This window comes from Triticum aestivum, chromosome 3B (assembly GCF_018294505.1).
Source record: "Triticum aestivum cultivar Chinese Spring chromosome 3B, IWGSC CS RefSeq v2.1, whole genome shotgun sequence".
Lineage (NCBI taxonomy): Eukaryota > Viridiplantae > Streptophyta > Magnoliopsida > Poales > Poaceae > Triticum > Triticum aestivum.
In genome coordinates this window covers 114,716,848-114,788,936 of record NC_057801.1, presented here as the reverse complement: position 1 = coordinate 114,788,936, position 72,089 = coordinate 114,716,848, and the positions used below count along the sequence as shown (strand labels likewise).

Sequence of the window (72,089 nt, the reverse complement as noted above, 5' to 3'; positions counted from 1 at the left end):
GAAAGGAATAGAGGAGAAAGAAGAAACTTCAACACGAGGGGGGGTACCGATACCCCCTCCCCTCGAGATAACTTCGACATGAGGGGCGGTCGATATATATACCCCCTCTTGACCGTGATAACTTATACAACGGCAGCACCCCCCTCGGCCCTCTCGCTCGACCAAAACTCTCGAGGACACCCAAACCCTAGAGAGAAAACGATGTTGGTCTCCTACCCCCTCCCGTCGCGCCCCTACCTGACAAATTAACTCTCTCGAGGCCACCCAAATTTACCAAGTTAAAAGAGTGTTGTCGTCGAGGCCACCCCAAACCCTTGAAGCGTTGTGTCGAGGCGACCCCAAACCCTAGAGAAGCAGCGTCGAGGCCACTAACATGATTCCTTATTGTGATTAGCTAGCTAGTTCTACGTTTGCCACTAATATATATATATCCATCTGTACCATGTTTGAATAATAATTGACATGTTGTAAATATTTGCAGAAACTATGGAGCACTCCCGAGACGAAGAAACAGAAGCGATGTTGGTGGACATAATCGCAAATGGAAGTGATGAAGTTGCATCATTTCTCCTCGACACCGATGGTCAGCTGGAAGGACTGGGTGAAGAAGAGGGCTATGTTCATGATGGCTTCGGCCCATTAATGCCGGTACAAGAAGAGGACTATGTTCATGATGGCTCCGGTGACACAATGGAGGTACAAGAAGGAGACTATGCTGACTGCTCCGGTGACACAATGGAGGTACCAGAAGGAGACCGTGTTGACTGCTCCGGTGACCGAACCGAGTCCGGCCAGGTATATATATATTAGTTAAGCCTGTGCTGACTAGTTAATTGATGCTTCCATTGTTTTGGTATATATACACATATTAATTACTCTCGTCTTTCTTCCTTATAATTTCTAGCCCTCCGGATCGAGCACAACTTCGGTAAGGAGACGAGGCCCGAAGAAAAAGTTGAGCTCAGATGAAAAGTTTGAGATCATAGAAATCGCGCCCGACGGTGAACCGATTGAACCCATCCGAACAAGGAAGGCATTTTCTGCTCAGTGCGGGGTTCTTGTTAGGGACAAGATCCCGATCATCATCCAGCAATGGTATAAGCCTAAGGAGGAAGACCCTGAGGTGTCTTATGTCAATGATATGCAGAAAGAAGATCTTTGGACTAAGCTGAAGGCAAATTTCACCCTACCGCCAGAGGAGGATCCGGAGAAGCTAGTTAAAGAGCAATTAATCAAGTCTTGTGCTCTTAAGAAGATGGCAACCCTAATGAGGAGGTGGAGGAAAGAGCTGAACCAGTTTGTCGAAAAAAAAGACACCAGAATTCATCGGCAAATATGAGAAGATCAAAGATCACTAGCCCGTATTTGTGGCCCACAAGACATCGGAAAAGAGTAAGAAGATGTCGGAGACAAACAAGAAAAATGCTGCGAAGAAGAAGCTTCACCATCGCACGGGGTCAGGTGGCTACCTCAAAGCCCGGCCTAAGTGGTCCAAGGCTGAGCATGATCTGCTTGAAAAGGGGATCGAACCAGAGACAATGTACTGGCCAGACCCTTGCCGGACTTGGTTCTTCGGGGCTGGCGGAACCTTGGACCCTGTAACAGGGAAGTGCCAGTGGATGGACGAGCAACTGCAAATACCAGTCAAGAACCTTCGACACTATATCGATGCAGCGCAGCGAGGGACGTTCCTTCCAAACAGGGAGAAGGACGAGCTCACAATGGCCCTTAGGAATCCTGAGCACCCTGGACGGACACGAGGCACGCTAGGCTCCATTCCGTGGAAGGTTGGTTTTCCGGACGCAGGGGGTTACAAAACCCACGAGAGGAGGAAGAAACTAGAGCAGGACCAACTACAGGCGCTGCACGAAAGGGTAATGGGGCTAGAGGATCGAGAAGAGGAATGAGAAGCAGCAGATCGCAGCAAACGACCTGCCGAAGCTTCCCCCGAAGCTACCCCGCCATCTTAGCAGAGAAGCAGTGTGGCTTCCACCGAGCTACTTTAGCCGGAGCATGTCTTGACGGCTCCTGCCAGCTATCCCGTGGATGGTATCACGAAGTCTCAAAATTGCCACACTATGGCACGATGGATGAATTTGAAGGTCAAGGCGGTTGTTGGCCAAGTTTATCCTAGTGGACCCGGCACAACTTATCACTGCCAGCCGATTCCAGAAGGATATGCTAAGGTGATGGTGGATGAAATAACGGAGGGATTTGAGGACCTCCTGCTTGAGCACCCTACCGGTGAAGGGGAGACTAGGCTGGGTTCTGCTCTGAAGACTCCATGCCTATGGCAGAAGGAGCTCATCAACCGTCTGAACTGGACGCCTCCGCCTCCTCCTCCTCCTCCGGTGAGTCAGGGCACTCCGCCTCCTCCACCGCCTCCTCCTCCGGTGAGTGACGATCAGGGCACGCGTGGCGGCACTCCGCCTCCTTCTCCAGCGCGTGGCAGCACTCCGCCTCCTTCTCCACCTGCGCCAGCAAGGGCGGAAGAGACCCGCCGCTGCCCCGACTACTCCGGCGCGTCATACTCCTTCTCCTCCGCCTCGTAAGCAAGCACGAAAAAAGACAGACGCCGCAGCCGCTCTGCCTGCTCCGGCGTCTAGCAGCACAACCAGAGGCGGGAGGCAATACAAATACGTTCCATCTCTCAAGCCTCTAGAGAAGTTACCATATGAGAGGTCCGAGGAGGAAAACGATACGATTGTGCGGACCCACGTGAAGGAGTTCTTTGAAGGGGTGAAAGCAAAGAGACATCCACCTCCAGAGGAGAAGGTAGATCCAGTGAAAGCAAAGCGCACTATCGATGCCCTGAGGAAACCACCAAAGTCTCCGCCGAGAACCAACTATGAGCGCATTACTGAACAGACATATCTCCAAGCCCAGCGGTCGGGAACTACTGTCAGTGATAAAAGGTTAAAAGAACGAGCAAAGGGGGAAAAATTCCCAGCTCGGCGAACAAGCACATCAATCGTGCCCCCCGCTCAATGTGTCTAATGCTCCGGGGACGGTGGCCGGTTATGGAAATCTTGAAGATTACCTGCCTGATGATGCACTTCCTGATTTCATGGAGGTGGACGAACACAGATACGAGTACGGGAAGCCTCTCGTCAAAGATGAAAAATCTCTGACAACAATGATGCGAAGATTCCATAGTTGGTACATGAAAACCTGCAGAGAGTCTGAGGGGACGAACAGTTTGTATCTGAACATTAAAGAGGAGCACGACCTCGTTTCAAATGATCTGTTGTGTGTTCCATTTGATGAGTTCTTCGCGTTCTTCAATCAAAAGGCCCTCGATAAATTAATGGTCTTTTGCTACTGCCTGTAAGTACTATTTCTGTCATTAAGTCTCTATATATAGCTCGGCTCTTTCATTGCATGTATTTATAATTAATTGTCCTCAATATATTATGCAGATTGAAGATCGTCAAGTGCAAAAAAACAAGAAATTTATGATATTGGGTTCATTAACACAAATATCATAGATGTATTTCTGGTTGAAAAGAACGTCAAAGAGGCCGAGGACAACTTGCTACGATCATTGATCAAAAATCAAAACAAAGATACCATACTCTTTCCTTACAATGGCAAGTGAGTGTTACTGTCGTGTGCATATTCGGTTTCCCTTATTACTCGAGCGAGGTTATAATAATGTAATTGATGAGTTATGCATGCGTGCGCAGGTACCACTATATTCTTCTGGAGATTAAGCTTGAGCGTGGACTAGTAACCGTCTTAGACTCGAGACGGAAAGATCCCGAATCCTATGCGGACATGACTGAAATGCTCAGCAAGTAAGTTCAATCGATCATTCTCGCACCATATCGGCAACTTTTTGTTCATTTCCTGATATCTCAAGTAATAATAATTATTTTCTTTGTCTTCCAGGGTTTGCAAACAGTTCACCGCAGAAGCTCCGGGACTGCCGAAGGAGCTGCGATATACATACCCGAAAGTAAGTACTACTGGCTAGCTAGTTGCGCGCATCTCCCGTTGATTCTATAGCTATACTTTCATCAATGCCATTTATAATGCTTCATTATCAGTTTGATTGACCTCTATTTCTCGTAAAGTGCTTGTGGCAGGAGGAAGGGAATGATTTCTATGGATACTACGTGTGCGAGTTCATCCACACCGCGACTTTGAAAAACAAGCGGGGCTACTCTAGAAGACAATATGAAGTGTGTAAGCAATAATATTCATAATTTCATTTTATTACACCATCATTTCTGTTGAGTTTCATTCATATATATGTACTAATTAACCCCCTTCTTCAAATTAGACGTAGCAGATGCAGAATGAACTCCTAGAACCAGATCGCATGAAAGCAATTCAAGAGGAATTGGCGGGATTCTTTCTTGACCACGTCATCAGTAAAGCCGGAGAATACCATGTGGAAATTGATTTCAAATGCTAGGGGTTTGTAATTAAGAGATCTTATATATATTGTACGTGTATGTAGCCAGTAGCGTCGGATACATGATACGAAAACTTGTTGTTCGACCAATCTCTCGGAGAAGGAGAGGTCGATCGATCACTTCTCTCGATATGCATGACGAACTGCTGTACTGAATGGTTCTCTCGATCACTTATGTATATATAGTACGTAGCATCGACCAAGCATGGACATAAGAGAGGACACTTCTCTCTATTAATTAGCTAGCTAACACAATATATGAAACACCTAAATTAACCCCCCAAAACCCCCAACCCCCCCCTCCTTTCAAAAAAAACCCAGCCACTGGAATGCTGACGCGTGGATGCCTTTTGGTCCCGGTTGGAGCCACTAACCGGGACCAAAGGCCCCCTGACTGGGCTCGGCGCACAGGGCCACGTGGAGGCACATTGGTCATGGTTCTTGTTTGAACCGGGACTAATGGGTGGAGGTATTAGTAACGACCCATTAGTCCCGGCATGAACCGGGACTAAAGGCCCTTACGAACCGAGACTATTAGGTGTTTTTCTACTAGTGCGGGAGTAAGTAATTTGAGGAAATTGTATGCAAGCAAGGAAGGCACCGGAAGAATCAAGGTGTTGGTTTTGAACGAAAGTTCAATGCCAATGGAGTTGAGTGGGAACAAGATCAATACCCCAAGACGAAGTTTGTTCCTCAACAAGAGAAGTATGATCCTACTTCCTTCAAGGGAACACAAGCACAAGATGATCTTCCACCACAAGACCACAAGAACAAAGGCAAGGACAAGCTTCAAGAAGAGATTGATGCATTTGAAGAAGCACCTAAGGCCTTGGTCAAGTGGGTTCCCAAGACTACGTCAAGTTCTACTTCATCAAGCACAACTACTACACCAAGGATTCCCATCAAGATGATGTGGATCCCGAAGAATAAGAACTAGAGAGTTCTTGAGGGTGACTCCGCCAACATTTTTCACTCATATCATTATGGCAAGGACAAGTGCAATCATCTTCCATATCTTGCACTAGTTCAAGGAGTCACAAACCCTCATGTTGGTAAGGCAAGGGACAAGGTAACCTAATGTTTTCATGGACATCATTTTGTGTGTGCATCACTCTATGTCTATGGATATTCTTGTTTGTTCCTTGTGGGACTAACCCATGTAGGTATTGAAAGTGCAACTCACTCCAAAGGATTGCTCCAAAAGATCTACATCAACATTGAGCATCCACATCTTCAACACCTACATGAAGTCATCATCGACAAAACCCAATGTTAGTTTATCCCTCTAAGGGGGGATCTCACATCTAGGGGGAGCTTAACTCTAAGAATTGAGTCAAAGCAACTCTAATGATGTGAACACATAAATGCTTTATGTAAAAGTGGTAACCCCACTTGAGCTTAAACGATGAGTATGACCTATGATCAAATGTTCTCATTTGACTCCTAAGTCAATATACTCATATATAGATGACCTAGTCATCACCAATTGTTTGATAGATGCTAGAATTGGTTGTGCATGCTTTGTCACATATTTCATTTGTCATTTTATTGTGTGAGCATGTTGGTTGCATATTTTACTCATTCGAGGACATCCACTTGTTGTTTTGATTGATTGGCTTCTTTTTCTTTGGCCAAGTGGATGGACAAGAATGCCTAAGAACCTTCTCTAGCTATCTATGCTTTTCTCGTCTCAAACTCTATTCATGCTACATCACAAAATTTGATCAAGTCAGATTCGAACCACTCTGTGTGAGGAGCACTCAGAGTCCCCGATTCGTCATAGACTTAAACTTCCAAAACTTCTTTGTGATTTTCGGTCTGACCGATTCCTCCATTTCGGTCATACCGAGATCACTAAGTCGATCTAGGTTTTCATCTTGGTGCAACCGATTTGAACTATTCGGTCACACCGAGTTGCTGTAACTGTTAACAGTTATGCATCTCGGTGCCACCGAGTTGTTCCACTCGGTCACACCGACAATGTCGGGCTATACATTCACACGGGCAAATTTTGGAAAACTTTCTCCAAAACACCTCGCCCGCGCATAGCTCGCTCTGCCTACTAGGTCTACAAATCATTGACCTCGTCGCCAGCCGCCTCCTGTCGCTGGTCTCCGCCATTGTCAACGGAATTCTTCTCCGCCGTTGCCCCGTAGTGAGTTCACCGCCGAACTAGGGTATGAACTCGATCACAGTGCTATCCTCGTCTGATTCTCAGCACATTGTGTTCGTAATGCATCTTGCCACGATTGAAACACTTCTATCCAGTCGAAACAATCCTTAGAATAGGTATGATTCGAAAATTTAGGGTTAGGTTTCCGCCGAAACCATCTCGGACCCACCGAGTTGAAAAACTTGGTCCCACCGATTTGGTTAACGCCATTGCACTAGTAAAAAGTCTCAGTCTGACCGAGAATTACAAATTGGTGTGACCGATTTTAGAACTTTGTGAAACCCTAGCAGTCTCGGTGCCACCGAACTGTGACTCGGTCTGACCGAGTTCACTAGTTTAGGTTCCAAAACTGCTTCGGTATCACCAAGTTTGAAAATCGGTAGATCCAAAATGCTTTCTGTGGAAAACTAAAACTAAGTTTTTTGAATCATTTTTTGCAAAAATCTCTGCATTTTGTGATGCTCATCCACTCTACCTCATCTATAACTATTCACAGGGTCAGCAGTCAGTGTGTGCAGCATGTCAGACCAAAGTGACAGCCAGAACAAGTCAGAAGAGCAGATTCACATGAGTGAGGGAACTAGTCCCTCTAGCAGCTCAGATGAGGGGAGCAGAAGCACTCCCAGCAATTTGCCCAAGGCTGCCACAAGGACAAGAAAGAAGAAGACCTCAGAGTCTGAGGATGAGGATTATGTGGCAGTTGAGGATGAGGCCAGTTCAAAGGAGAAAGTGCTCAAGAAGGAGTACAGCTCAACAGCAGTAAAGCCAGGCATGAAGATCAAAAGGCTTGCAGGTAGACAACCAATGTCCAAAGCCAGAGTCTCCACTCAAGCTTCTTTGGAATCCCAACCCAAAGAGTCTGCTGCTGCTGAAGGAAAGAAAAGGAAGGAAAGGGTTAAGAAGACCATGGCCAGAGTGATTGGAAAGCCTTCTATGATGGAGGAAGAGGAAGAAGAAGAGGTTGTTGAACCAGCATCCAAGGCACAAAAGCTGATGGGTGATGCCATAAAGTTAGGGGCTGCAACTTCAAAGCCCAAAGCTGCCCCCAAGCCCAAGATTGCACCAAAGAGGAATACCAGGAGTATACCAGCAGCTGAGAAGAACAAGGCCCCAATGCCTGATGTTGCTGCTGAGGAAGATGAAGAAGGGCAGATCTTAAGGAAGCTCAAACCCAAGATTCCAGACCACAATGATGCTCATCCTGTGGCTGAGAACATGAAGATCAGAAGAGATCTAGGGTTGAGGCTATGGAGAGAGTCAGATCCATATGCCACCAGGAGAAGGACTGATGTAGATTACAGGTTCCACACCAAGGAGCAGCAGGACTTCTATGAGACCATCCTATTGGATAAGAAGCACATAGTTTGTGATATGAGGTGGGTCGACTGGACCTACATTCAAGAGAATGCAGAACACTATCCCGGAGTGTATGACAGCTTCAGTGCGTGTGGAGTTGCAGATTTTGTTGGGCAGAAGCTCACAAACTGGAATGACGAGCTCATTATGCAATTCTACTCCACAACACATTTCTATCCAGATGGCAGGATAGTTTGGATGTTTGAAGGAACGAGATACCAATCAACCATTAAGGAATGAGCCAAACTGATCAATGCCCCCAAGGAGACTGAAAATGACTTGGACATTTATGCCAAGAAGAAAATGGATCACAACTCAATGTCACAGATGTACAAGGAGATCCCTGATGATGCACTTGAGACTTTCAAGTTTGGATCGGTTCATTTTCTTCTGTCAGGGCTGCCTACGATCAAGCGGATCCTAAGGCACACTCTATTGCCCAAATCAGGTGACCACAACATGATCAGAGGGCATGCAATAAACTTGCTACATATATTTGATGTGCCACAGAAATTCAAGGTCCTGAGCCTTATGGTTGAGACTATCAAGAGGACTGCAGCAGACCAAAAGAGAAGTTGTGGATATGCCCCACAAATTCAGGAGTTGATTAACTCAAAGATGGGCACAGGAAAGTATCTGTTGGATAAGGAACACTTGGTTCTCTATCCTGACTTTGAGGACAATCAAGTTGTAATGAATGAGAATGAACCATCATCAGTGCAAGCTCAAGAGAAGAAGGAGAAGGCAAGGAAAGAGAAGGCTGCCAAGATGCCAACTCAAGAGGAGGCATCTGAGTACTTTTTGAAGAACAAGCAAGAGCAGCTTGGTTACTTGATAGCATCAACACTGAGGATTGAGAAGGGGTTGGCCACCCTAACTCAAAATCAGGAGAGCCTGGAAAGAATCATGGAACAAAAATTCTATGATCTAAATGTCAAAGTAACTGAGATTCAGTCAGTTGTGGAGCAGCTTCAGGATGACATGCAGGAGAGGAAGGGCAACACAACCACTGATGCATTTGCCAAAGTGCCTAGAGCTCAGAGGTCAGCTGTAGTGCATGTGACAGACACTGGAGCCACATCATCTGCACCAGCTACAGCTCCTACAGCTCCAGGGCAACCAGCTCCAGCACCAACTCCTCCAGCTCCATCCACATCAACTGAAGCCTTCATCCAAGGAGCCATCTCTACACCACCACCTGAAGATCAAGCCTGAGAGTCGATCTAGCACTATGCATTTTCTATGAACTTTTTGGTAACTTGTTGCCAAAGGGGGAGAAAAATGTATAGATCATAGGCTTCGAGAGAGAGAGTGTGTTGCTTTTATTCTCTCTTGCTTTGGTGGTTAAACTTTGTTTGCTTTTGATTGATTGAGATATTATGCTATAATCTGTGAGACATTGATGATCATGTGTTTGATCATAAGCTACACTTATGCCTGTTTGATGATATTATCTTACTTATCCTTATATGATCATTCACTTTGCTTGGTGACGAGTGCACGTATTCAATCTTTATCATTTTGAGCGCTCCACCAAGATGTATGTGACATGGAAGAGTAACCCATGAGCCTGATTCCTTGTGCATTTGCAGTCCAAAGCAAATTTTAAACTATGCACAAATTTAGGGGGAGCTCTTGCTTCTCACATACTTCTCAAAGCGACGATGTTTTTCAATCTTATTATCATGTGTCAAAGCTTTGATCTATATGTTGTCATCAATTACCAAAAAGGGGGAGATTGAAAGTGCAACTATCCCTAGGTGGTTTTGGTAATTCATAACAACATATAGCTCATTGAGCTAATGCTATTCCAAGACTATTATTTCAGGAAAGCTCAATGAATGGCATGGCATGGATGATGAAAGTGGATCCCTCAAAATATCAAGAACAAAGGATTGGCTCAAGCTCAAAAGCTCAAGACTCTACATTTTACATTTTAGTGATCCAAGATCACATTGAGTCTATAGGAAAAGCCAATACTATCAAGGAGGGATGAGGTGTTGCTTAATGAGCCTCTTGCTTCATGTGCTTAGTGATATGCTCCAAAACCCTCCACTACTTTCTCACATCCACATATGACCTAAACCTAAAGTCAAACTCGGCCCTACCGATTCTTTCTATCCGGAGCCACCGAGTTCAATTGTCATAGCCACTGCCACAAACCCTAGGCAAATCGGTCTCACCGATAGGGATCTCGGTCTCACCGAGATGGGATTGTAATCTCTCTGTTTCCCTTCGTAACATTTCAGTCTAACCGAAGTGAGCGATCGGTCCCACCGAGATTACAATGTAAACTCTCTGTTTCCCCTTCGTAACTTTTCGGTCTCACCGAAAGAGCGAATCGGTCCCACCGAGTTTACCTGACCAACTCTCTGGTTAGCTAATTACCAAATTAGGTCTCACCAAGTTTGTGTAATCGGTCTCACCGAGATTACGTTATGCCCTAACCCTAACCATATCGGTCCTACCGAATTGCATGTCGGTCCCACCGAAAACCCTAACGGTCACTAGGTTTACTAAATCGGTCCGACCGAGTTTGATGATTTGGTCCCACCGAGTTTGGTAAATTGTGTGTAATGGTTAGATTTTGTGTGGAGGCTATATATACCCCTCCACCTCCTCTTCATTCGTGGAGAGAGCCATCAGAACAAACCTACACTTCCAACTTACCAGTTCTGAGAGAGAACCACCTACTCATGTGTTGAGGCCAAGATATTCCATTCCAACCATATGAATCTTGATCTCTAGCCTTCCCCAAGTTGCTTTCCACTCAAATCTTCTTTCCACCATATCCAAATCCTATGAGAGAGAGTTGAGTGTTGGGGAGACTATCATTTGAAGCACAAGAGCAAGGAGTTCATCATCAACACACCATTTGTTACTTCTTGGAGAGTGGTCTCTCCTAGATTGGCTAGGTGTCACTTGGGAGCCTCCGACAAGATTGTGGAGTTGAACCAAGGAGTTTGTAAGGGCTAGGAGATCGCCTACTTCATGAAGATCTACCGCTAGTGAGGCAAGTCCTTCGTGGGCGACGGCCATGGTGGGATAGACAAGGTTGCTTCTTCGTGGACCCTTCACGGGTGGAGCCCTCTGTGGACTCGCGCAACCGTTACCCTTCGTGGGTTGAAGTCTGCATCAACATGGATGTACAATAGCACCACATATCGGAACCACGACAAAAACATCCGTGTCTCCAATTGCGTTTGAATTCTCCAAACCCTTCCCTTTACATTCTTGCAAGTTGCATGCTTTAATTTCCGCTGCCTATATACTCTTTGCATGCTTGCTTGAATTGCGTGAAGATTGCTTGACTTGTTCAAAGATAGCTAAAATTTGCCAAAGTTTAAAATTGGGAAAAGGTTAAGTTTTTAATTGGTCAAGTAGTCTAATCACCCCCCCTCTAGACATACTTCAAGATCCTACATAAGGTCTGTGGTAAACTACTCCCAACTCATCGGAGAGGCCTTGGAGTTGATGTATAGGCCCTCCGTGGTGGATTCCCCCTCCGGCGGAGCGCCGACGACGGCTACAAGATGGGATCTCACGGATACAGAAGGTTACGGTGGTGGAAATAGTTTTTCGGTGGCTCCCCTGATGGTTTCGGGGTACATGGGTATATATGGGAGTAAGAAGTACGTCGGTAGATGTTCGAGGGGCCCACAAGACAGGGGGGCATGCCCAGCCCTAGGGGGCACACCCTCCACCCTCGTGGCCGCCTCGACTGTTTCTTGACTTGCACTCCAAGTCCCCTAGATCACGTTTGTTCCAAAAAGATCGCTTCCGAAGGTTTCATTCCGTTTGGACTCCGTTTGATATTCCTTTTCTTCGAAACACTGAAATAGGCAAAAAAAACAGCAATTCGGGTTGGGCCTCCAGTTAGTAGGTTAGTCCCAAAAATGATATAAAAATGTAAAGTAAAGCCCATAAACATCCAAGACGGGTAATATAATAGCATGGAACAATCAAAAATTATAGATACGCTGGAGACGTATCACCGGCTCAGCTTCTTTCGCATTGCCGGCTCAGCTTCTTCCCCCATTGTTGTACCATCGTATTCAGGGAACCCATGGCTAGGATAGCTATCGTCGTCCTCTTCTTCTTCATTGTCTTCCATCATAACCCCTCTTTCTCCGTGCTTGGTCCAAACATTATAGTGGGGCATGAAACCGGACTCAAACAGGTGAACGTGAATGGTTTTTAACTTAGAGTAATTCTGATCATTCTTACAGCCAGCACATGGAAAAGGCATAAAACCATCCACCCGCTTGTTTGCCTCAGTCGCAAGGAGAAAAGTATGCACGCCATCAATGAACTGGGGAGAGCATCGGTCATCGTACATCCATTGCCGGCTCATCTTCATTACATAGCACCGAATAGACCAAATTAATACAAGTTCATACATAAAGTTCATACATAAAGTTCATACAACACTTATTCTCATAAAACAAACATACAAATAACTCTCTAGCTAAAGCATTTAAATGCAACAACAAATGTGATCAAGATCACAACTAAGGTAACAATTGATCCAACTGCATAATGATACCAAGCCTCACTATCAATGACATATTTTCTAATAGTTCTAATCTTCAAGCGCATTTTCTCCATCTTGATCTTGTGATCATCGATGACATCAGCAACATACAACTCCAATTCCATCTTCTCCCCCTCAATTATTTTCAATTTTTCTTTCAAATACTCGTTTTCTATTTCAACTAAATTTAACCTCTCGACAATAGGGTCGGTTAGAATTTCTGGTTCACATACCTCCTAGATAAAAATATCTATGTCAACTTGATGGGCATAATTTGTCATAAACACAAAATGCAACAAATAGTTATAAAAGAGAATATACCACATCCGAATCATAACCCGGACGAGGGCCGACGGGGACGGATATCAAAACCATGGCACTATGTATAACAAACAACATACGATTAAGATAATTATACGAGTAACTATATATCTAAATCACACAAACATGATTTTATATATATATAAAGGATAAGAACAAGAGGCTCACCACAAGGTGGTGCCGGCGATGGGACGGTGCAGGCGATCGACGGTGGTTAGGACGGAGACGGGAAGGCACTAAGTAAACCACACCTACGTATGCAAACTAAGAGTTATTTTGACCTCAAATTGCATATAAATCACATACTACCACATATAATTCCTTCCAAAATAAAACCCACAAATCACTATACTTATAGAGCATTGTAAGAGCTAATCTAGTAATGAGAGATGAAAGGACAAAGTTGCTAACTTTTGTGATCACTTGGATGGATGGGGTGCCTTCAAATCTTCACAAATTTTGGCAAAAATGGAGTGTGAGCTCAAGAGGAAGAGGAAGAAAACAGAGGAGAGGGGAAAGGGGAAGAACAAAGCACTCGGGCTCGACAAAGGGGTTTATATAGGATGACCTTTAGTATCGGTTGGTTATACGAACCGGGACTAAACGTCCAATCTCTAGTCCCGGTCCGTATAACCAACCGGTACTAAATGTGCTGGTGGGGCCCCAGCCTGACACAAGCCTGCCACCACCTCTTTAGTATCGGTTCGTGGCACAAGTCGGTACTAAAGGTTTGCCATGAACCGGTACTAATGATCGCCGCCAGCCTAGCCGTTGGAACCGGCACTAATGGTCACATTAGTGCCAGTTCAGCTACAAACCAGGACTAATGTGCTTCACATTAGGCTCTTTTTCTACTAGTGGGTGGAGGTGCAGGAGGATCCAAACATCACACTTTCCTGAAATATCAACTCAACAACGCGGCAAAATCACCGCGTCAACACGAAGGCCAACAATGGCGGAAACACTCAAGAAGCAGAATGTCTGCAGAGGTCATGCTGGTGGCTGACGTGGCAGTAGGCGTGTTGGTCGCGAACGTATGTGGTGGATGTCATGGCCCAGGCCGTGGTGCCTTGATGGTGTCGCCCACCGTACAGACATCGCCATGGCCGGAGCATTACAAGGCTCTGTACTTCTTCGTCGCCAAGCAGTTCGGTAGGAGTCTGTGGCAACCGCCGCCGGCCAAGTGCCTTACATTGTCAACGTTAACGCGGTGTCGCCACTCTTCTTAGTGTTCTTCGCCATAGCTCATCCAGATGCGAACGATGGGTGGGAGCTGATAGGTGCCCGCATGTTGTTCGGTGCTATGCCTAAAGTAGGGGAGAAGACATACGATGATAGGGAGAGGGAGATGTTCGACAGATGAGGAGGTGGCCGGCTATGAGGACGGGCAGGTGGCAGACTCGGATTCCACTCAGGCCGGCAACTACACCCACACAAAGCAGAGCTACACTCTGCTGGGCACACGACAGTCCTACACCCAAAACGGCACAGGCACACAGTAGCAAGATTGGGCTGTTGGACTGTAGTAGGAGAAGGAGGACTACGAGGATGATGATCTTGATGATTCAAAGGAGAAAGCTTCAACATGTGGGAGGACGAGCTGTTGTGCTATGTATGGTTGGCCACTAGCCTCGATCCGATCTATGCCATGGAGCAAAAGGGCACATGGATGGTACACCATCCAAGAGGCCGTGTCCAAATATTGCGACCACTTGGCGCATCTCATCGCAAGGTGGCCAAGTGGTGCGCAAATCACCGAGCAAATAAGTTCATTTGGATGTATGCACAGTTTTGTTGATCACTAGGCTGGTATGCATAGTATTGTTGATCACTAGCTGGGTATGCATAGCTTCGCTGATCACTTGTCGGATATGCATTGTTGACAATGTTTCATTTTGTAGCCTTATGCGTGTACGATGTTCAAGAAGTTTGAGAAGAAAAACTTCATCGTCATGCATTGTTGGTTCAAGTTGAATGGTAGACAAAGTGGAACATATTCATAGCCAAACTAAGGCCAACCGAGGAAGAAACCGGTGACCCAACCAACCCAACGACAGAACCACTCAAGAAGGTTAGAAGAGGGTTCCGAGGAAAGAAGTGAGAGGGGGAGAGCGCGAAGCGAGAAGGTGCGGTGGTCAAGATGATGGATAGGTTCGAGGACATCTTGATGCAGAAGGAGGAGACGTACGCCAAGCGCTCGAACATCAAGGAGGAAAAAAGCGGATATATTCAAATTGTTGATGGAGGCAACCGAGAAAAAGCTTAAGCTCAAAGAGAAGAGGGCCATGATCAAAGATAAGAAGGCCATGCTCCAGGAGAAGAAGGCGATGCTCGAAGAAAAGAAGGTGAAGATCGTAGATGTTGTGGAGGACACCAAGATGTTGTCCTTGAATTTGGAGTCTTTGAATGTCGACACAAGAATGATCGTGCAAGCCGTTCCCTACAAGATGTTGCAGCGGCATAAAGATGATTCGGAGGCGGCGGACAAGGAGGATGAGTAGGCGGTAGACAAGGAGGCGGAGGCGGATGCTACCTATGTGGCAGGGGCGACACCTTAAGCGCGGAGCCTCGGATTACCAGTTAGCATGGCAGAAAATCTAATTTTTCTGCACAGAATGTCAGACTGATATTCTTTTGTGACCAGGCATGTAAAAAACTTAAGAATACTTGCCTCTTTTTGGTTGTGATCGGTCATGTGATCCACCGGTGTGTGCTATGGATTAGACAAGATTTGAATTTCGATTTGCCTTTTATTGGCAGATATATACAGGATAGCATTGGATGGCCGGCTCCCGCATCCGTCTTCACGAACTGGTCCTCCCTGTTTGCGGACAGGCGCGGGAGCAAATTTATGGGTCAACATTGGAGATGCCCTTAGCCTTATCACTTTGCAAGTATGTTCAATGCTCTATTTCGAAGAAGATACTTTCCCACACTTTTTCAGGGTAAGGAGCATCTGAACTCTGGACTCACTTTCTAGTAAATATTTGGCATTTAATGAAAAATGGTTAACTGAATACATTGATGTCTGACATTGCCAACACGAACAACTAAGAACCGCTAACCCTTATAAGAAACCCTAGCCTTCACCAGATCAATTGCCCATATCTTCCGCCTATGGGCATCGCTTAGGCATCGTAAGGTGGAGGGGCCAGGATTCTCGCCGCTCATCCATTGTGTTCGTAATTTGTTTAGTAAGATTTTTGTGTTGCGGCGATGTTACTCTGATATTTTTTTGTTGAATAACGCCCTTCGGCACCAATCTCATCTCAATGGCGCTTGGTGTGGCATTGCCAAAGAGCTTGGAGTCATTATCTCATTGCAAAAACCGAAGGTGTCACGCATGCAATGATTTTGACTGGTCGTTGAACTCTAAGTGCCATTTGATTGTCTGATGTGAGACCTTGGTGGACTCAGCAGATCATACCTATGTAAGGTGAGTTTTGAGCTAGTTATCAGGAAAACTTGGTGAGACCTGTATCAATCTCTTCGAAAGAGGATCGCTCCTGGCCCAACTAATGGTGTATCATTGAATTCCGAGTGATGGTTTGTGACGTCTGGGCTCGAATGAATCGAGTGTCGCTAGTCAGTACCCATTTGAGGAACGTCTACCAAACCTTCTCTCAAGAACCAAGTATGCACATTTGGATATTTGACCTTCTTGACAAAAGCAACCACTACCATGGAAGATATCTTATGCGACTTGATGTCCTTGATGAGTCAAGGTTTCAACATCCGTTAGCAGAACAGATCTACATCGAGTGGCTTGCACTCGGTACTTCTTTGAGCAGTAGTACGCTCGAAACTTCATCATGTCGCGTGCACATAGTTTTTGGTTCGAGACTGGACTAGCAACATAATCGATACATTCATTCAGCCGACTGATCAACTTGACCGTGTGGAATACGAAGCGGCAAGTGACGCCATAGTGAAGCTTGTCATGTCGTCACATCAAATATTTTGCATGTTGCGAGACGCCCTTTTGACTAGTTTGCGAGAGCGGCCTCCTTGGCCCCGCGCCCCGACCAACGTTATGACCTGTAGCAACCGTATAGCACAGCTACGTGAGGAAAGAGACTATCGCAAGCGTCCACACAAATACTCACCTGGATGGTAACTAATATGTTTTGATTATTATTTTGCTGACGCGGAAAAAGACCTTTGATTATTGTTTTGACAACAATAACGATGTTTGATATGAGACTAAAAATTTTGTACCACAGTACAACATAGTCATCATTAAGGCTCAACATCTTCCTTTTCTTGAGAAATAGGGATCCCCCCGCCCCAACTTTTATTGAAGTGAGGTAAACATCCAACAAGGATCGCTACACAACGCTCGACCACAAACATGGAAGCAGCTGCGACAAACATAACTCCAGTCAAGAACACACACTACAAATAACCAGAGCAAACAATACAACAACATGGGAAAACAACATAACAACAAGGGGAAACAACATAAACAACCTAAATCTAGACCGCTTGAAATGCAAAGAAGTCCCTAAGTTGAGTTGTCGCCTTATGCTCAGTAGTCGCCACTTCAGAGAGGTTCAAAACTAAGCTATCCTTACAAGCTCTCCACGACGATGATCGAGGAGCATCAGGGAGTGAAGTAGGAGTGCACCATGAGCATTGGCACATAGTACCTTCCATTGATGCAGTAGCGACCTCACTCGATCCAGGGCGCACTTTAGACTCCGCCAACCCCTTCCCCGAAAACAAGATCATTTCGCATGGTCCATGAGAGGCAGCATTCAAAACATCATTTTTGTTATTTTTCCAATGCTTTGAAAGGTGATCCAAGAGTATGGATGGGACCGAAATGTCCAAAACCTCCTTGATGATCTTCCCCACGTTAGAAGCAACAACACAATCAAAGAATAGATACCCAACATATTCTTCTTCTTTTTTTCATTACAGAACACACAAGTAAGGGGCATCCACATGGCGACCCTTGGACAGGTTATCTCGGGCTAAAACTTTGCTGTTGAAGATCAGCCACAAGAAAGCGTGCAAATTCCGAGGTGTTTTGATTTTCCAAAAGCAATGAGGCCCAGCAACTCAGCCCATCCACGACAAATTGCGCACGAACCCGTTTTCAGTTTCTCAACTACGGGGCCGAGCCCAAAGCCCATTCTAACCTCTGTCAACGCAACCGAACGGCTCTCGACCGCGCACGTGAGTGGCACGCACGCACTCGGCCAGGCCAGCAGGGCAAAATAATCCGACCGTTGAGGCCGCTGCCGCTGCCTCTGCCTCTCCAAGAGCCTTTAAACCTCCAAAATCTGCGATCCGGATCTTTCCCCAATTCCAAACCCGCCCTGCCCCGCCCGGCCGCTCCTCCCCCTGCGCCCCCCTCCGCTCCTCCGCTCCGCGGACGGCCAGCCATGGCGATCTCCACCGATTCGCGCAGCGAGGAGAAGGTACGCGTGCTCGCCTCGCCCCTCCCCGCCTCCCCTTCCCGGATCTCATCTCCGCGTCTCGTGCGCGCGATCTCGGCGCTCCCGTCGGGGGCGCGCACCGGCGGATTCTTGGGATTCGACGCCGGATCGGCGCCCAGTTGTTCCTGGGGCGGCTGTGTGCTCGTGCTCTAGCGCCGGATTTAGTTGGCGATTTGTTCTGTTCTGCTTCCCCCTGGCGTTTTTGGGTGGGTTGGTGGTTAGGGTTTGCTAGCTGATGTCAGGCGTTGAAATGGTCCGGGTCCTATTCCCTTCTTGGTTGGCCCAAGATTATATTTTGGGCTCAGTAAAGTGAACAAACCCATCGATTTTTGGCATATCCTTAGTTTTCCTCTCCATCTGGGCGGCCCTAAATTACCAGCTTCTTGTGATGGTTTATACTGTACATGGTTAAAAGATGCATCTTGTGGGTAATATATTGTTTGGTCAACCTGGGCTTCATGAGTATAATAGTACTGCTCTTCCGGTGAAGTTGAACAATAATGGTGTATCTTTGTTGCCTCTCTGCAGCCTTCGCAGCATTCTCAGGTGGAGAAGCGGTGGGTGTTGTCTGACTTTGACGTTGGGAAGGCACTTGGGAGGGGCAAGTTTGGCCATGTCTACTTGGCCAGAGAAAAGAGGGTAACTACTCTATAGCTAATCTCAAATAATCCAGTATCTTAATTCGAGTGAAGGAATTTATGTTTCGCCAAGCTGATTAGATAACAAGTATAGCTAATGTTTAGTAATTAGAGCTCAGATCTATTTGTTCAGCTACTAAATATAGCATTGAATGACACTGTCATCTACATTGCATATGTTCTGAGTCCAGAAGCTTATTGTATCTACCATCTGTTTTCCCTATTAAATGTCTATGCGTAGTAAGTTAAGTTTCACGGACACTTTTCATTCATTAGTACAAATTGGTTGTTTGGTGTTATATATACTGAAGATAGCAGGAGTCTGGAATTGTTAATACTCGAGTAATCAACGAAGTCTTACAATATTTTCTTTCCATATAAACAGAGTAGTCAGATTGTGTCTTTGAAAGTTCTTTACAACTGCCAACTCAGTCCAGAAGCTTATTATATCTACCATCTCTTTTCTCTACTTTTGACTTTTGTTTGTAAGTGTCTAGCTCCTTTGCAGAAATTTTGATGCCATGCATAGAAAGTTATGAGTTTCATGAATACTTTTCCTTCATAGTAGTAGAAATTGGTTGTTTGGTGTTATATACACTCAGATGGCAGGAGTGGAATTGTTAATACTCGAGTAATCAACGAAGTCTTACACTAGTTTCTTTCCATGGAAACAGAGTAGTCATATTGTGGCTTTGAAAGTTCTTTTCAAGAGCCAACTAAAACAATCCCAGGTGGAGCATCAGTTACGGCGCGAAGTGGAGATACAGAGTCACCTTAGACACCCCAATATTCTTCGCCTATATGGGTATTTTTATGATCAGGTACAGATTGGCCAAACGGAGAATCATTATTGCTTTCATTTGACCCTCGTCTGATCATCAGTTCCATATCCATTTTGCAGACCCGTGTTTACCTAATCTTGGAACATGCCGCAAAAGGAGAGCTGTACAAGGAGTTGCAGAGATGCAAGCATTTTTCTGAAAGACGCTCGGCAACTGTAAGTATATGCTCTGAATGTGTTCGTGGTAAATGTATCATCTACCCACTATTCAAAAGTAATATATCTGAACTTCCCTTGTTTTTCTTTTCAGTACATTGCATCATTGGCCCGTGCCCTCATCTATCTTCACGGGAAGCACGTGATACATCGAGATATTAAACCGGAAAACCTTTTAGTTGGAGTACAGGTATTTGCTCTACTTTCCTTTGAATTTTATGATCTGGAACAGTATGCTCTCTGGTGTTTACATAGGTATATGCTTTTCATGACAGGGAGAGCTGAAGATTGCAGACTTTGGCTGGTCTGTTCATACCTTCAACCGAAGAAGGACAATGTGTGGGACTTTAGATTATCTGCCTCCTGAAATGGGTACTTTCCTTTTCATTTGCTTCAGTGTCACAACTGATTCGTGGTGAAATAGAATACCACAAATTTCTAGTAGCTAACTTGTTGCAATGTTTGCAGTGGAGAAGACAGAGCACGATTACCATGTAGACATATGGAGCTTGGGCATCCTATGTTATGAATTCCTTTATGGGCTCCCACCTTTTGAAGCCAAAGAACACTCCGAGACATATCGAAGGTAACTCATGATGAACGAACTGATTTTACTATGACCTTCGCGATTTGCATCTCTTGATTCGATGCTCTTACAAACGTTGCCTTGCCTATATTTTCTGTCCAAAGTAGTCTTTTGGGCGTTTGTACATTTTCCTCTACAAGCATACTCTTGAACTATGGGTGGTGCTTCTACATGAAACACACACAGTTGCATTGATCAGGGCCGGCTAGGCATGCTTTTTTTAGGTTCATGGTTTCGTGTATGCATCAGCAGTGATACTACATTTGCAGCATTGCACCATAAGTTATTTTGATTGAATCACATGTTTAAATCTTCATGATTGAGAGATTACACTTAGTTTCTAATCCATGCAACTCTACTTAGCTCCCTTCGCACCCTTATAAGCAACTGCTGTCTCTCAAACTGCCTTGTCCAAAATACAGGATAGTAAAAGTGGACCTGAAGTTCCCGTTGAAACCGTTTGTGTCTCCTGCTGCGAAGGACCTCATCTCACAGGTACCTGATTTCTGATCATGATTACAACAAGAAATAGTTCTAGTTTATGTGGCATGCCCTGTGCTGAACTTCTGTCTTACAAATGGTATGTTTGTTCTGGGCTTGTTGCAGATGCTGGTGAAGAATTCAGCGCATCGCCTGCCCCTCCATAAGGTTCTGGAGCACCCCTGGATCGTCCAAAACGCCGACCCCTCAGGCGTGTACAGGGGGTAGAGCTTGTCTCGCCTGCTCCTGTGCCTTGATCCAGGGCTCTGAGTTAACTCAATTGTTGTCATATCTGGCTTTCGTTAGCCGTGCCTGTACTACCTACCACCACTGTTGCTCCTGCAGCTGCGTCGATAATGTTCATTGAAGCTTCAGCTTTACTCGATGAAGATTTGGAGCCAACATGTAGCAGCTGTCTCAAGTGTGTGTTGTGAATGTTTATGTTGTGTAGGGGGTGTGTGTATCCTACTCTGTGTATCTCTTGTTGGACAACTATTTGGTCTATATATTGGAGGTTCCCGCAGTTCGTATCCAGTGCCTTGTAATTGTTATTATTCATTCAGGTGATCGGAGTGATAGCCAAGGTTCAGATTAAGAAATCTCTTTGGACAGAGCAGACTTGTCAAGCCACCTTTTTTCTTATGATCCAGCGAAAGAAACTTTTTTCTTATGAAAATCACCACCCTCTTTGTCTTTATTGACTTTGCAAGTACTAACATTTGCATCTCTAAAGCAAACCACCTTTGCGGACAATTCCAACCCAGTTTGCCACAAAATAAATTCAGAATGTTTTCATTTTATTTTGGGGCTCGTGTAGTTCAATGACCTCCAACGAAAGCAACCTTGCTTCAAACAAAACTGAATAAAAGGCCGATACTACCTTTCTACACCTGAGCTCATATGCTTCTGGTGTGAACAACAAAATAAATAAAATAGAAAAAATATTATTTCAAAAAATTCTGAAAAAACAAATTATGACATACTTTAAGGAATGTTTGTTGTGCATGCAAAATTGCATTATGAAGTCACATTGGTGAAAGTCGTGGCAAGAAAATACAAAATCAGAGCTTTAAAATGCATTTGAAAGTAAGCATCAATTTTCTTTTTACCATGCCTTCCACCAATGTCGTCATTTCTTGATGAAATTTGCATGCACAACAAACATTTTTAAAGTACGTTTTTTTCTATTTTATTTATTTTACTGTTCACGTCATGAGCATATGAGCTCAGGTGTAGAAAATGCACGTCTATAAAAGGCTTGCTTCATTGCAAATAAATAGATAAAAACACTAAAGAGGTCGGGGGGGGGGGGGGGGGGGGGTGTGATTTGCAATTCTTTACAAGTGAATAATAAACCAGGATTCAGATGAAGTGTTGCAAAAGAGCTTCTGTTGCGAAGAGCTCGAACCCAAAACTTAGCATTCTCTAATCTACAAAATCGAGCTTCTACCACCAAAGATTGCCATCGTGGAACCCTTATTATATATAGTTATACAGTAATTCTCCGGAGAAGTCTCTACTACAAGGCAAGCTAAAAAACTCACAAGAGAAGGTTAAAAAAGAATAGCTATAATTACACATGCTCAATATATCCATCCCAACAGCTTTGTGCCTCTCACTCTGCTCCAGCTGACCCGTTACAGTTGGGTGAGCACTTCGCCGGTGAGCCATCGAGGAGCTGCGTGTTGTGCAGGTGGTGGCGCTCGTCGTCATCGTGCTTCATGTTCTCGACATCCTCGTGGCTCAGGAAGCAGGGCTGGTTCGTCGAGCACAGCACCCTCGCCCACATCCTGTCAGTGATCACGACCTTGTTCTGCTTCTCAGTGATTCTCTGCAGCCAAAATTTTAGACTATCAGCATAAGGTTTGATAGGAGTTCCAACAGATCTCAGGTGTGATCACTGTTTCCTGCTGTACTTACATAGAATGGGATGTAAGCATGTCTGCCGTTCACGGGCGCGACGGTGAAGCCACTGTATCCTGCCATGGCGCCATGGAGGGCGCTGTGCGCAAGCAGGGTGCAGTAGACGTTGTCAGAGGCGTTTGACCGGACCGCGCGGATCATGTATGTCGGGTCTATGTACTTGAGAGTTATGGGGAAGTTGGTCTTCTTCTTGAAATGATCCTGCATGATGAAGAAAGCCAAGCAATTCAGTGGTGGAATATGACCAGGGCTTTCTTTCGGCTTCAAACTTTCAATCTACTAACAAGTGGCTTGTTGCTAATTCTATCATGACTGAATGCTAATATACTTGAATGAGCCAAAGAGATAAAGAGCATTGCTTGTCCCCACATTGACAGGGAAAGGAAAGTTTGGACCAGGAATCTGACCTTGATCTTCTGGGATAGCCAAAGGCCAACATCCAGAAGCAGCTTATTTCCAGAAGCATCCTGAGTGTCCACAAAGTTCATGCTTTGGGCGATGAGATCTTGGCCAGCACCCTCGGCCACCACAATGACCATATGACCACTATCCTTGAGCCGTTTCTCGACGAACTCAAGGAGGCCTCCTTTCCCTTCAAGGTAGAATGGAGACTCTGGGATTAAGCAACAATCCTGAGATAACAAGCAAAGCAAAGTGGTCAGTCTCCGACTCGACATTACTGTTATGTTGATTAGTGTAATGAACTTATAGGATGATAACAACATACCACATCACGACTAGCTAGAGTAGCATACATTGCGATGAACCCTGCATCAATATAATTTATAACTCATTATTATTTACTTAAAACCACTTTCCTTCAGAATATGCAGGAGCGGGTATTACTTTAAAACGTGACTGCAAGTTTGTAACAAGGAAAGAGACGTACCACTGTTGCGGCCCATTAGCTTCACGACACCAATGCCATTCTCTGCACTTTCAGCTTCAACATGAGCAGCGTTGATTGCTCTTTGAGCCTCCTCCACAGCAGTGTCAAATCCAAAAGATTTGTCAATCACCTGTGTGGACAATTCAACATCAAAATCACAACTAGTGTGGAAAACAATCACTCTTGTACATAAATGCAGGGGCAAAGGAAAGAGGGGAGTACCGCAATATCATTATCAATGGTCTTTGGGACACCGACCACTGCACATTTGAGGCCCCGTCTACGGACTTCCTGAAATTAAGTTTAAGCAGTTGTATGTGAGACATGGAATTGAGCATTTGATTGAGACCTTCCTGCAGTAGCAATGTTGTTACCTCATAAATTACGGAAGCGCCTTGCTGAGTACCATCACCTCCAATGATGTAGACCTGGTTAATGCCACGGTCCTGAAGACTATCCACAATTTTGGCAGTGTCATGCCCACCCCTTGAAGTTCCAAGAATGGTCCCCCCTCTCTTGTGGATGTCGTTCACTGATTTGGGTGTCAATGTAACGGTGTTTCGAGAATAGAAACCCTTGTATCCACCCTGCATATTGCACATCCAGAATTAGGTTCAGAAAACAAAAACAGAGTGAACATAACGGTTGACAAATAGCAGTATTATATTCAGGCCTAGCTAATGACAACACCATGTCATTAAGTGCCAGCAAACAATGCTTATTAGTGTCACCATCAATATTGTATTCTCAGGGAGTTTGTTCCGAAGTACACACTTCTAAACAGTTTCAGGCTTATCAACATTGCAGCGTCATGTTATTAGGTGACAGCTGAAAATGCTTATTGGTGTCACCGTCAATATTGTATTCCCAGGCAGTTTGTTCTAAATCACACCTTCCTAAGCAGTCAAAATCAGTTACTGCAATTAAATAGCCTCGTTAGCATCGTAACAAAGCACCATGCTAATCCTAAAATACTAACCGGAGCATTGTAATTTACACATGGAGAACAAACAAGAGCAGCAACTCCAGAAGTCCTCACCTCTATGCCAACAACACTGGTGACACCGTACATGTCGTACAACCCGCACACAAGCTCGCGGATGACCGTGTTGAGCCCGGGGCAAAGGCCGCCGCAGGTGACGATGGCCGCGTTCACGTCGTCGGGCTGGAAGTACACCCTCTGCCGCGGCCCGGCGCGCCGGAAGTGGGTGCCTCTCGCACTGTTCTTACGAACAACAATCTGCAATCGACCCACAAAAGTCAGCCTCACCAGATCACCTCGGCATTCTGTTAGACCAAAAGTATAACACAGAAAATTTCTCACCTTTTGCGTGACGGTGTCGTCCGTGTTGACGAAGTACTGCCTGGGATGGACAACACGTGGTGGGAGCAGGAAGAAAGGTCAGCTTCGGGAAACATGCGTGTTTGGATGGAACTGGACTGTGCAGGGCAAAGAAAGGAGGGGAACTCTTACTTGACGACCGAGTAGGCAGGGTTGTCCTGGAGGGGATTCGGGTACGTCTGCAGATCAGCAACGGTAACAAGAGGTGAGCAATCGATTCAGTTCAAGGATTCTGTAACTGTAATCTGCAAACAAATCGCTATGTTCCAAAATCGCTATGTTTTCGGGGATCGATCTATCGATTGATGTCCCTATGTTCCAAAATTGTTGGAGCAGCTGGACTGCATGGCGATCAGTTTATCCTCGAATCCAAGGAAAATCGTGAAAAATATAAAGATGCGGAGAATCCACAGAAGGGCGCCAAAAAAGGGGGCCGGGAAAGCATAGAGACTTGGCAGCTCCGAGCTGATCCCCGCGACGGGAAATCAACCAGACGAGAGCACCAGGCGATCGGAACGTGAGACAGCAAGAGGAGCACGGGGGCTGTGGCACGCACCGGGAGCTCGGGCATGTAGTCGGTGAGGTGGGGCACGTCCTCGAGCACGTAGCCGGCGTCGCCGCCCACGAGCTTCTTCTTCATCGCCCACTTGCACGGCGCCTTGGCGGCGGCGGCGGCGGCGGAGGCGAGGGGCTCCTTCCTCGGCTCGAGAAGCTTCATCTTCTGCTCCGCCACCGCCACCGCCGCGGGGGCCGGGGCGACGCCGACGGACTCCATGGCAGGGAGGGACCCCGTCGGTAAGCACGAGGTGGAAAGAGGAAAAAAAGATGGTTTTTGAGATCACGAGGGAGCTTAAGCTTAGCCGGTGATTCTGGGAGTGATCCTCCTGCTCTTGGTGTGTGGGGAGGACAGCCGCGGGGGGCGGGGGATTATATATTCGGATTAGCGTCGTTCGCGCCGCCGTTAGCCGCTGGGTTTGACGGCGCCGACGGGGTTTGACGGCCGCACGAGGGGAGAGGGAGGGGAGGGGGAGGTGGGAAACTTCGCGGGGTTCCCGGGAGGGGCATCGGGGTTTCGGCCTATTTACGGGCCTGCCATTTCGTGTTGGCCTTGCGCGAGAAGAAATGTCGCCCGGGTCCTCTTGTCAGTATGCGATGGGATATATCACGGGGGATTTGCTCCTTTTCTGGTAGTATTTGTTTGACTGAAAAACATCGCCACTTTGCTTGAAATTTTTTTAAAGGGAATATATTAATATCCACCGAATCTCTGCACCTACAAGATGTCGCAACGACATCCAGGATGCATACAACCAAAAAAAAGGAAAAAAACAAAGGTCCCGCCACAGCGACCGACTTCTCTCAGCAGCCATACACAAATCACCACCAAATACAACAACCGAAAAACATAAAAGTTCTCCAAAAACAACGCCGCCAAGAAAGAAATAGTGCACAAGCACCATTGTTGCCCGATCCAAGATCTTAGATTTTCACCCTGGAGAAGTCCGAGCTCTCAAAATAATTCCTTCAGCAAGGCAATTGTGAAGCACAACCAATGAAGGCCAGACCTTTGATTGTCACCCTGAAAGTCATGGCTCGGTATCCGAGGAGCACCACCAAAATTGAATTCCTCCAGTGTTGCCGCCCCCACTTGACATTGCTGCTCCTAAGAGTTACCAAACACCTGGTTGACTCCATCTCCTCGAAGGCTCTATTCGTCTAACTGATTCTCCATTCTCAACCACTATTACCTTCTCCAAGTTGTCTACACCATAGAAATCGAGAAGCTGACATGTCCCATGGTGCCAACAAACAATAGAGCTTCGCGCCACACCGTCATGGAACCTCGTAGGCTGATATGGCATGCACGACCGAATTCTATCTGATCCAGATATCTTGGGCAGGATCTCCAGCGGTAGTTCCAGAACACGTCGGTGACCAAATCGACGAGGACTGATCATGTAGACGATGCCATGATGCAAAAAGAGCACGCGGACAACCACCATTATTTTCACGGCAGCATGCCCCCATGCTGCCCCGATCAGCCCGCCATCGCCCGCCTATCGACCAAAGCCCCATGCCACATCAGCCGACGAGGCACACGACCAACTGCAACTTTGGCCCGAGCTCCACCAACCCACCCAAATCAGATCGAAAGGATCGGCATCCCAAGCCATCACTGCAAGCCAAGGCACACCACCGGGTGGAGCACCCCCACCACACCCGTCATCAAGTAGCGCCGCCGCCACCAGCCGCTCCGCTGCCAAGGAGGGAGAGGAGCCACGCCCATGGAAGGCCCCGCCACCGGCGGCGGCGAGGAAGAGGTGGTGGAGGCGAGGGCTAACAGGACTAGGGTTCTCCGAGCCGCCACTACGAGCAACGCGGGTGTGCTTGGCTGGCTGCAGCTCCAACTCCTCTGCTCCTCGTTAGTTAGTTACTCCACCACTTTGCTTGAATTGAGTGTAGTTTCTAGAGAAAGGTTCATATTTCATCCCCGGAATAACCAATCAGTTTAGTTACAACTCTGAATGTCTAAACAAGTCAAAATACACTCTCAAATTACCACAGATTCAAAACTCAACTTGGTCACCTGGTCTCGGTTTAGCGTTGGTAAAGCGGTTATGACCTCAAGGAATGCTGATTGGGCATGCCAACTCAGCCTGGGGTTTAGAGGACTAAAAAAGTGGATTGTTCTTTTGTGTTTCACACGTCCCGGCTAGGACCGCCTGCTCCTCCCGCGACAGCAGCCCCCAATGTGCCTGCATCCATCATTACACCTGATTCCGGCCGTTGCCAGGGACCGATGTCACTACATCTTTCACGCCCTCTTGCCTGTAGCCACTAACCAGCTCACGCAAGATCTATCTAGGAGATGCATAGCAACAAGATGGGGAGAGTGTGTCTACGTACCCTCGTAGATCGAAAGCGGAAGCGTTTGATAACACGGTTGATGTAGTCGAACTTCTTCTAGCTCCGACCGATCAAGCACCGAACGTAGGGCACCTCCGAGTTCTGCACACGTTTAGTGAGATAACGTCCCTCGCCTTCTTGATCCAGCAAGGTGTCGAGGAAGTAGATGAGTTCCTTCAGCACGACGGCATGGTGTGATGTCTACTACGCAACCCTCTTCTTGTAGACATTGTTGGGCCTCCAAGTGCAGAGGTTTGTAGGACAGTAGCAAATTTCCATCAAGTGGATGACCTAAGGTTTATCAATCTGTGGGAGGCGTAGGATGAAGATGGTCTCTCTCAAACAACCCTGCAACCAAATAACAAAGAGTCTCTTGTGTCCCCAACATACCCAATACAATGGTAAATTGTATAGGTGCACTAGTTCGACGAAGAGATGGTGATACAAGTGCAATATGGATGGTAGATATAGGTTTTTGTAATCTGAAATTATAAAAACAACAAGGTGACAAGTAATAAAAGTGAGCAAAAACGGTATTGCAATGCTTCGAAACAAGGCCTAGGGTTCATACTTTCACTAGTGCAAGTTCTCTCAACAGTAATAACATAATTGGATCATATAACTATCCCTCAACATGCAACAAAGATTCACTCCAAAGTCACTAATATTGGAGAACAAACAAAGAAATCATTGTAGGGTACGAAACCACCTCAAAGTTATTCTTTCTGATTAATCCATTGGGCTATTACTATAAGTGTCACAAACAACCCTAGAGTTCAAAGTAAAATAACACCTTAAGACACACATCAACCAAAACCCTAATGTCACCTAGATACTCCAATGTCACCTCAAGTATCAGTGGGTATGATTATACGATACGCATCACACAATCTCAGATTCATCTATTCAAACCAACACAAAAAACTTCAAAGAGTGCCCCAAAGTTTCTACCAGAGAGTCAAGACGAAAACGTGTGCCAACCCCTATGCATAAGTTCACATGGTCATTGAACCCGCGAGTTGATCACCAAAACATACATCAAGTGAATCAATAGAATACCCCATTGTCACCATGGGTATCCCACGCAAGACATACATCAAGTGTTCTCACATCCTTAAAGACTCAATCCGATAAGATAACTTCAAAGGGAAAACTCAATCCATTACAAGAAGGTAGAGGGGGAGAAACATCATAAGATCCAACTATAATAGAAAAGCTGGCAATACATCAAGATCGTGTCATATCAAGAACATGAGAGAGAGAGAGAGAGAGAGATCAAACACATAGCTACTGGTACATACCCTCAGCCCCGAGGGTGAACTGCTCCCTCCTCGTCATGGAGAGCACCGGGATGATGAAGATGGCCACAGGTGATGGATCCCCCCTCCGGCAGGGTGCCGGAATAGGGTCCCGATTGGTTTTTGGTGGCTACAAAGACTTGCGGCGGCGGAACTCCCGATCTAGGTTTCTTTTCAGGGGTTTCTGTATTTATAGGAATTTTTGGCGTTGGTTTCATGTAAGGGGGGTCTCCGAGTCAGCCATAAGGTAGGGGGCGCGCCCTCCACCCTCATGGATGACTCGGGACTCTTCTGGCCCAACTCTTTTTCTTCAGGGGCTTCTTCTGGTCCATAAAAAATCATCAGGAATTTTCAGCTCGTTTGGACCCCTTTTGATATTCCTTTTCCGTAAAACTCAAAAACAAGGAAAAAACAGAAACTGGCACTCGGCACTAGGTTAATAGATTAGTCCCAAAAATCATATAAAATAGCATATAAATGCATATAAAACATCCAAATGGATAATATAATAGCATGGAATAATAAAAAATTATAGATATGTTGAAGACGTATCAAGCATCCCCAAGCTTAATTCATGCTCGTCCTCGAGTAGGTAAATGATAAAAACAGAATTTTTGATGTGGAATGCTACCTAACGTATTTATCAATGTAATCCCTCTATTGTGGAAAGAATATTCAGATCCATATGATTCAAAACAAAAATTTAATATTGACATAAAAACAATAATACTTCAACCATACTAACAAGGCAATTATGTCTTCTCAAAATAACATGGCCAAAGAAAGCTTATCTCTACAAAATCATATAGTCTGGCTATGCTCCATCTTCATCACACAAAATATTCAAATCATGCACAACCCGAGTTTCAGCCAAGCAATTGTTTCATACTTTAGTATTCTCAAACTTTTTCAACTTTCATGCAATACATGAGCGTGAGCCATGGGCATAGCACTATAGGTGGAATAGAATGGTGGTTGTGGAGAATACAAAAATAAAGAGATAGTCTCACATCAACTAGGTGTATCAACGGGCTATGGAGATTCCCATCAATAGATATTAATGTGAGTGAGTAGGGATTGGCATGCAACGGATGCACTAGAGCTATAAATGTATGAAAGCTCAAAAAGAAACTAAGTGGGTGTGCATCCAACTCGCTTGCTCACGAAGACCTAGGGCATTTGAGGAAGCCCATCGTTGCAATATACAAGCCAAGTTCTATAATGAAAAATTCCCACTAGTATATGAAAGTGACAACATAGGAAACTCTCTATCATGAAGATCATGGTGCTACTTTGAAGCACAAGTGTGGTAAATGGATAGTAGCGTTGCCCCTTCTCTCTTTTTCTCTCATTTATTTTTGCTTATTTTGGGCCCTCTCTTTTTTTGGTCTCTTTTTTTATCTTATTTTTATTTTTCGTCCGGAGTCTCATCACGACTTTTGAACTCCGCCTATGTTGTCTCAACATAGCCGGTCCCAAGCCCGGGTAAAGGAGGAGGGTTGTGATAGGCGTGGCGAGCCAACGTAAAAACTCAGCCATTCTTATGTAGATGAAACCCAAAAGATTTTAGTTGGGGCGTAACCCTCTCAGCGACGCGCCACATCGGAACCCGGGTGTGGTGAAAAATGGGCAAGGGCCGGGCCGTCACCCCCCAAGTGGCGCGCCGTATCTTGATCCGGATACGGTGGCAAGTGAGAGAGGATCGGGTCATCGCATCCTTAGTGGCGCGCTACATCAGCGCCCGGATGTAGTGGAAAATGAGCAAGGGTCTTTGCATTCGACTCGACGAGTGCGAAGGGTAAGGAAGCTAGCCGAGCCTAGGAGGATTCGCTTAGGTAGCTGGAACGTAGGGTCTCTGACAGGGAAGCTTCGGGAGCTAGTTGATGCAGCGGTGAGGAGAGGTGTTGATATCCTTTGCGTCCAAGAAACCAAATGGAGAGGACAGAAGGCGAAGGAGGTGGAGGATACCGGCTTCAAGCTGTGGTACACGGGGACGGCTGCAAACAGAAATGGCGTAGGCATCTTGATCAACAAGAGCCTCAAGTATGGAGTGGTAGACGTCAGGAGATGTGGGGACCATATTATCCTGGTCAAGCTGGTAGTTGAGGACTTGGTTCTCAATGTTATTAGCGCGTATGCCCCGCAAGTAGGCCACAATAAGAACACCAAGAGGGAGTTCTGGGAAGGCTTGGAAGACATGGTTAGGAGTGTACCGATTGGTGAGAAGCTCTTCATAGGAGGAGACCTCAATGGCCACGTGGGTACATCTAACACAGGTTTTGAAGGGGCGCATGGGGGCTTTAGCTATGGCATCAGGAATCAAGAAGGAGAAGATGTCTTAAGCTTTGCTTAAGCACGTCAGTCAAGTCATCGACCGTGGCTATTAAGTGGGTGGTGGGTAGGTAACGAATTTCTTCGTCGCCAGCTTCCCACTCGAGCCGAACATAGTTCGGCCAAGAATCTCCTGTCAGAGAGAGAGACCTTAATGAATCTAGCACATCTCCGAAGGGTGAGTGCTGAAAGATACCCGCGGCGGTGAACTCCATAACCGGAGCCCAATTAGATTTGATGGGCACGGATGCGCGCGGTCCAGAACACACAGCCGGAGACAAGTCCGGGGGTCCGGAGACACAGATCTCCTTAGTAGCGGAGTTTGTGTTCAGCTACAATGTAGATGAGTATGTGGCCTCCGGGGCGGGGTCCATCCACCCGTCCTCGAGAGGCACGACCTGCTCTGGATCGAAGTCCGGAGCCGTAGCAGGTGCGATGTTCCGAACACTACCCGACGGCAGATCTAGGTCGTGCACATTGTGATCGTTCGGTGCTCCTAACATGGGCCCGAATCCGTCGAAGATCAAGTCTCCGCGGATGTCGGCAGTGTAGTTTAGGTTTCCAAACTTGACCTGATGGCCAGGGGCGTAGCCGTCGATCTGCTCCAGATGGCCAAGCGAGTTGGCCCGCGGTGAGAAGCCACTGAACACAAAGATCTATCCGGGGAGGAAAGCCTCACCCAGGACGGTGTTGTTGAAGGTTGGAGGAGCCATCAAGCCTTACAGCGACGACACAGAGGAACTCTCAATGAAAGCACCAATGTCAGTGTCAAAACCGGCGGATCTCGGGTAGGGGGTCCCGAACTGTGCGTCTAAGGCTAATGGTAACAGGAGGCTGGGGACACGATGTTTACCCAGGTTCGGGCCCTCTCGATGGGGGTAATACCCTACTTCCTGCTTGATTGATCTTGATGATATGAGTATTACAAGAGTTGATCTACCACGAGATCAGAGAGGCTAAACCTAGAAGCTAGACTATGGTATGATTGTTGTTGTGTCCTACGGACTAAACCCTCCGGTTTATATAGACACCGGAGGGGCTAGGGTTACACGGAGTCGGTTTACAGAGAAGGAGATCTACGTCCGAATCGCCAAGCTTGCCTTCCACGCCAAGGAGAGTCCCATCCGGACACGGGACGAAGTCTTCAATCTTGTATCTTCATAGTCCAACCAGTCCGGCCAAAGCATATAGTCCGGCTGTCCGGATACCCCCTTATCCAGGACTCCCTCACATGGTACCGGCGAAAGTTGCATGGCACAAGAGAGGCTAGCAATGGTGGAAGGTTGAGAGTGTGTATAATCCATGGACTCAACATTAGTCATAAAGAACTCACATAGTTATTGCAAAAATCTACAAGTCATCAAAACAAAGTACTACACGCATGATCCTAGGGGAAGGGTTGGTAGGAGTTAACCATCGCGCGATCCCGACCTCCACACAAAGGAAGACAATCAAAAAATAAATCATGCTCCAACTTCATCACATGACGGTTCACCATAAGTGCATGCTACGGGAATCACAAACTTTAACACAAGTATCTCTCAAATTCACAACTACTCCACTAGCATGACTCTAATATCACCATCTTCATATCTCAAAACAATCATAAAGAATCCAACTTCTCATAGTATTCAATGCACTTCATATGAAAGTTTTTATTATATCCCTCTTGGATGCCCATCATATTAGGACTAGTTTTATAACCCAAGCAAATTACCATGCTGTTGTAAAAGACTCTCAAAATAATATAAGTGAAGCATGAGAGTTCATATATTTCTTCAAAATAAAACCACCGTCGTGCTCTAAAAGATATAAGTGAAGCACTAGAGCAAATGACAAATTACTCCAAAAGATATAAGTGAAGATCAATGAGTAGTTGAATAATTATGTAACTATGTGAAGACTCTCTAATATTTAAGAATTTCAGATCTTGGGATATTATTCAAACAGCAAGCAAAACAAAATAAAATAAAATGACGCTCCAAGCAAAACACATATCATGTGGTGAATAAAAATATAGCTCCAAGTAAAATTACCGATGAACGAAGAAGAAAGAGGGGATGCCATCCGGGGCATCCCCAAGCTTTGGCTCTTGGTTGTCCGTTAATATTACCTTGGGGTGCCTTGGGAATCCCCAATCCTAGGCTCTTTACACTGCTTATTCCGTAGTCCATCGAAACTTCACCCAAAACATGAAAACTTCACAACACGAAACTCAGCAGAAAATCTCATAAGCTCCGTTAGTATAAGAAAATAAATCACCACTTTTGGTACTGTTGCAAACTCATTCTAAATTCATATTGGTGTTATATCTACTATATTACAACTTCTCTATGGTCCATACCCTCCAATGCTACTCATAGATTCATCAAAATAAGCAAACAACACATAGAAAAACAGAATCTATCAAAAACAGAACAGTCTGTAGTAATCTGTAACTCTCGGATACTTCTGTAACTCCAAAAATTCTGAAAAAAATATTTACACATGAGAAATTTGTGCACCAATCCATAGCAAAAAGAATCATGTCAAAATCACATTTCAATAAGATTATGGAAATTATTTATTGAGCGCAAAAGTTTCTGATTTTCAGCAGGATCAACACAACTATCACCACAAGCTATCCTAAAGGCTTTACTTGGGACTTTGTTGAAACAAAAGCTATAAAACATGATTAATACAGTAGCTTAATCATGCTAAAACACAAAAACAGTGGGGGTAAATATTGGGTTGCCTCCCAACAAGCGCTTTTCTTTAATGCCTTTTAGCTAGGCATGATGATGACAATGATGCTCACATAAAAGATAAGAACTGAAACATAACGGGAGCATCATGAAGAGAACATTTAAGTCTAACCAACTTCCTATGCATATTTATTTTGTGAGCCAACAACTTATGGGAACAATAATCAACTAGCATAGGAAAGTAAAACAAGCATAGCTTCAAGATTTTCAACACATAGAGAGGAAACTTGATATTATTGCAATTCCTACAAGCATATGTTCCTCCTTCATAGTAATTTTCAGTAGAATCATGAATGAATTCAACAATATAACCATCACATAAATCATTTTTTTCATGATCTACAAGCATAGAAATTTTACTACTCTCCACATAAGCAAATTTATTCTCATTCAAAGTAGTGGGAGCAAACTCAACAAAATAACTATCATGTGAGGCATAATACAATTGAAAATTAAAATCATGACGACAAGTTTCATGGTTATCATTATCCTTTATAGCATACATGTTATCACAATAATCATCATAGATAGCAACTTTGTTCTCATAATCAATTGGAACCTCTTCCGAAATAGTGGATTCATCACTAAATAAAGTCATGACCTCTCCAAATCCACTTTCATAATTATCACTATAAGATTCAACACCCTCCAAAATAGTGGGATCATTACTTCCTAAAGTTGACACTCTTCCAAACCCACTTTCATCAATATAATCATCATAATTAGGAGGCATGCTTTCATCATAATAAATATTTTCATCAAAACTTGGGGACTAAAAATATCATACTCATCAAACATAGCATCCTCAAGCTTGTTGCTTTGCGTATATTAGCATCATGGATATTCAAGGAATTCATACTCACAACATTGCAATCATGCTCATAATTCAACAATTTAGTGCCAAACATTTTAATGCATTCTTCTTCTAGCACCTGGGCACAATTTTCCTTTCCATCATTTTCATGAAAGATATTAAAAAGATGAAGCATATGTGGCAACCTCAATCCCATTTTTTTGTAGTTTTATTTTATAGACTAAACTAGTGATAAAACAAGAAACTAAAAGATCCAATTGAAAGATCTAAAGATATACCTTCAAGCACTAACCTCCCCGACAACAGCGCCAGAAAAGAGCTTGATGTCTACTACGCAACCTTCTTCTTGTAGACGTTGTTGGGTCTCCAAGTGCAGAGGTTTGTAGGATAATAGTAACTTTCCCTCAAGTGGATGACCTAAGGTATATCAATCTGTGGGAGGCGTAGGATGAAGACGGTCTCTCTCAAACAACCCTGCAACCAAATAATAAAGAGTCTCTTCTGTCCCCAACACACCCAATACAATGGTAAATTGTATAGGTGCACTAGTTTGGTGAAGAGATGGTGATACAAGTGCAATATGGATGGTAGATATAGGTTTTTGTAATCTGAAATTATAAAAACAGCAAGGTGACAAGTAATAAAAGTGAGCGAAAATGGTATTGCAATGCTTCGAAACAAGTCATAGGGTTCATACTTTCACAAGTGCAAGTTCTCTCAACAATAATAACATAATTGGATCATATAACTATCCCTCAACACGCAACAAAGAGTCACTCCAAAGTCACTAATAGCGAAGAACAAATGAAGAGATTATTGTAGGGTACAAACCACCTCAAAGTTATTCTTTCCGATCAATCCATGGGCTATTCCTATAAGTGTCACAAATAGCTCTAGAGTTCGTAGTAAAATAACACCTTAAGACACACATCAACAAAAACCCTAATGTCACCTAGATACTCCAATGTCACCTCAAGTATCCGTGGGTACGATTATACGATATGCATCACACAATCTCAGATTCATCTATTCAAACCAACACAAAGAACTTCAAAGAGTGCCCCAAAGTTTCTACCAGAGAGTCAAGACGAAAACGTGTGCCAACCCCTATGCATAAGTGCACAAGGTCACTGAACCCACAAGTTGATCACCAAAACATACATCAAGTGAATCAATAGAATACCCCATTGTCACCATGGGTATCCCACGCAAGACATACATCAAGTGTTCTCAAATCCTTAAAGACTCAATCCGATAAGATAACTTCAAACGGAAAACTCAGTCCATTACAAGAAGGTAGAGGGGGAGAGACATCATAAGATCCAACTATAATAGCAAAGGTCGCGGTACATCAAGATCGTGCCATATCAAGAACACGAGAGAGAGAGAGAGAGATCAAACACATAGCTACTGGTACATACCCTCAGCCCCGAGGGTGAACTACTCCCTCCTTGTCATGGAGAGCACCGGGATGATGAAGATGGACACTGGTGATGGATCCCCCCTCCGGTAGGATGGCGAAACAGGGTCACGATTGGTTTTTGGTGGCTGCCAGTTTTACTAATATCAGCAATAATATCATATATGAATTTGTACAACTAAGCTTGTTTAGCTCGATGGTTGGAGCAGTGCTATTACGACACGAACCACGTAGGCTGATTGTGGTCATCATAAAATGGGGAAAACATAAGCATGATCAGTACAGTGTTGACTGTGGCAGTGGGATGGCAGATCTAAAGCTGCAAACCGCGCAAAGGGTAGTTAGCAACCAATTTTTGCTTTGAAATAACAACTAAGATTTGGTATGGACAAGAAAGTACGGTCAACAAGTGACAAAGAAATGCAATTATGATGTCTCTCTATATGTTGTGACATGCATTTGGAAACTCAAGTGGGACCTTTAGCTAACCAATTAAATGTGTCCGTTAACTAATATCAGTATCATATCACAATCATATTTGAACAACTAAGCTTTCGAATTCTGAGTGTTGTGTTGTTTAGCTTGAAGGGTGGACTCTTCTGGCCCAACTCTTTTGCTTCGGGGGCTTCTTCTGGTCCATAAAAATCATCAGGAATTTTCAGCTCGTTTGGACCCCTTTTATATTCCTTTTCTTTAAAACTCAAAAACAAGGAAAAAACAGAAACTGGCACTGGGCTCTAGGTTAATAGGTTAGTCCCAAAAATCATATAAAATATCATATAGATGCATATAAAACATCCAAGATGGATAATATAATAGCATGGAACAATCAAAAATTATAGATACGTTGGAGACGTATCATGGTGACGGTGATGGTGAAGTGATTCTCGCAGGGCTTCGCCTAAGCACTACAAAACTATGACTGCGGGTGTAAACTGTGGAGGGGGGCGCCGCACACAGCTAACGATTGTTGTTATGTGTTCTAGGTGCCCCCTCCCCACATATATATAGGTGGGAGGGGAGGAGAGGCAGCCATGGGCGCCCCAAGTAGAATCTGAATCCTACTTGGGCTCCTGCCCTGGTTCGCCCCCCTTCCATGTATAGGCGCTAGGGGAAGGAAGGGGGAGGTGCCCCCCCTTTCCTTTCTCCCTTGAGGAGGGGAAGGAAGAAGGGACTTGCCCTCCCCCCTTTTCCTTCCCTAGGGCTGGCCGGCTTGGTGGAGGGGTGCACAAGCCCCTTATGGGCTGGTCTGTCCCCCCTTGGCCCATTAAGCCCATATCTTTGTCGAGGTTGCCTGAAACTCGTTTTCGGTGACCCGATAAGTACCCGGTACCATCCGGAACACTTCCGGTGTCCGAATACCATCGCCCTATATGTAGATCTTTACCGCTCGGCCATTTTGAGACTCCTCGTCATGTTTGTGATCTCATCCGGGACCCCGAACAACATTCGTTCACCAAATCACATAACTCATATAATACTAAATCGTCATCGAACGTTAAGCTTGCGGACCCTACGAGTTCAAGAACTATGTAGACATGACCGAGACACCTCCCCGGTCAATAACCAATAGCGGAACCTGGATGCTCATATTGGCTCCTACATATTCTACGAAGATCTTTATCAGTCGAACCGTTATGACAACATACATTATTCCCTTTGTCATCGGTATGTTACTTGCCTGAGATTCGATCGTCGGTCTCCAGATACCTACTTCAATCTAGTTACTGGCAAGTCTCTTTACTCGTTTCGTAATACATCATCCTACAACTAACTCATTATTCACTTTGCTTGCAAGGCCTCTTATGATGTGCATTACCAAGAGGGCCCAGAGATACCTCTCTGATACTTGGAGTGACAAATCCTAATCTCAATCTATGTCAACCCAACAAACACCTTGGAGATACCCGTAGAGCATCTTTATAATCACCCAGTTACGTTGTGACGTTTGATAGCACACAAGGTATTCCTCCGGTGTCAGGAAGTTGCATAATCTCATAGTCGAAGGAATATGTATTTGACATTAAGAAAGCAATAGCAATAAAACTGAATGATCAATATGCTAAGCTAACGGATGGGTCTTGTCCATCACATCATTCTCCTAATGATGTGATCCTGTTCATCAAATGACAAAACATGTCTATGGTTAGGAAACTTAACCATCTTTGAGTAACGAGCTAGTCTAGTAGAGGTTTACTAGGGACACGGTGTTTTGTCTATGTATCCACACATGTATCAAGTTTCGGGTTAATACAATTCTAGCATGAATAATAAACATTTATCATGATATAAGAAAATATAAAATAACAACTTTATTATTGCCTCTAGGGCATATTTTCTTCAGTCTCCCGCTTGCACTAGAGTTAGTAATCTAGTTCAGATCGACATGTGATTTAACACCAACAATTCACATCTTTATGTGATTAACACCCATAGTTCACATCGCCATGTGACCAACACCCAAAGGGTTTACTAGAGTCAATAATCTAGTTCACATCGATATGTGATTAACACCTAAAGAGGTGTGATCATGTTTTGCTTGTGAGAGAAGTTTAGTCAACGGGTCTGCCACATTCAGATCTGTATGTATTTTGCAAATTTCTATGTCTACAATGCTCTACATGGAGCTACTCTAGCTAATTGCTCCTACTTTCAATAGGTATCCATATTGAGACTCAGAGTCATCTAGATCGGTGTAAAAGCTTGCATCGACGTAACTCTTTATGGCGAACTCTTTATCACCTCCATAACCGAGAAATATTTTTCCTTAGTCCTCTTAGATAGCTAAGGATAATTTTGACAGCTGTCCAGTGATCTACTTCTGGATCACTATTGTACCCCCTTGCCAAACTCATGGCAAGGTACACAATATGTCTGGTACACAACATGGCATATTTTATAGAACCTATTGCTGAGGCATAGGAAATGACTTTCATTCTCTCTCTATCTTCTGTCGTGGTCGGGCTTTGAGTCTTACTCAACTTCACACCTTGCAACACAGGAAAGAACCCTTTCTTTGACTGATCCATTTTGAACTTCTTCAAAATCCTATCAACATATATGCTTTGTGAAAGTCCTATTAAGCGTCTTGATCTATCTCTATAGATCTTGATGCCTAATATATAAGCAACTTCACCGAGGTCTTTCATTGAAAAACTCTTATTCAAGTATCCTTTTATGCTATCTAGAAATTCTATACCGTTTCCAATCAATAATATGTCATCCACATATAATATTAGAAATGCTACAGAGCTCCCACTCACTTTCTTGTAAATACAGGCTTCTCTGGAAGTCTGTATAAAACCATATGCTTTGATCACCTCATCCAAGTGTATATTCCAACTCCAAGATGCTTGCACCAGTCCGTAGATGGATCGCTGGAGCTTGCACACATTGTTAGCACCTTTAGGATCGACAAACCCTTCCGGTTGCATCATATGCAACTCTTCTTTAAGAAATCCATTAAGGAATATAGTTTTGACGTCCATTTGCCAGATTTCATTATTATAAAATGCGACAGTTGCTAACATGATTCGGACATACTTAAGCATCACTACGGGTGAGAAAGTCTCAACATAGTTAACTCCTTGAACTTGTCGAAAACCTTTTGCGACAAGTCGAGCTTTGTAGACAGTAACATTACCATCATCGTGAGTCTTCTTCTTGAAGATCCATTTATTCTCTATGGCTCACTGATCATCGGGCAAGTCCACCAAAGTCCACACTTTGTTCTCATACATGGATCATATTTCAGATTTCATGTCCTCAAGACATTTGTCAGAATCTGGGCTCATCATAGCTTCTTCATAGTTCGTAGGTTCATCATGGTCTAGTAACATGACTTCTAGAATAGGATTACCATACCACTTTGGTGCGGATCGTGCTCTGGTTGACCTACGAGATTCGGTAGTAACTTGATCTGAAGTTCCATGATTGTCATCATTAGCACCTCTCTAGTTGGTGTAGGCATCACAGGAACGGATTTCTCTGATGAGCTACTTTCCAAATTGAGAGAAGGTACAATTACCTGATCAAGTTCTACTTTCCTCCCACTCACTTCTTTCGAGAGAAACTCCTTCTCTAGAAAGTTTCTATTCTTGGCAACAAAGATCTTGCCTTCGGATCTGTGGTAGAAGGTGTACCCAATTGTTTCCTTAGGGTATCCCATGAAGACACACTTCTCCGATTTGGGTTCGAGCTTATCAGGCTGAAGCCATTTGACATAAGTGTTGCAACCCCAAACTTTAAGAAACAACAGGTTAGGTTTCTTGCCAAACCACAGTTCATACGGTGTCATCTCAACGGATTTATACGGTGCCCTATTTAACGTGCATGCAGTTGTCTCTAATGCATAACCCCAAAACGATAATGGTAAATCGGTAAGAGACATCATAGATCGCACCATATCTAATAAAGTATGGATACGACATTCGGACACACCATTACGCTGTGGTGTTCCAAGTGGTGTGAGTTGTGAAACTATTCCACATTGTTTTAAATGAATGCCAAACTTGTAACTCAAATATTTGCCTCCGCGATCAGATCGTAGAAACTTTATTTTCTTGCTATGATGATTCTCCACTTCACTCTGAAATTCTTTGAACTTTTTGAATGTTTCAGACTTGTGTTTCATTAAGTAGATATACCCATATCTGCTCAAATCGTGTGTGAAGGTCAGAAAATAATGATACCCGCCATGAGCGTCAACACTCATCGGATCGCATACATCGGTATGTATTATTTCCAATAAGTCATTGGCTCGCTCCATTGTTCCGGAGAACGGAGTTTTAGTCATCTTTCCCATGAGGCATGGTTCGCAAGTATCAAATGATTCATAATCAAGTGATTCCAAAAGTCCATATGCATGGAGTTTCTTCATGCACTTTACACCAATATGACCAAAATGGAAATGCCACAAATATGTTGCACTATCATTATCAACTTTGCATCTTTTGGCATCAATGTTATGAATATGTCTATCACTACGATCGAGATTCAGTAAACCATTTACATTGGGTGTATGACCATAGAAGGATTTATTAATGTAAACAGAACAACAATTATTCTCTAAGTTAAATGAATAACTATATCGCAATAAACATGATCCAATCATATTCATGCTCAACACAAACACCAAATAACATTTATTTGGGTCCAACACTAATCCCGAAGGTAGAGGGAGTGTGCGATGGTGATCTTATCAACCTTGGAATCACTTCCAACACACATCGTCACCTCGCCCTTAACTAGTCTTTGTTCATTTTGCAACTCCTGTTTTGAGTTACTAATCTTAGCAACTGAACTGGTATCAAATACCCAGGGGGTTACTATGAACAGTAGTAAACTACACATCAATAACATGTACATCAAATATATGTTTGTTCACTTTTCCATCCTTCTTATCCACCAAATATTTAGGGTAGTTCCGCTTCCAGTGACCATTCCCTTTGTAGTAGAAGCACTCAGTTTCAGGCTTAGGTCTAGCCTTGGGCTTCTTCACGGGAGTGAAACCTTGCTTGCCATTCTTCTTGAAGTTCCCTCCCTTTCCCTTGCCCTTTTTCTTGAAACTAGTGGTCTTGTTAACCATCAACACTTGATGCTCTTTCTTGATTTCTACCATCGCCGATTTCAGCATCACGAAGAGCTCGGAAATCATTTTCTTCATCCCTTGCATATTATAGTTTATCACGAAGTTCTAGTAGCTTGGTGATAGTGACTAGAGAACTTTGTCAATCACTATCTTATCTGGAAGATTAACTCCCACTTGATTCAAGCGATTGTAGTACCAAGACATTCTGATCACATGCTCACTAGTTGAGCTATTCTCCTCCATCTTGTAGGCAAAGTACTTGTAAGAGGTCTCATAGCTCTCGACGCGGGCATGAGTCTAAAATACCAATTTCATCTCTTGGAACATCGCATATGCTCCATGGCATTCAAACATCCTTCAAGCCCCGATTCTAAGCCGTAAAGCATGGAGCACTAAACTATAAAGTAGTCATCATATCGAGCTTGCCAAACGTTCATAACGTTTGCATCTTCTCCTGTAATAGGTCTGTCACCTAGCGGTGCATCAAGGACATAATACTTCATTGCAGCAATGAGGATAATCCTCAGATCATGGACCCAGTCCGCATCATAGCCACTAACATCTTTCAACTTAGGTTTCTCTAGGAACATATCAAAAACATAGGGGATCTAAAACGCGAGCTATTGATCTACAACATAATTTGCAATACTATCAGGACTAAGTTCATGATAAATGAAGTTCAATTAATCAAATTACTTAAGAACTCCCACTTATATAGACATCCCTCAAGTCATCTTAATGATACATGATCCAAATCAACTAAACCATGTCCGATCATCACGTGAGACGGAGTAGTCATCAATGGTGAACATCTCTATGTTGATCATATCTACTATATGATTCATGTTCGACCTTTCGGTCTCAAGTGTTCCGAGGCCATGTCTATACATGCCAGGCTCGTCAAGTTTAACCCGACTATTCCACATGTGCAAAACTATCTTGCACCCGTTGTATGTGAACGTAGAGTCTATCATACCCGATCATCACGTGGTGTATCAACACGACGATCTGTCGCAACGGTACATACTCAGGGAGAGAACTTATACCTTGAAATTTTAGTTAGAGGATCATCTTATAATGCTACCGCTGTACTAACCAAAATAAGATGCATAAAAGATAAAAACACATACAATCAAAATATGTGGCATGATATGGCCATCATAAACTTGTCCTTTTGATCTCCATCTCCAAAGCATCGTCATGATCTCCATCGTCACCAGCTCGACACCTTGATCTCCATCATAGCGTCATGGTCGTCTCGCCAACTATTGCTTCTACAACTATCGCTAACGCATAGTGATAAAGTAAAGCAATTACATGGCATTTGCATTTCATACAATAAAGAGACAACCATAAGGGTCATGCCAGTTGCCGATAACTTTTACAAAACATGATCATCTCGTACAACAACGTATATCACATCATGTCTTGACCATATCACACCACAACATGCCCTGCAAAAACAAGTTAGACGTCCTCTACTTTGTTGTTGCAAGTTTTACATGGCTGCTACGGGCTTCTAGCAAGAATCGTTCTTACCTACGCATAAAACCACAACAGTGTTTCGTCAAGTTTGATGTTTTAACCTTCTTCAAGGACCAGCCGTAGTCAAATTCGATTCAACTAAAGTAGGAGAAACTGACACCCGTTAGCCACCTTTATGCAAAACTAGTTGCATGTCTGTCGGTGGAACCGGTCTCATGTGCGTGGACATGTAAGGTTGGTCTGGGCCGCTTCATCCCATAATACTGCCGAATCAAAATAAGATGTTGGTGGTAAGCAGTATGACTATCACGGCCCACAACTCTTTGTGTTCTACTCGTGCATATAATCTACACATAGACCTTTCTCATGATGCCACTGTTGGGAAACGTAGCATGCAATTTCAAAAATCTCCTACGCTCACGCAAGATCTATCTAGGAGATGCATAGCAACAAGAGGGGGAGAGTGTGTCTGCGTGCCCTCGTAGACCAAAAGCGGAAGCGTTTGACAACGTGGTTGATGTAGTCGAACTTCTTCTAGCTCCGACCGATCAAGCACTGAACGTACAACACCTCCGAGTTTTGCACATGTTCAGTGCGATGACGTCCCTCGCCTTCTTGATCCAGCAAGGTGTCGAGGAAGTAGATGAGTTCCGTTAGCACAACGACGTGGTGACGGCGATGGTGAAGTGATTCTCGTAGGGCTTGATACATCTCCAACGTATCTACTTTTCCTAACGCTTCCCCTCTTGTTTTGGACTCTAATTTGCATGATTTGAATGAAACTAACCCCGGACTGACGCTGCTTTCAGCAGAACTACCATGGTGTTGTTTTTTGTGCAGAAATAGAAGTTCTCGGAATGGAACGAAACTTTGCGAGGATTTTTTATACAATAAATGTGAATTTCTGGAGCCAAGAGCCACCTGAGGGGGGGGGGCAACTGGGTGGGCACAACCCACCAGGGCGTGCCTGCCCCCCCCCCCAGGTGCGCCTAGGTGGGTTGTCCCCACCTAGTGGGCCCCCAGACCCTGAAACCTACGCTATAAAATCACATATTTCTAGAAAAAATCAGGGAGAAAGAATTATCACGATCCACGAGACGGAGCCACTATCACCTCCTATTCGCATCAGGAGGCTAGATCTAGAGTCCGTTCGGGGCTCCGGAGAGGGGGATCTTCGTTCTTCATCATCACCAACCCTTCACCATCGCCAGTTCCATGAGGCTCCCCACCGGGAGTGAGTAATACCTTCATAGGCTAGCTGGTCGGTGAGGAGTTGGATGATATTCATCATGTAATCGAGTTAGTTTTGTTAGGTCTTGATCCCTAGTATCCACTATGTTCTGAGATTGATGTTGCTATGACTTTGCTATGCTTAATGCTTGTCACTTTGGACCCGGGTGCCATGATTTCAGATCTGAACCGTTTATGTTATCACCATTATATCCATGTTCTAGATCTGATCTTGCAAGTTATAGTCACCTACTACGTGTTATCATCCGGCAACCCCGGAATGACAATAGTTAGGACCACTCCCGATGATGACCGTAGTTTGAGGAGTTCATGTATTCACCGTGTGCTAATGCTTTGTTCTGGTTCTCTATTAAAAGGAGGCCTTAATATCCCTTAGTTTCCAATTGGACCTCGCTTCCACGGGAGGGTAGGACAAAAGATGTCATGCAAGTTCTTTCCGTAAGCACGTATGACTATTTACGGAATACATGCCTACATTATATTTATGAACTGGAGCTAGTGCCGTATCGCCCTAGGTTATGATTGTCACATGATGAATATCATCCAACAAATTACCGATCGAATGCCTACGAATTTATCTTATATTGTTCTTGCTAAGTCACCACTACTATCGTTACTGCTGCACTTGTTACAAAACTACTGCTATCACTGTTACCGTTGCTATTGCTGCTGTCACTACTATCAAAACTATCATACTACTTTGCTACTGATCACTTTGTTGCAGATAATTAATCTCTAGGTTGGTTGAATTGACAACTCAGCTGCTAATACTTGCAAATATTCTTTGACTCCCCTTGTGTCGAATCTATAAATTTGGGTTGAATGCTCTACCCTCGAAAACTGTTGCGATACCCTATACTTGTGGGTTATCAAGACCTTTTTCTGGCGCCGTTGCCGGGGAGCATTGCTATATTTTTGGAGTCACTTGGGATTATTATCAATTTATCACCATGAAGAATCTGAAGGATGCTAAGACTATGATTTTTTTTCCTCTACGACGAGGGGAGGTAAGGAACTGCCATCTAGCTCTGCTATGAGTAAACTTGCCACACCACCACATGCTATTAATCCTGACATGTCACAAGTTCTTGATGATGCTACTTCTGCTATGAATGATACTTATGATGATGCTAGTACCTTGCTTGATGATAATGTGCCACTAGGTGAATTTCTTGACGAACAACATTCGGTCACCAAATCACATAACTCATATAATACTAAATCGCATCGAATGTTAAGCGTGCGGACCCTACGGGTTCGAGAACTATGTAGACATGACCGAGAAACCTCTCCAGTCAATAACCAATAGCGGAACCTGGATGCTCATATTGGCTCCTACATATTCTACGAAGATCTTTATCGGTCGAACCATTATGACAACATATGTTATTCCCTTTGTCATCCATATGTTACTTGCCCGAGATTCGATTGTCGGTATCCACATACCTAGTTCAATCTCATTACTGGCAAGTCTCTTTACTCGTTCCATAATACATCATCCTGCAACTAACTCATTAGTCACTTTGCTTGCAAGGCTTCTTATGATGTGCATTACCGAGAGGGCCCAAAGATACCTCTCCGATACTCGGAGTGAAAAATCCTAATCTCGATCTATGCCAACCCAACAAACACCTTCGGAGATACCTGTAGAGCATATTTATAATCACCCAGTTATGTTGTGACGTTTGATAGCACACAAGGTATTCCTCCGGTATCCGGAAGTTGCATAATCTCATAGTCGAAGGAATATGTATTTGACATTAAGAAAGCAATAGCAATAAAACTGAAAGATCAATATGACAAGCTAACGGATGGGGCTTTTCCATCACATCATTCTCCTAATGATGTGATCTCGTTCATTAAATGGAAACTCATTTCTATGGTAGGAAACTTAACAATCTTTGATTAACGAGCTAGTCTAGTAGAGGCTTACTAGGGACACAGTGTTTTGTCTATGTATCCACACATGTATCAAGTTTCCAGTTAATACAATTCTAGCATGAATAATAAACATTTATCATGATATAAGGAAATATAAAATAACAACTTTATTATTGCCTCTAGGGCATATTTCCTTCACCACCCTACCAGTCACCGCCCCGGTGACCTCAACAACCTCCATCATCGGAGACTGACGTACAGCGGCGCTGCATTTCACCATTGTAGCGCTCGGTAATTGCTTCTACCCTATTTACCTTTCCTTATTCGGTCGCATCAGCTTCCCCCAATCCTCCTCTGAAACCCTAATCTTTCTGGTATACGTCGTGGCTCCGGCGACTGGTAGTGGTGGTGATCTCGTAGCCACATTAGAGATGTGTTGCTGAAAAAGAGCAAGTGATTTCCATCGATTGCTAATGGGTTTACCCAATTTTGTGGTAAGTTCTTCGAAATTTGATTATTCATATTTTACTTTTGGTTGGAGTGGTGATAAATTTGTTGTCCCCATTTTAGATTGAATGGATCATCTAGATTTCTTGGTTGTGTGGTTCATTTCAATGGTGTATTGTGCGTGATGGTCGGGATTTGGAATATGTTAAAGATAGGGATTTTCCTATTTTGAGCTTAACCATCCTGATTGCAAATCGAAAAGTGTATTATTGTGTTGCTGAGAGAGGAGCAACATGATGTTGCACTCGTTATGCCATGGAAAACAATTGTTTCATGGATTGATGGCATTGGTTGTAGAACTATGAAGTTTATGTTGTTGCATGTAACATATGGATGTGTAGCAGACATCTATGTTGAGGACATTATTGGTGATGGGACAAAACAAAAAAGTTGTTAGGATGATGAGGTATCTACAGGCGGCAAAGAGAATTCAAAGCAAAGTTATTGGGATGGTGAAGTACATGCAGGTGGTTAAGAGAATTCAAAGTGATGGAGTTGAGGGCAATAGTACTTATAGTTCATTCGATAGCGAGTCTATGTTATTATATTCCTCAACATCCGATGATGAGGTGGAGAAGATTAGGCAGATGTACAAGGATTTGAATAGAAAGATCAACAACAAGGGCAACATTACAACACATATGGAGAAAGGCAACTAAATCCTAGTGCAAAATAAAGATAGTAGTTGACTCAAGTGATGAAGATGATGAATCATATGGTGAGGATAGTGATGGAAAACTTGTGGTTCATGAGTCAGGGTTTCCTAAAATTTCCAGTCAGGCTGAGGTGAAGATTTTCATTCTGGGAATGATGTTTGTTGGAGATAAAGAGTTCAAAGATGCAATAGTGGAATATGGTGTGAAGAAGAGGAAGGAAATAAAGTTCATTGAGGATATACGATGACGGTGACAGGGTTAGAGCAACGTACACTTGCCCAAGCTACAAATGAGTTTGTTTGGCGAGGAAAACAAGCAAGTTTGAAAGCTGAAAGATGACTTCTTTCATTGATGAGCACACATGCCCAAAGAGAAGAGACAATAAGTTGGTGGCATGCACGAGAATAACCAACAAATATAAGAATTTGATCAAGTCAAAAATTGATTGGCAATCCAAAACTTGAGGGCCACAATTCAGAGATGTTTGCTAATGTACACATATTAAAGATCATGAGGATAAATCCAGTTGTCTCAAGAAGGATGCAAGAGTCAAAACTAGGTGAATTTGGACAAGTATTATGTTACCAGCTTGAGCTTCTTAGAAGCAATCCTAGATCTACTTGCATAGTGAAGCTCGACCTAGGCATTGCAGTTCCAACTTTTGGCAGCTGTTTGGTCAATTGACCCAAAACAAAGTCTCAAGATTTTTCTAAAATTTTCAAACAACAGCAAGAATATTACATCTAATAATCGGGGAAATTTTATCAGGTTTGGATAAACATACTGAGTGATCCATTGATTTTTTTCAGTTTCGGCCAAATTTCGTGTGAAAAATTGTCCATATTTTTTTAAAGTCAGTTTCAATTTGGCCAAACGGATTTAAAAATTACAAGGAAAATACCAATTCAACCCCTCTTTGGACAGAATTTGACCAAATCCTGTAAATGTCTAAAAAAGTCCTAAAAATGAATTAAAACAACACTAACGTAGTTACACACATTTTATCCAACACATTAATCAAAAGGTTCAGATTTCCATTACTAACACAAAATACATCATAGGTTCAACACATATCTCATACAAATGTCTCAAGATATTATGATCTGTTACAAACCACCCGCAACAACTATGTGAGATCACACGAGGCAACCATTACAAGTTGTTGCACTTCCAGTTCCTTCATTACCTTTATTTTCTCATCTACCTCTTCTTCAAGGTATTCCATAGCTCTATCATAAGTGGGCAGTCAAACTCGAACTTGAGCTTCACCACACGACAATGTTTTGAATTGGCGTTTCTTCATCCACCCGACGTCTCAGCTCATGTATCACATGATCTTTACTTGCTACCTAGACTTCTAGCACCTCCTTGACATCAATCAAACCAGCAACCACCTCCTCCATGGCCATCATCTCTCTTGCCAACTAAGAAGTCTCATCTTGACATGAAGCATAATGGGGATCATCAAAGTGCCTCTGGAACTATCACAATGGCACAGAAAAATGCCATAATCAGTAAACACAAAAACCAACACAATAAATCCTCAACTGGCAAAGAACATAACACAACACAATAAATCCTCATTAGTTAACACCTGAACAACTCAAAGCTTCCCCTTACCAGCACGTCCTCCGAGGGTGGCGATGGTTAATGTGGCAAGGACATGTTCGAGTTGCCCCCTCACCAAATATTGATAGCAAACTAATCATGCTCGCTTTTTATCTAGGGCTAATCATTAGGGAGCATAAAAAACACCTTCAAATCAAGTAAGAGTGAGTGAAATCATAGCACTACGAAGATTGTTGCTTGTCGTGGAAATATCTGTTGAACTATCATTGTTTCATTAAGCTATGTTGCTTACAAGAATTGAAACAAATGCGCGCAGCACGCGCATCACACTCAAACAGGGAGGTCGGAGGTGGGCCATGAAGAAATTATCCAAGGACTGAAAATTTGAGTCGGACATTTATTATATAGGTTTTGAAGGAAATCAATGATCTCAAAACTACAAGTTTCCTCTATGGAATGTGTGTAGGCCCTGGCGCCTACGAAGCTCCTTTTGGCTTTGGCCATGAAGAATATGCACAAACATGAGCATTTGTACCTATCTCATAAGTATTCTTGCAGTCGTGCTCCCTTCCTGTAAATATGTAAAGGTGTGTTTGGTTGAAAAACTAGGTAGAACAAAATATTATGGTTCAATTCCACTAGAATGGGTCTGTTTCATTTATGCATTCAGTTGTAACCAAATGATGGAATGGAGTGGTTCCGTTTCACTGTATGGTTGAAGGGTTGGAACGAAACAAATTTGATTCAACTCACCTCTCTTGTAAGAATGGTGAAAATCGCATATATCATGAATTATTTGCTGCCATATATCAAGAAGTCAACTACCGATACTATACAATTTGAACAAACATGTCTAAAATTTACCTTGACAATCGCCACCGTCGCCGCCAGACACCATCTTGATGTCCACCTCGCTGGTATCAGCCATCGTACCTACTAGCCCGCCTCCCCGCTCCTAGTTTGCCGTCGAAGAGGGACATGCGGCCCCAGAGAAGGAGAGCCATGGGAGTCACTGGTGCAGGTGGAAGATCGACAAGGGAGAGAGGGAGAGGGGCTTGGACATTGACAGAAGGACGGGATTTTGGGCCTTTGGGGTGAGTGGGCCCTGGGTAGGGGTGAGATCAAAGAGTTGTTACGCGTGGTTCCACCAAATTGGAGGTACGAGCGGGTTTATGTTGGGGAACGTAGTAATTTCAAAAAAAATCATGCGCACACGCAAGATCATGGTAATGCATAGCAACGAGAGGGGAGAGCGTCGTCCACGTACCCTCATAGACCGTAAGCGGAAGCGTTATGACAACGCGGTTGTTGTAGTCGTACGTCTTCACGATCGACCGATCCTAGTACTGAACATACGACACCTCCGCAATCTGCACACGTTCAGCTCGATGACGTCCCACGAACTCACGATCCAGTAGAGCTTCAAGGGAGAGTTCCCTCAGCATGACAGCGTGATGACGGTGTTGATGAAGTTACCGACATAGGGCTTTGCCTAAGCACCGCTACGATATGACCGAGGTGGATTATGGTGGAGGGGGGCACCGCACACGGCTAAAAGATCAATGATCAACTTGTGTGTCTTGGGGTGCCCCCTGCCCCCGTATATAAAGGAGCTAGGGGGGTGGCCGGCCAAGGAGGAGGGCGCGCCAAGGGGGGAGTCCTACTCCCATCGGGAGTAGGACTCCTTCTTTCCTAGTAGGAGTAGGAGAAGGGAATGAGAGAGGATGAAGGAAAGGGGGGCGCCGCCCCCCCCTCCTTGTCCAATTCGTACTAGAGGGGGAGGGGGCGCGTGGCCTGCCCTGGCCGCCCCTCCTCTTATCCACTAAGGCCCAATAGGCCCATTACACTCCCTAGGGGGTTTCGGTAACCCCCCGGTACTCCGGTATATGTCCGAACTTGCCCGGAACCCTTCCGAAGTCCAAACATAGTCATCCAATATATCGATCTTTATGTCTCGACCATTTCGAGACTGCTCGTCTTGTCCGTGATCATATCCGGGACTCCGAACTACCTTCGGTACATCAAAACACATAAACTCATAATATCGATCGTCACCGAACGTTAAGCGTGCGGACCCTATGGGTTCGAGAACTATGTAGACATGACCGAGACACGTCTTCAGTCAATAACCAATAGCAGAACCTGGATGCTCATATTGGCTCCTACATATTCTACGAAGATCTTTATCGGTCAAACAGCATAACAACATATGTTGTTCCCTTTGTCATTGGTATGTTACTTGCCCGAGATTTGATCGTCGGTATCTCAATACCTAACTCAATATCATTATGGGAAAGTCTCTTTATTCGTTCCGTAATGCTTCATCCTATAACTAACTCATTAGTCACATTGCTTGCAAGGCTTATAGTGATGTGCATTACTGAGAGGGCCCAAAGATACCTCTCCGACAATCAGAGTGATAAATCCTAATCTTGATATATTCCAACTCAACAAGTACCATCAGAGACACCTGTAGAGCACCTTTATAATCACCCAGTTACGTTGTGATGTTTGGTAGCACACAAAGTGTTCCTCCGGTAACCGGGAGTTGCATAATCTCATAGTCATAGGAACATGTATAAGTCATGAAGAAAGCAATAGCAATATACTAAATGATCAAGTGCTAAGCTAACGGAATGGGTCAAGTCAATCACATCATTCTCTAATGATGTGATCCCGTTAATAAAATGAAAACTCATGTCTATGGCTAGGAAACTTAACCATCTTTGATTCAACGAGCTAGTCAAGTAGAGGCATACTAGTGACACTATGTTTCTCTATGTATTCACACATGTACTACCATTCTAGCATGAATAATAAACATTTATCATGAAATAAGGAAATAAATAATAACTTTATTATTGCCTCTAGGGCATATTTCCTTCAGTCTCCCACTTGCACTAGAGTCAATAATCTAGTTCACATCGCTATGTGATTTAACACCAATAGTCCACATACCATGTGATTAACACCCATAGTTCACATCGCCATGTGACCAACACTCATAGTGTTTACTAGAGTCAGTAATCTAGTTCACATCGTCATGTGATTAACACCCAAAGAGTACTAAGGTGTGATCATGTTTTGCTTGTGAGAGTAGTTTAGTCAACTGTTCTGCCACATTCAGATCCGTATGTGTATTTTGCAAATTTCTATGTCTACAATGCTCTACACGGAGCTACTTTAGCTAATAGCTCCCACTTTAAATATGTATCTAGATGGAGACTAAGAGTCATCCATATCGGTGTTAAATCTTGCATCGACGTAACTCTTTACGACGAAATCTTTATCACCTCCATAACCGAGAAATATTTCCTTATTCCACAAAGGATAATTTTGACCGTTGTCCAGTGATCTACTCCTAGATCACTATTGTACCCTCTTGCCAAACTCCTGGTGAGGTACACAATAGGTCTGGTACACAACATAGCATACTTTATAGAACCTATGACTGAGGCATAGGGAATGACTTTTCATTCTCTTTCTATTTTCTGCCATGGTCGGGTTTTGAGTCTTACTCATCTTCACACCTTGCAACACAGGCAAGAACTCCTTCTTTGACTGTTCCATTTTGAACTACTTCAAAATCTTATCAAGGTATGTACTCATTGAAAAATCTTATCAAGCGTCTTGATCTATCTCTATAGATTTTGATGCTCAATGTGTAAGCAGCTTCACCGAGGTCTTTCTTTGAAAAACTCCTTTCAAACACTCCTTTATGCTTTCCAGAAAATTCTACATTATTTCTGATCAACAATATGTCATTCACATATACTTACTAGAAAGGTTGTAGTGCTCCCACTCACTTTCCTGTAAATACAGGCTTCACCGCAAGTCTGTATAAAACTATATGCTTTGATCAACTCATAAAAGCGTATAATCCAAGTCCGAGATGCTTGCACTAGTCCATAGATGGATCGCTGGAGCTTACACACCTTGTTAGCGCTTTTAGGATTGACAAAATCTTCTGGTTGCATCATATATAACTTTTCTTTAAGAAATATCCATTTAAAAAATGTAGTTTTGACATCCAATTGCCAGATTTCATAAATATGGCAACTGCTAACATGATTCGGATGGATTTAAGCATCGCTACAGTTGAGAAAATCTCATTGTAGTCAACACCTTGAACTTGTCGAAAACCTTTTGCGACAAGTTGAGCTTTGTAGATAGTAACACTACTATCAGCGTTCGTCTTCCTCTTGGAGATCCATTTATTCTTAATGGCTTGCCGATCATCGGGCAAGTCCACCAAAGTCCATACTTTGTTCTCATACATGGATCCAATCTCAGATTTCATGGCCTCAAGCCATTTCGCATAATCTGGGCTAATCATCGCTTCCTCATAGTTTGTAGGTTCATCATGGTCTAGTAATATGACTTCTAGAATAGGATTACTGTACCACTCTGGTGCGGACTGTACTCTGGAAGACCTACAATGTTCTATAGTAACTTGATCTGAAGTTTCATGATCATCATCATTAGCTTCCTCGCTAATTGGTGTAGGAATCACTGGAACTGATTTGTGTGATGAACTACTTTCCAATTCGGCAGAAGATACAATTACCTCATCAAGTTCTACTTTCCTCCCACACACTTCTTTCGAGAGAAACTCCTTCTCTAGAAAGGATCCATTCTTAGCAACAACGATTTTGCCTTCGGAGCTGTGATAGAAGGTGTACCCAACCGTTTCCTTTGGGTATCCTATGAAGAGTACTTCTGCAATTTGGGTTTGAGCTTATCAGGTTGAAAAACTTTTTCACAAAAGCATCGCAGCTCCAAACTTTAAGAAACGACAACTTTGGTTTCTTGCCAAACCATAGCTGTCCCTAATGCATAGCCCCAAAACGATATCGGTAAATCGGTAAGAGACATCATAGATCGCACCATATCCAATAAAGTGCGGTTACGATGTTCGGACACACCATAATGCTGTGGTGTTCCAGGTGGCGTGAGCTGTGAAACTATTCCACATTGTTTTATATGAAGGCCTAACTTGTAACTCAAATATTCTCCTCTATGATCAGATCGTAGAAACTTTATTTTCTTGTTACGATGATTCTCCACTTCACTCTGAAATTCTTTGAACTTTTCAAATGTTTTAGACTTATGTTTCATTAAGTAGATATACTCATATCTGCTCAAATCATCTTGTGAAGGTCAGAAAAATAACGATACCCGCCACGAGCATCAAGACTCATTGGACTGCATACATTGATATGTATTATTTCCAATAAGTAACTAACTCATTCTATTGTTCCAGAGAACGGAGTTTTAGTCATCTTGCCCATAATGCACGGTTCGCAAACATCAAATGATTCATAATCAAGTGATTCCAAAAGTCCATCTTTATGGAGTTTCTTCATGTGCTTTACACCGATATGACCCGAACGGCAGTGCCACAAATAAGTTGCACTGTCATTATCAACTTTGCATCTTTTGGCATCAATACTATGAATATGTGTATTACCACGATCGAGATCCAACAAACTATTTTCATTGGGTGTATTACCTTCGAAGGTTTTATTCATATAAACAGAACAACAATTATTCTCTGACTTTAAATGAATAACCGTATTGCAATAAACATGATCAAATCATATTCATGCTCAACACAAACGCCAAATAACATTTATTTAGGTTCAATACTAATCCCTAAAGTATAGGGAGTGTGCGATGATGATCATATCAATCTTGGAACCACTTCCAACACACATCGTCACTTCACCCTCAACTAGTCTCTGTTTATTCTGTAACTCCCGTTTCGAGTTACTAATATTAGCAATCGAACAAGTATCAAATACCCAAGGGCTACTATAAACACTAGTAAGGTACACATCAATAACATGTATATCAAATATACCCTTGTTCACTTTTCCATCCTTCTTATCCACCAGATATTTAGGGCATTTCTGCTTCGAGTGACCATTTCCTTTGCAGTAGAAGCACTTAGTTTCAGGCTTTGGTCCAGCTTTGGGCTTCTTCATGGGAGTGACAACTTGCTTGCCATTCTACCTGAAGCTCCCTTTCTTTTCCTTTTCCCTTTTCTTGATGCTCTTTTCTTGATTTCTACCTTCATCAATTTCAGCATCACAAAGAGCTCGGGAATAATTTTCGTCATCCCTTGCATACTATAGTTCATCACGAAGTTCCAGTAACTTGGTGGTGGTGACTAGAGAACTCTGTCAATCACTTTCTTATCTAGAAGATTAACTCCCACTTGATTCAAGCGATTGTAGTACCCAGACAATCTGAGCACATGCTCACTACTTGAGCTATTCTCCTCCAACTTTTAGATATAGAACTTCTTGGAGACTTCATATCTCTCAACTCGGGTATTTGCTTAAAATATTAACTTCAACTCCTGGAACATCTCATATGGTCCATGACATTCAAAACATCTTTGAAGTCCCAATTCTAAGCCATTAATCATGGTGCACTAAACTATCAAGTAGTCATCATATTGAGCTAGCCAAAAGTTCATAACGTCTGCATCTGCTCCTGCAATAGGTCTGTCACCTAGCGGTGCTTCAAGGACATAATATCATCCATGTACGCTTCCACATTCCGACTGATTTGAGTGAGTAAACACTTTTGAATCATTCTCATGAACGTGGCTCCGACGTTCTTGAGGCCGAATGGCATGGTGATATAGCAGAAGCACCCGAATGGAGTGATGAAAGCTGTTTTGATTTCGTCAGGTCCATACAGACGGATCTGATGATACCCGGAATAAGCGTCTAAAAAAGACAATCTCTCGCACCCTGCGGTCGAGTCGACAATTTGGTCGATGCGAGGGAGAGGAAAATGATCTTTCGGGCAGGCCCGATTGATATGTTTGAAATCAATGCACATGCGAAGTGAGTTGTCCTTCTTGGGAACCATGACTACATTGGCGAGCCACTCGGAGTGGTATATCTCTCGGATGAACTCTGCTGCAAGGAGTTGAGCCACCTCCTCGCCAATGGCTTTTTTCTTGTGAATGGCGGACCGTCGAAGATGTTCTTTAATGGGTTTCGCTTTTGAGTCGACTCTAAGGCGATGCTCAGCCAGCCCCCTGGGAACACCCGGCATGTCAGCTGGCTTCCATGCAAAGATGTCCCAGTTCTCACGGAGGAACTGGATGAGCGCTTCTTCCTATTTAGAGTCGAGTGTTGTGGAAATATGGGTCGGAGCTGCATTGGGGTCAGTCGGGTGGATATGAACTAGCTTTGTCTCCCAGACGACTGAAATGCTGACTCTGTGTCGGGCTTCTTGGCCCGCAGCAAATCACTCGGATCTGCATTCTTCTTGTATTCCTCCAGCTCTACCACTGTTATCTGGTCATCTGCAATCTTTGAGCCTTTCTGGAAACACCCTTCTGCCTTCTTCCGGCTGCCAGTGATGGTGATCACGCCTTTGGGGCCAGGCATCTTTAACTTGAGGTACACATAACATGGTCGAGCCATGAAGCGGGTGTGACGCCCTCGATTCAATTGTACACTAATCATACACGCAAATGTGTACGATCAAGATCAAGGACTCACGGGAAGATATCACAACACAACTCTAGACACAAATTAAAATAATACAAGCTTTATATTACAAGCCAGGGGCCTCGAGGGCTCGAATACATAAGCTCGAAAACAAAAGAGTCAGCGGAAGCAACAATATCTGAGTACAGACATAAGTTAGACAAATTTGCCTTAAAAAGGCTAGCACAAAAGCATCTACGATCGAAAAGGCAAGGCCTCCTGCCTGGGAGCCTCCTAACTACTCTTGGTCGTCGGCGTCCGTCACGTGGTAGTAGGCACCCTCGAGGTAGCAGCCATCGTCAAAGGTGGCATCTGGCTCCTGGACTCCACCATCTGGTTGCAACAACCAGAAAGAAGAAAGAAGGGGGAAAAGGGGGAGCAAAGCAACCGTGAGTACTCATCCAAAGTACTCGCAAGCAAGGATCTACACTACATATGCAACATTATCAAAGGAAGGCTGTATATGTGGACTGGGCTGCAGAAATGCCAGAATAGAGAGAAGGTCTAGTCCTATCGAAGACTAGCATCTTCTGGAAACCACCATCTTGCAGCAAACAAGAGGGAGTAGAGTAGCATAAAGTAAAGTGGTAGTAGTGTTATCAACCTCGGCTAGAGATCCTTTCTCGACTCCCTGCGAGAAAGCAATCCCAAAGCCATACTATCCAATTATCATCACAATCAAATCCTCATCACCATCCAGTTCTCATCACAAGTATCCAGTTCTAGTTGTATCGACCGGGATACAACTCCAAGTGTCCGTTACCGTAGGACAGGCTATCGATAGATGTTTTCTTCCCTGCAGGGGTGCACCAACTTACCCACCACGCTCGATTGACTCCGGCCGGACACACTTTCCAGGGTCATGCCCGGCCTCGGCCAAACAATACGCCGCAACCCGACCTAGGCTTAATAGAGAGGCCAGCACGCCGGACTAAACCTATGCCCCCAGGGGTCATGGGCCATCTCCCCGGGAACTCCTGCATGTTGCGTGGGCGGCCGGTGAGCAGACCTAGCTACCTCCCTAAAAAGGCAGGAGCTTACCAGTCCAACCCGGCGCGCGCCGCTCCGTCGCTGACGTCTATTAAGCTTCGGCTGATGTACACGACGCAGAACGCCCATACTATGCCCACGTGATGGTTAGTGCTATCAGGCCAGAGGCCCCTCGGATCAAATATCCAAATCGTAGTGGATTAGGAACGCGCGGTAACAAGCAGAGACTCACGAAAGATGTGACCCCGTTGCCCCGTCTCGAGGACTTGCGGCAAGGGCTAAGAATGCCCGGCCACGCCTCGTAATTATCTCACGGGCACCTTCCAGGTTAACCCGTCTCCACATCACTTTCCAAGTAACAGTTGTAAAGTCCAAGTATCCGTGTGTCCAAACATCAAGAGGAAAACCCAAGGAATCACCCTCGGTGGGTTCCACTCAATGTAATCATCAAGGTGAACATAGAGGAATCACCCTCGAGGTTCACACTTGAGGGGTTGCACGACAGAGTCGTATCGGAAGTGGTTAAAGAGGAAATCACCCTCGATGACCACGACCGAATAGCTACACTACAGGGTTAACATCAGAAGTGTTGTAGAGGTCTCACCCTCGGCACTCGATAGTATCCCAGTAGTGTCGAGCAACTAAGGGGAAAGTGATGTGCGGTGCCGGGGCCTGGTCTTCGATCCCGTTGATCGGGTCTTCAATGATGAAACAGGGGCAACAAGGACAAGGTGGGGGTCACTGATGGATCACTAACCAACCTATACTAAGCAGTTTAGGATAAGCGGTAAGGTACAATAGCAGATACAAAAGCAGGCTATGCATCAGAATAGGTGCAAACAATAACAGTAGCAAAATCTAATGCAAGCATGAGAGAATGGAATGGGCGATATCGGGATGATCAAAGGGGGGGCTTGCCTGGTTGATCTGGCAAGGAGGGGTCGTTGTCGACGACGTAGTCGATCACCGGGGCATCAGCGGCCTCGGGGTCTACCGGAGAGAAGAGGGGGAAGAAACAGTAAATACATAGCAAACAGAGGTAACACTAAGCATGACATGACGATACGTAGCGCTAAGCGTGCTCTAACGCGGTCCTAGACGTTATAGGTGAAGGGGGAAATCAGCCGGGAAGGTGTTCCCGGTTCCGGACCTGTGTCAGACAGATGACCGGAGGGGGAAAGTTCCATGTTCAGCATGCTAGGGGCATGTGACAGATGAACGGACCACATATTCGGATTCGTTGGATTTTTCTGAGCAACTTTCATATAGAAAACATTTTCATCGGAGTTATGGTTTATTTTCTATGAATTTTTAAAGTTTAAACAATTTTCTGGATTTATTTATATTAACAGAAATGGAAAATGACGTCAGCATGACGTAAGCATAACGTCAGCGGTCGGCTGACCAGTTAACCAGTCAACTGGGGCCCACCAGTCAGTGACTGGAGCTGCCCAGTCAGTCGTTGACCTGGTCAACTGGGACCGCCGGGCCCAGCTGCCAGTGACCCAGGGGGTTGCCACATAGGCGCCACATCAGCGCCGGCCGCCGGAGTCACTCCGGCGAGCCCGTAACGCAGCGGTGAGCTCCGGCGAGCTCGGAAACGCGCTGTGGTGGCTCGTTTTGCGCGCGGTTGGGTGCATTGGAACGGGCGTTCAACTCCGCATCGTTTGGTGGCGGTGGCACGACCTGAAGTGGCCCGTGGAGACGGTGGCGACGAGCAAAGGCGGCGGCCGGAAAACAGGCGATGTCGAGGACGTGGCTAAGGAGCAACGGGAGGGGAGCGAGTGGCACATTCGAATCCTACGGTTACGGCGGGCACGACTGCGAGCTCAGCCGAGCTCGACAACGCCTGTGGCGATAGCAGCAGCCACGGTGGCGGAGCTCCGTTCGGGCAAAAATGGCGCGGAGGCTACGGTGATGGATCCGTGCGGGGGAGCGAGGGGAGAGACGTGGTGGCTCACCGGGAGCTGTAGGGGGGTGGCAGGGGGCTCGCGGGAGGTCGGGCCGGTGCTGGGGGCGACGAATCGCCGACGAGTGGTGGCGGGGACCGTTGGGGAAGACAGGACGATGGCGACGCTGATGGGGCTTCCCCGCCTCGTTCCGGTGAGGTAGTCGAAGGAGGCGTCGACGGCGAGCCTCCTGGACCTTCTGGCGAGGCGCGGGGTAGGCGGTGGCCGCGGCTACGGCACAGCCATGGCGACGGCGGCGCTCGGTTGAGGTGGGGAGGGGATCTGGAGAGTGAGGGAGAGAGCGGAGAGGGCGAGCAGGGGAGTGGGTGGAGGTAGGTGGGGAGGAGGTCGAGGCGTCGAGGGGAGGGGCCCTTATCCACCCGCGGCGTTGCCGGCGAGGTGGTCGGGCGGCGACGCGCCCCTGTAGCGGTGCGCACCGGGGGAACAGGAGGGAGGGGAGAGCGATGCGGGGAGCTGGGCCGGCTGGTTGAGGTGGGCCGAGGCCCATAGGGGGGCACGATGGCCAGCTGGCCAGTCGGCCCAGTTGAGGGGGGGGGGGCTTTTCCTTTTCTTTTTTTTTTCTTTTCCAGCAGCTTTTGCATTTTCTTTTTGCCACAATTGACTTTGCAAAATTATGCCACTGGCCAAAACAATCTCAAAGAATTATTAGGCACTGCCAAAAAAAGATTGTGAGGCTTTAGAAATAGTTTGCCATTTTCATAAATTAAAAAGGCATTTAATTTATTGCTTAGGTCACTGCTTTAAGTAGCTTAGGCCACTTAAACCTTTTTGCAAACATGTTGGTTCACCACCAATATTAGTTGTGGATTATTCTGCACATGATGAACATTTTTGTTTTCATGTCTGAGCATTTTGAATTTCAGACAAAATTTGAATTTGAATTCAACTGGAATGTGAAAGAACATGAGACAAAAATGATCAGGCACATGTTTAGCAAAAAGATTAACTTAACCCCAGGGGTTACTGTAGCATCATTACACCGGGGTGTTACAACTCTCCTCCTCTAAAAAGAAATTCTCGTCCCGAGAATTAAGAGGTAGAAGGGAAGAGATCGGGGTATTCAGCCCGGAGGTTATCTTCGCGTTCCCAAGTGGCTTCCTCTTTAGTATGATTCGACCATTGCACCTTGAGGAACTTAGTAACCTTCTGGCGGGTTCGACGTTCAGCTTCTTCAAGAATGCAGATCGGATGCTCCTTGTATGTGAGATCATCTTGAATTTCAATCAATTCCGGATCCACTTCACGTTCCGGATCCTTGAAGCATCGACGAAGTTGCGACACATGGAAGACGTCATGAACGTGAGAGAACTGAGGTGGCAACTCCAGTTGATAAGCCACCAGTCCACGACGGGCGAGAATACGGAAGGGACCAATGTAGCGAGGAGCTAACTTTCCCTTGACTCCGAACCGATGAGTGCCTCTCAAAGGAGTGACACGCAGATAAGCTTGTTCACCAGGTTGATAAGTTGAACCCCAGTGTTTCCGGTCATAGTTGCTCTTCTGGCGGGATTGGGCCGCCTTGAGATTATCCCGGACAATGCGAACCTGCTCTTCAGCTTGTTGAATAATGTCCGGACCAATGAGTGCTCGTTCCCCAGTTTCTGACCAATTCAGAGGGGTTCGGCACTTACGTCCATAAAGCACTTCAAAGGGTGCCATCTTCAAGCTGGCTTGATAGCTGTTGTTATAAGAGAACTCCGCATAAGGGAGAGATTCTTCCCACTTCTTGCCGAAAGAAATAACACAAGCTCGAAGCATGTCTTCAAGAATTTGATTGACTCGCTCGACTTGGCCTTGGGATTGGGGATGATAAGCAGTGCTCCAGGTAATATGAGTTCCCATTGCCTCTTGGAAACTATCCCAGAACTTAGAAGTGAAAATACTGCCGCGGTCTGAACTGATCTCCTTCGGAATGCCGTGGAGTGACACAATTCGGGAGATATACAAGGTTGCCAATTGACTAGCAGTGATAGTCTCCTTGACTGGCAGAAAGTGAGCAACCTTCGAGAATTGGTCGATGACGACAAAGATAGCATCGTTACCTTTCTGAGACTTGGGAAGGCCAGTGACGAAGTCCATTTGGATCTTATCCCACTTCCATTCAGGAATCGGAAGCGGTTGTAGAAGTCCAGCCGGTTTTTGATGTTCTGCTTTGACGCGACGACAAACGTCACATTCTTCAATATATCGAGCAATGTCTTGCTTCATCTTAGACCACCAGTACTTCTGACGGATGTCAAGATACATCTTGGTACTTCCCGGATGAATAGAGAGAGGGGTGTCATGCGCTTCTTTCATCACCTTCTCTGTCATAAGCTCGAACCGGGGTACGACAATGCGATCTCTGAAGTATAAGGTTCCATCTTCACCAAGTGAGAAATCTCTGGATTTCTCTAAGGCAAGATCCTTTTTCATCAGATCAACATGAGCATCTTTGGCTTGAGCAGACTTGATTGCTTTCAGAAGAGTTGGTTCCAGAACAAGGTTATTCAGAGAACCCTGTGGAACTAGTTGAAGGTTCAGCTTGCATAGCTCTTCATAAAGGCGGGGTTGAGCTTTGTAGACCTGGTGATTATTGCAATAAGACTTTCGGCTTAGGGCATCGGCCATTACATTAGCCTTGCCAGGTGTATAAGATATACCGCAGTTGTAGTCAGCAATAGCTTCCATCCATCGCTGCTGACGGAGGTTCAGATCTGGCTGAGTAAACAGGTACTTCAGACTCTGATGATCAGTGAAGATCTCACAACGATTACCGAGAAGGTATTGTCGCCATAGCTTCAATGCAAAGATAACCGCTGCAAGCTCAAGGTCATGAACCGGGTAGTTTTCTTCGTGAGGACGCACTTGACGGGAGGCATAGGCAATCACCCTGCGCTCTTGCATTAGAACACAGCCTAATCCTTGACGTGAAGCGTCACAATAGATGACAAAGTCCTTGCGAGAATCAGGGGGAGCAAGCACTGGGGCAGAAGTCAGTTTATCCTTGAGTGCCTGGAAACTTTCCTGACATTTGTCTGTCCAATCGAACTTAACGCCTTTGTGAAGCAGATTAGTCAGTGGCTTGGCGATCTTGGAGAAGTTCTCGACAAAGCGGCGACAATAGCTGGCCAGTCCGAGAAAGCTTCTGACTTGCTTGACAGTCTTCGGAGGGGTCCAGTCAAGAATAGCCTGAACGCGCTCTGGGTTGACGGCAATACCATCCTTGGAGATAACATGACCAAGGTAGGTGACTTCGGGTAACCAGAATTCACACTTGGAATACTTGGCATAAAGTTGATGCTCTCGAAGCTTCTCCAGAACAAGACGAAGATGTTCAGCATGTTCTTCTTTATTCTTCGAATATACCAGTATATCATCCAGATAGACTACGACGAACTTGTCGAGGTAATCCATGAATATATAGTTCATCAGACGAGAGAATGTAGCTGGAGCATTGGTTAAACCGAATGACATGACGGTGTACTCGTAAGAACCATAACGAGTCACAAATGCGGTCTTTGGAATATCCTCTTCACGAACACGGATCTGGTGGTAACCCAACCTCAAGTCGAGTTTAGAGAATATTGATGAACCAGCCAGTTGATCATACAGATCATTGATCCGAGGAAGGGGATATTTGTTTTGAATTGTAGCTTGGTTGATAGGACGATAGTCTTGGACCAAACGGTTCGTACCGTCCTTCTTCTTGACGAAGAGAGAAGGTGCTCCCCAAGCAGAGGAACTTGGACGAATGAAACCCTTGTGAAGAGATTTGTCGATTTCCTCCTTAAGCTCAAGGAGTTCATGAGGTGGCATCTTGTAGGGTCGTTTTGCAATAGGAACGGTGCCTGGTTTCAAGTCGATGACGAACTCGACAGCCCGGGCAGGGGGTATTCCTGGAAGTTCTTCTGGAAATACGTCTTGGAAGTTGCGAACGACTGGAATCTTTTCAATTCCCTCAAGAGGTGCCGCGTTCAACGCATTCAAAGCATAAAGTCGTGCTTCAGCGTTTTGAACAAGCTGAGCATGGTAGCTTACTATCTCATCGGAAGGATGTAGGAGGTGAACGACCTTGGTGGCGCAAACGATAGAGGCAGTATGCGCTTTCAACCATTCCATTCCCAGAATGAGGTCAATATTGGAAGAATCAAGAATAATGGGAGAAACACGAAATTCCAACCCTTCAATTTCAACGGGACGTCGCGACCAATCATGGTAGTTCGACACTGACCCGCAGGGGTGCGTACCACTATCGGAGTGTTCATGGGCTCGCAACGAATGTCATGTGCGTAAGCAAAATTTTCTGACATGAATGAATGTGATGCTCCTGAATCGAATAAAACAGAAGCCGGTACTGAATTAACAAGAAGAGTACCCATCACAGTGGCAGGCTGGTCTTGAGCTTCATTCAGATCAACATGATTAGCCTGACCATGACCATAAGGTCTGGCATTATTGTTATGGGGCTGATTGTTACGGCCAGTTGAAGGTAGAGCCAGCTGGCTCTTTTTCTGAGTGCACTCTTTAGCAAGGTGGCCGGGGCGGCCACATCTGAAGCACAGACCATCATTGGGATCGGGAGCAGGAGCTTGGGATGGTACATCTCGAAGAGGCTGCCTCTCTGGTGGAGGAGGCAGACGAGGTGCAGCATAGGACTGTCTTGGTGTAGGTGCAGTTGGACGATACATGCTGTGGGGAATCCATATCCGACGCTTCTGCGCTGACGGGCCCGAAGATGGGCCAGCGTCACGGCTACGCCTGAGGGATCCCTGGTGTTCCTGAAGACCAGTCTCAACCTGAATAGCCTTGTTCACCAAGGTGGCGAAGTCGGCAAAGTCATGAATGAGCAGTGCTAGCTTGATATCTGGGTGAAGTCCATCACGAAACTTTTCTTGCTTACGAGCATCAGTTGCAATGTCTTCTTCAGCATAACGTGACAAGTCCAGAAATTCCCGTTGATAAGCATCTACAGTCTTGTTGCCTTGGGTGAGGTTGCGGAACTCTCGCTTCTTCCTGTCCATGGTCCCCTGAGGAATGAAACGGGCACGGAAGGCAGCTTGGAAATCCGGCCAAGTAATGACCGTTCCAGCAGGTAGGGTACGCATGTGGCTGTCCCACCATTGAGCAGCAGGACCCTTCAGAAAGAAAGATGCGAAGGTGACATAGTTGGCAGGGGTAACACTAGCAGACTCCATTTCATATGTGATGTCGCGGAGCCAGTCATCAGCATCAAGGGGTTGAGTTGAGCTGCGGTAGATAGATGGGTTGAGGCGCATGAAGTCCTGCAGAGTTACTCGGGTTGGATGTTGATTCATGTTCGGACGAGGAAACTGAGCCATCATTCCTTCCATGAACTGGCGAGTTAACTCAAACTGTTGCCTCATTCCAGTAAAGAATTCAGGCGGTGGTGGGTCGTTGGCACCACAGCCACGACCAGCGGGTCTAACCATCCTGCTAACATGTAACAGGGGTAGTTCAGCATTGAGCATTTGCAAAGATAAGGATCATTCATGATGAAAACATGCATAATGAAGGAGGTACGATGGATTCCACTCCGTAGTCAACACGACAGGGTGTGCACTACTCAAAATGCTATTCTAAGGAATAACTATGGCTTCATCCAACTTCGGGGTGAATGTGGTCACGGGATCCTAATGTTAGTAAATTCATTTAACCCGAGTAGAAGAGAGTTCAGAGTCCCAGAGTATAGACGAGGAGTAAAAGATGCTAACACCACCCAATAGCGACGTGGGCCCGTAAGCCACACAGCCAATGTTAGTAAAAGTTTTCAGTGACTAGACTCAACTTCGGCCAAGGAGTTGGAAAGGGGGCTACCTACAGGCAGTCGGCTCTGATACCAACTTGTGACGCCCTCGATTCAATCGTACACTAATCATACACGCAAATGTGTACGATCAAGATCAAGGACTCACGGGAAGATATCACAACACAACTCTAGACACAAATTAAAATAATACAAGCTTTATATTACAAGCCAGGGACCTCGAGGGCTCGAATACATAAGCTCGAAAACAAAAGAGTCAGCGGAAGCAACAATATCTGAGTACAGACATGAGTTAGACAAGTTTGCCTTAAGAAGGCTAGCACAAAAGCAACTACGATCGAAAAGGCAAGGCCTCCTGCCTGGGAGCCTCCTAACTACTCTGGTCGTCGGCGTCCGTCACGTGGTAGTAGGCACCCTCGGGGTAGCAGCCGTCGTCAAAGGTGGCATCTGGCTCCTGGACTCCACCATCTGGTTGCAACAACCAGAAAGAAGAAAGAAGGGGGAAAAGGGGGAGCAAAGCAACCGTGAGTACTCATCCAAAGTACTCGCAAGCAAGGATCTACACTACATATGCAACATTATCAAAGGAAGGCTGTATATGTGGACTGGGCTGCAGAAATGCCAGAATAGAGAGAAGGTCTAGTCCTATCGAAGACTAGCATCTTCTGGAAACCACCATCTTGCAGCAAACAAGAGGGAGTAGAGTAGCATAAAGTAAAGTGGTAGTAGTGTTATCAACCTCGGCCAGAGATCCTTTCTCGACTCCCTGCGAGAAAGCAATCCCAGAGCCATACTATCCAGTTATCATCACAATCAAATCCTCATCACCATCCAGTTCTCATCACAAGTATCCAGTTCTAGTTGTATCGATCGGGATACAACTCCAAGTGTCCGTTACCGTAGGACAGGCTATCGATAGATGTTTCTTCCCTGCAGGGGTGCACCAACTTACCCACCACGCTCGATTGACTCCGGCCGGACACACTTTCCAGGGTCATGCCCGGCCTCGGCCAAACAATACGCCGCAACCCGACCTAGGCTTAATAGAGAGGTCAAGCACGCCGGACTAAACCTATGCCCCCAGGGGTCATGGGCCATCGCCCCGGGAACTCCTGCACGTTGCGTGGGCGGCCGGTGAGCAGACCTAGCTACCTCCCTAAAAAGGCAGGAGCTTACCAGTCCAACCCGGCGCGCGCCGCTCCGTCGCTGACGTCTATTAAGCTTCGGCTGATGTACACGACGCAGAACGCCCATACTATGCCCACGTGATGGTTAGTGCTATCAGGCCAGAGGCCCCTCGGATCAAATATCCAAATCGTAGTGGATTAGGAACGCGCGGTAACAAGCAGAGACTCACGAAAGATGTGACCCCGTTGCCCCGTCTCGAGGACTTGCGGCAAGGGCTAAGAATGCCCGGCCACGCCTCGTAATTATCTCACGGGCACCTTCCAGGTCAACCCGTCTCCACATCACTTTCCAAGTAACAGTTGTAAAGTCCAAGTATCCGTGTGTCCAAACATCAAGAGGAAAACCCAAGGAATCACCCTCGGTGGGTTCCACTCAATGTAATCATCAAGGTGAACGTAGAGGAATCACCCTCGAGGTTCACACTTGAGGGGTTGCACGACAGAGTCGTATCGGAAGTGGTTAAAGAGGAAATCACCCTCGATGACCACGACCGAATAGCTACACTACAGGGTTAACATCAGAAGTGTTGTAGAGGTCTCACCCTCGGCACTCGATAGTATCCCAGTAGTGTCGAGCAACTAAGGGGAAAGTGATGTGCGGTGCCGGGGCCTGGTCTTCGATCCCGTTGATCGGGTCTTCAATGATGAAGCAGGGGCAACAAGGACAAGGTGGGGGTCACTGATGGATCACTAACCAACCTATACTAAGCAGTTTAGGATAAGCAGGTAAGGTACAATAACAGATACAAAAGCAGGCTATGCATCAGAATAGGAGCAAACAATAACAGTAGCAAAATCTAATGCAAGCATGAGAGAATGGAATGGGCGATATCGGGATGATCAAAGGGGGGGCTTGCCTGGTTGATCTGGCAAGGAGGGGTCGTTGTCGACGACGTAGTCGATCACCGGGGCATCAGCGGCCTCGGGGTCTACCGGAGAGAAGAGGGGGAAGAAACAGTAAATACATAGCAAACAGAGGTAACACTAAGCATGACATGACGATACGTAGCGCTAAGCGTGCTCTAACGCGGTCCTAGACGTTATAGGTGAAGGGGGAAATCAACCGGGAAGGTGTTCCCGGTTCCGGACCTGTGTCAGACAGATGACCGGAGGGGGAAAGTTCCATGTTCAGCATGCTAGGGGCATGTGACAGATGAACGGACCGCGTATTCGGATTCGTTGGATTTTTCTGAGCAACTTTCATATAGAAAACATTTTCATCCGAGTTACGGTTTATTTTCTATGAATTTTTAAAGTTTAAACAATTTTCTGGATTTATTTATATTAACAGAAAGGAAAATGACGTCAGCATGACGTAAGCATAACGTCAGCGGTCGGCTGACCAGTTGACCAGTCAACTGGGGCCCACCAGTCAGTGACTGGAGCTGCCCAGTCAGTCGTTGACCTGGTCAACTGGGACCGCCGGGCCCAGCTGCCAGTGACCCAGGGGGTTGCCACATAGGCGCCACATCAGCGCCGGCCGCCGGAGTTACTCCGGCGAGCCCGTAACGCAGCGGTGAGCTCCGGCGAGCTCGGAAACGCGCTGTGGTGGCTCGTTTTGCGCGCGGTTGGGTGCATTGGAACGGGCGTTCAACTCCGCATCGTTTGGTGGCGGTGGCACGACCTGAAGTGGCCCGTGGAGACGGTGGCGACGAGCAAAGGCGGCGGCCGGAAAACAGGCGATGTCGAGGACGTGGCTAAGGAGCAACGGGAGGGGAGCGAGTGGCACATTCGAATCCTACGGTTACGGCGGGCACGACTGCGAGCTCAGCCGAGCTCGACAACGCCTGTGGCGATAGCAGCAGCCACGGTGGCGGAGCTCCGTTCGGGCAAAAATGGCGCGGAGGCTACGGTGATGGATCCGTGCGGGGGAGCGAGGGGAGAGACGTGGTGGCTCACCGGGAGCTGTAGGGGGGTGGCAGGGGGCTCGAGGGAGGTCGGGCCGGTGCTGGGGGCGACGAATCGCCGACGAGTGGTGGCGGGGACCGTTGGGGAAGACAGGACGATGGCGACGCTGATGGGGCTTCCCCGCCTCGTTCCGGTGAGGTAGTCGAAGGAGGCGTCGACGGCGAGCCTCCTGGACCTTCTGGCGAGGCGCGGGGTAGGCGGTGGCCGCGGCTACGGCACAGCCATGGCGACGGCGGCGCTCGGTTGAGGTGGGGAGGGGATCTGGAGAGTGAGGGAGAGAGCGGAGAGGGCGAGCAGGGGAGTGGGTGGAGGTAGGTGGGGAGGAGGTCGAGGCGTCGAGGGGAGGGGCCCTTATCCACCCGCGGCGTTGCCGGCGAGGTGGTCGGGCGGCGACGCGCCCCTGTAGCGGTGCGCACCGGGGGAACAGGAGGGAGGGGAGAGCGATGCGGGGAGCTGGGCCGGCTGGTTGAGGTGGGCCGAGGCCCATGGGGGGGCACGGTGGCCAGCTGGCCAGTCGGCCCAGTTGAGGGGGGGGGGGCTTTTCCTTTTCTTTGTTTTTTTTGTTTTTCTTTTCCAGCAGCTTTTGCATTTTCTTTTTGCCACAATTGACTTTGCAAAATTATGCCACTGGCCAAAACAATCTCAAAGAATTATTAGGCACTGCCAAAAAAAGATTGTGAGGCTTTAGAAATAGTTTGCCATTTTCATAAATTAAAAAGGCATTTAATTTATTTCTTAGGCCACTGTTTGAAGTAGCTTAGGCCACTCAAACCTTTTTGCAAAAATGTTGGTTCACCACCAATATTAGTTGTGGATTATTCTGCACATGATGAACATTTTTGTTTTCATGTCTGAGCATTTTGAATTTCAGACAAAATTTGAATTTGAATTCAACTGGAATTTAAAGAGAAAGGAGACAATATGATCAGGCACATGTTTAGCAAAAAGATTAACTTAACCCCAGGGGTTACTGTAGCATCATTACACCGGGGTGTTACAGCGGGCATAGGCTGGTCTTCCCAAAATAGCGTGGTAGGCGCTTCGGAAATCCACGACTTCAAATGTCAGCTTCTCTTTGCGGAAATGCTTCGAGTCGCCGAACACTACATCCAGAGCTATTTGGCCGAGTGACTTAGCCTTCTTTCCCGGGATGACTCCGTGAAAACTCATGTTGCTGGAACTGAGCCTGGACATCGGAATGCCCATTCCCTTGAGCGTCTCTGCATACAGTATGTTCAATCCACTGCCACCATCCATCAATACCTTCGTCAGTCGAGTGCCCTCGACGACTGGGTTGACCACCAGCGCTTGCCTCCTAGGGGTGGCAATGTGAGTAGGGTGATCAGACTGGTCGAAAGTAATGGGAGTTTGCGACCATCTCAGATAGCTTAGTGTCGCCGGGGCGACCATATTGACCTCACGGTTGATCACTTTCAGTCGACTTTTGCTCTCTACATCAGCAAAAATCATCAGAGTGGAGTTGACATGAGGGTACTCTCCATCACTGTCCTCCTTGTCCTCGGCCTTTTCCGACTCCTTCTCTTTGTCCTTCGGCTGTTTTCCTTGAAACTGCTGGATTAAGAGCCGGCACTGGCGAGTGGTATGCTTTGGGTAGATGAAGTTACCCTCTTCGTCTTTCTTCGTGTGGATATGACACGGTAGATCCATCACGTTGTTACCTTCCTTATCTTTTACCTTCTTGGGGTTCCAAGATCCTTTGGGCTTCCCTTTGAATTTGCCCTGAGTCACGGTTAGAGCCTCTCCAGGAGCAGCTGGCTTGGCCTTCCGCTTCTGCTTCCGACTGGAGTTTCCTTTCTCCGACTGACTCGGCTTGTACTTGCCACTCCGGAGTCGGTCCTCTTCTTCGTCATTGGTGTACTTGGTGGCTATTTCCATCATCCGACTCAGGGTCATATCTCCAGTTCGACCAAACTTCAGTCTCAACTCTCTGTTCTTGACACCATCCTTGAAGGCGCAGACCGCTTGATGGTCTGACACATTCTCTATAGTATGATGCAAAGTGATCCATCTCTGGATGTAATCTCTCAGAGTTTCACTCGACTTTTGTACGCAAACTTGCAGCTCTATCAGTCCGGCCGGTCGCTTGCAAGTTCCCTCGAACGTCCTGATGAACACTCGGGAAAGATCTTCCCAGGTGTAAATGCTGCTAGGAGCTAACTGATTCAACCACGCCCTGGCCGAACCCTCTAGCATAAGTGGCAAATGCTTCATGGCCACCTCATCATTACCGCCACCAATCTGAACAGCCACTCGGTAGTCTTCAAGCCAAGTTTCAGGCTTAGACTCTCCGGTGAACGTACTCACTCCAGTCGCCAACCTGAAATTGGGGGGTATCACTGCGGCTCTGATGGCTCTGCTAAAGCATTCTGGACCTGAAACGTGGACTCGGCTGCTTGTGGGTACATCTCTGTCATGGCCACCTCTATGAGCTCTGTTCCGGTCAACCAAACCTTGCACGATGATGGATCTCGCATCAAAGCCCGGCTCTCTGGGGTCGACTGGAGCTCCCCGCCCAACACTGAGCTGGCGTCTGTCATCTTGCTGCCGATGGACGTTAGACCCACTTCTCGGGGGAGGAGTGGGCACTCGACGCCTGTCATCACGATCAAATCGATCATCATAGTGGTCCCGCCGGCCTTCACGTCCCACGCGCCTCGGAGGCGACCTTGGACTGTGAGCCGACTGAACAGTATTCGCAGCGACGGATCGACTGTGAATCATGTTGCGCGACTGTGACACCATTGAATTCTGATCTCCTGCCGCCCGGAGCAAATCTCTGATCTGCATCAAGCCTCTTCCAGCCTCCGACTGAGAGGGCTGAATTGACTCCGCTATACGGGCTGCAGCTGCCAAATTCTGAATCGGGGTTCGATATACCTGAGTCGGTTGCGGAAAGAGCCGACGTCGGCTGGAGTCGGGTACTCGTTGACGCGCACGCTCGTCGAGTGCTCGCTGGAGGTTCTCCAGTCGAGTGCGTTTAGCCAAGTTGGCCAAACGCGCCTCTTCCAGGGCACGAGCCTCAGGGGTTTCTCCTGCAATGGGAGTATGCAGGGCATCCATGTTCCGGCGGCGAAGTTCTTCCCTCTGCTGAGAAGTGAGTGGCTCGGGCTGATACTCTTCGTGGGCCTGAGCGGGGTCGCCCCCGTCGTCCATCCCGTCGTTGCGGGGGAAACCGG

The 72,089-nt window shown here is 45.5% G+C and overlaps 2 protein-coding genes across 2 annotated transcripts; one reads left to right on the top strand and one right to left on the bottom strand.

Annotated features, from left to right (window-relative positions):
* The first annotated feature begins 18,013 nt into the window (after positions 1 to 18,013).
* On the top strand, positions 18,014 to 21,483 carry LOC123068906 (serine/threonine-protein kinase Aurora-2). Its single transcript, XM_044491600.1, has 9 exons — positions 18,014 to 18,230; positions 18,777 to 18,887; positions 19,561 to 19,707; positions 19,788 to 19,883; positions 19,978 to 20,073; positions 20,159 to 20,255; positions 20,352 to 20,469; positions 20,892 to 20,964; positions 21,076 to 21,483. Exons 1-9 carry the CDS (start codon positions 18,195 to 18,197, stop codon positions 21,175 to 21,177), a joined length of 876 nt encoding a protein of 291 aa, XP_044347535.1. The 5' UTR covers positions 18,014 to 18,194; the 3' UTR covers positions 21,178 to 21,483.
* A 789-nt stretch (positions 21,484 to 22,272) lies between these two features.
* LOC123068905 (ATP-dependent 6-phosphofructokinase 6) lies at positions 22,273 to 26,099 on the bottom strand. Its single transcript, XM_044491599.1, has 11 exons — positions 25,660 to 26,099; positions 25,236 to 25,282; positions 25,086 to 25,125; positions 24,801 to 25,001; positions 24,136 to 24,348; positions 23,984 to 24,052; positions 23,762 to 23,891; positions 23,600 to 23,640; positions 23,280 to 23,504; positions 22,870 to 23,073; positions 22,273 to 22,780 (listed from the first exon to the last, which is right to left on the bottom strand). The coding sequence occupies exons 1-11, from the start codon at positions 25,876 to 25,878 to the stop codon at positions 22,565 to 22,567; spliced, it is 1,605 nt and encodes a 534-aa protein (XP_044347534.1). The 5' UTR covers positions 25,879 to 26,099; the 3' UTR covers positions 22,273 to 22,564.
* Between the last annotated feature and the right edge of the window lie 45,990 nt (positions 26,100 to 72,089).

What these genes read in the sequence shown, in the direction of transcription:
- LOC123068906 (XM_044491600.1), top strand. Translation starts at nt 18,195, where the DNA reads ATGGCGATCTCCACCGATTCGCGCAGCGAGGAGAAG. An exon ending in ACCTTTTAGTTGGAGTACAG is followed by an intron (nt 20,074 to 20,158) that starts GTATTTGCTCTA and finishes TTTTCATGACAG; the next exon opens with GGAGAGCTGAAGATTGCAGA. An exon ending in CACTCCGAGACATATCGAAG is followed by an intron (nt 20,470 to 20,891) that starts GTAACTCATGAT and finishes TCCAAAATACAG; the next exon opens with GATAGTAAAAGTGGACCTGA.
- LOC123068905 (XM_044491599.1), bottom strand. Translation starts at nt 25,878, where the DNA reads ATGGAGTCCGTCGGCGTCGCCCCGGCCCCCGCGGCGGTGGCGGTGGCG. An exon ending in CCATTGATAATGATATTGCG is followed by an intron (nt 23,892 to 23,983) that starts GTACTCCCCTCT and finishes TTGTCCACACAG; the next exon opens with GTGATTGACAAATCTTTTGG. An exon ending in GGCTATCCCAGAAGATCAAG is followed by an intron (nt 23,074 to 23,279) that starts GTCAGATTCCTG and finishes TTCATCATGCAG; the next exon opens with GATCATTTCAAGAAGAAGAC.